Below are 72,089 nucleotides of genomic sequence, written 5' to 3'. Positions count from 1 at the left end.
ATTAATGGTGACAAAGAGTTGCAAAAGACATCAAGCACACGTCCACCATTGCTAAAGCTAAGCATGATTCAGAAGCAACAATTGAAACCGAAATATTACAACAAAATCAGAACAAAACACTGAAACAGGAAGAACAAAGTTGCACCTAATCAAAAGTTTCAATAATCAAGAGCCAAACAATAATCAAAATTCTGATTAGAATAATAAACACCTAATCAGAACAATAATCAAATACTGGAAAAGAAAGAATAATAAACACTTAATCAGAATAATAATCAAAATTCTTAATAAAAAATTCCAATAATCAGAACCCTAATTATAAATTTCAATAATCAAAATTTCTAATATGAAATTCCAATAATCAAAATCTCCAATCATAAATTTCAATAGTCAAATTCTAATAAAAAATTCCAATAATCAAATCCCTAATCAGAAATTCAAAACAAAAATTATTTACCTGAACTTGAACAGGGACTAGAGAAGAGAAGAAGAAGACGACCAACGGCAGAAGCAGTCATCGTCGTCGTCATTCAGCCCTTGAGGATCAGAGAAGCTCCGTCGCCGTTTGCAATTGTCATCGTCGTCGTCGAGGGATGTTGTCACTGGGAGCCGAGAAACATTGCACCACCATAATGACTTCGAGGCTGGGGAGCGGTGATGGGCGTTGTCATGGTGGCTGCTGAGAGACGGAGAGAGGACTGAAACGAAAAGATTGCGACAGTTGGTGAGAGGCACAGAGAGGACTGCGATGGGAAGGATGGTGGCGGCGCCGTCAGTGCCTGAGGGGAAGGGCTGAGAGGGGACTGAGCTCTGAGGGTGCATGGCACAGTGGCAGGGTGTGTGGAAGAGGGCTTGTGAGGCAATGAGGCTTGCGTATTACGTGAAGTGAATGCGTGCCCTAGTTCATTGTTTACACTTTAGAAATTATGATCCTCACCGGGTCGGGGACGAGTGACCCGAGCTACGGTCCGACCCCGGTTTTATTCCTCCCTCTGATTTCATTTTTTTTTCAGAGTCAGTCCCGGGCCACTTCAGATCCGGGCCATCATATCCCAAAATCCTTCGGGTCCAGGTCGGATCTTCGAACCGAATCGGACCATATACACTCCTATTCAAGGTTGCGAGAACCGAACTGATCAATAAACCGGTAAAATTACTGATTCAATAGTTTACTGGTTCGACCGAAGTTCAACCGAAATTCAACCAATTTAATAAAATTGTTAAAAAACTTATATATAGTTTTAAATATACAAATTCAATAATTTCTAACTTAATAAAATTTCACAATTTCACAATTTCACGTCATAAATTATTCATAATTTAATATTAGAAGTTCACAAACAACTTTAAACATCTAAGTTCGTAACTAAAAACAAAATCCAACTAACAAAAATCATAAACAAAATTAACTCAATAAATAAAATTCAGTTACTCAGCAATTCAATTTCAAATAACAGTAAAATACTAAAACCATTTAAATATATATTAAAATTAGTATATATAAATATATATTATTTAATTTATTTTTAAAATATATTTTATATTTTAATATATATTTTATATTAATAATTAATTTTAATATACAAATAAAATTTTTAATTTTTATATTAAATACAATAAGTTTTTTAATTTTACTTTTATTTTATTTTTATTTTTGAGTGGATATAAAGCTAGGTAAGTAGGACGAATGATTCCAATGATGCCAACAAAACAGGTATGTTTTAATTTCTTGTATTTTCTTTATGAACAGTAGATCTACAACTATTAGTTTACTATTATATTCTTTCACTTTCAAAATATTTATGTAGGGTTCGTAATACAGAAACTAGGATATACAGTTAATTAACAAACAATTTTAGTCGTGCAAAGAAGGCCATTAGTCTCGAAAAATATAACTATTACAGATATAATTATTTATGTATTGTTTTTATTAATTTAAGTTAAAAAAATTATTAAAATATAATATTAAATTTTTTATAACTAAAAAAATCTAAAATTTAATCTTTTATTATAAAAAAATCATTGAGTATTATCAAATTTTCTGTTGAATTTAGCATCACGTCACATGTTACCGTCATATTTACAATAAGAAATTAGAATTATTTCATTGTGTTAAACATTTATCTGTCAGATTTGCTATTTCGACAGTAAAATTATTGGTAATAATTGGAGGGAGAATGGAAAATTTGGTACGAATTCGTTACCATCGAATCAATTTAGTTAGACGCAGCATTTTGGTCATATACAAAACATTATTATCGGATTTATCCGCCCGTAAATTCGACAGTAACGAGCCCTAAAATTAAATTCAAACCGCGAACCCTCTCCCCCTTCATTTCGAATTCCCTTCTGTATTCTCTCTTCTCCCACTCTCGCTAACCCTCTCTCCGCCGCTCTGCCAATCCTGCCGCCGGCGGCAACCCTTTTACAACCCACTCTCTCTCTAACCCTCTCACTCGACATCCTCTCCGGCGTCCCTCTTCATCTCATCGTGCCATCCACTTCTGCCAAACTGCCACCGGCGGCAACCCTTCTACAACCCACTCTCTCTCTAATCCACTCCCTCGACATCCTCTCCGACGACCGTTCTTCATCTCATTACGCCATCCACTTCTGCCAAACTGCCACCAACAGCGTTGACCCTCCAACGTAACATTCTCCCATCATCACTGTCGTAGCTAGTATAACTGCCGTTCCTGCTACCGTTATTATTACTACCGCCACCGCTGTCCCTTTTTCTATTCTCTTCTCTTCATTTTAATATTAATTTTATTCTTTATATCCTTAGTATTATTGTAGGTTTTAGTTGTTAATTAATATTATGCTCAAGTTAGATTTAATTGTTAGTTTTAAAGAATTTATGTTGTTAAGATATGTTAGATTTAAAGTATTAAGCTTTAAGTTCTTGAAAATGTTTGGAACTGTAAATGAATTGATCGATTAAAATTGTTTGTTTGGATGTTCTACTAGAAATATTGTGAATTACTACAATTAGTATATTGTTAATGTTGACTTCTTGTCAATTAGAATTGAAAGAATGCTTGATTGTGCTATTTGATATATTTGATGTTTTTGAATGTCAAATATTCGATAATATGTCTCTTGTAATAATTGAGTTTTTAGTGTCTAGCTAATTTTTAAGTTTTACTTGGTTTAACTCGGTTTTGTAAGTTTTAGGTGACCTCTTTATTTATCCCTCACTTCCCATTGGGGGTCTTGTGAGTAGTGTGTTATGTATTAAAAAAAAGAAAGAGTAATACCTCAAATAAGTCTCGAAAGATTTGGCAGTTCGACAGATTTGTCCCTCAGAAAAATGAACTAGTCCTGGGTCCTCAAGATTATTAAATATATGTCATATAAGTTCCCAAGCCAAGCCAGGTTGAACAGGTTAATACGACACTCTCTTTCCTACATGGAGATTGTAGGTGTGACGTGTCAAGTAAAGCAACACGCGTTGCGCTCAACACACATTAGTCCCTGGACACGTGGCTAAAACGACGTCGTTTTGGGACAACGCCAAACAACGCCGTTTTGAGGGGACAAATACGTCCCTACCTTTATTCCCTGATTTTCAAAACTTCGACGTTTTAAAGTCAAATAGGTCCCCTACTAATTGTAAAAAAAATTGCTTATGGTTAGATTTAGTGCTGGAAATATCTAATGGTAAATGGGAGCCACAAAACATAATATGGTGCCAAAATTACTGTTGAAAACCGGTAACTAACCGTTTATTTTTGTCGTATTGATTGCAAATTCCGACGTAAAATACGCCGATAACTAAAGTCAAATAAAATAATTCGTTGATAAACATCTTTCGACGTTATTTATATTTTCAGATATATTCTATTGATAAATCCAATGGTATTCAAGATTTTTTTTATAATGTTTGTTTATCTAAAATAAATAATTTAGCATTAAGAAAACAAAAAAATCTATGAAAAATAATCAAAATAATGACAATAATCTTATTAATTTAAATTTTTGAAAGATAGTTTCATGAGGTTAATAACCTTAGTCTACTTATATCTTTGATCTTTCTAGATCGTGGTGATAAATTAAAATAATTAAAATATTAGTAATAATTTGTTAAAAGTAGAATTTGTGAAATGCATATTATGTCATTATTATTTATTTTTATTACTAATTCCTTTTCCATTATTAGTTATATAGAGTTTTATTTTCTTTAATTTTTTATAATATTTTTAAGTTTAATCGATCAAAAATTAATTCGTCCTAAATCGAAATTATATTTAAAGATTTGTTATCTATTAATGAGTTCCATTTAATCATCATCCCCCATCACCAATCACTAGTCTACTTCCAATTATGCAAGAGCGAAGACAGATTCAAAGTGGATTAAGCTAATAATAATGATAATGTCTCTAGTGCTACCGGCACTCACTTCACAGTAGTTCACATACATCCAATAATAAGAGAACAACATAACACTTCAATAACAATCACCATTATAGTACAAGGGATATTTTTATTTTCTCATCTTATTGGGTCCATGCTCTCACAAGGGATTGAAATATTAAACCTTTGAAAATTAGTATCCATCAATGTTATATGGGTCCATCTAGTGTACAGATATGTTTTGGTACAGATTTATAGATTTTTATTTTTTATTGATTTAAAAGTGTATCACTAAAAGTGTTGCTTAAAAAAAAAGTGTTACCCTTAATCGTTAACTTGGCTCTGATACCAATTTTTAATTTCTGGCTTTTCTTTTAATTTCTTTTTCGAAATTTCTATTAATTCTTCATATTTTACTTTGAATAAGTTTATAATTTGTATAGGTGCTTTATTTAAAGGATTTTGATAAAAAGTATTGACCATTTCTACTATTTCTCTTGCAGTTATTACTAGTCTTTGATGTTTTGATTAATAACTTTTCAATCTTGTTTTAATTTATAATATTCTTTTTTGCATGGATTATTGTATATAAAATTTTTTATCTGTTAGTCTTTTTCTTTAATATAATTTCTCAAATCTTCAATAACTTCTTTTATTTCTACACTTTTTCCTGTTTCTAAATATCTGTTTAATTTTTCAATTTCATTCTCCATTTTTTCTTTCAACAGCTTTAATTCTTTTAAGTCATAATATGGTTTTCCAGGCATTTATAAATTTTTTAAGTTTAATTCCAACTTGTTTATATTTATTCTTATTTCTATCCTTTTTATTATAAGATCATCAATTTCAATCTGAAGATTGTTTAATTCCCTTTTATACTCATTTATTTTACCTTTTAATTTTCTCGTCCTATTTCTTTTTATTTTATTTTCTGGTTTTTCAATCTTTTTATGCTTCATTATTTATTTTAAAATTTCTGCAAACTCTATCATTGATTCATCATTATTTTCTAAAGATTCTATTAGTTTCTCTAGCTCTTCAACTTCTCTTTTCAACTTGTCATAGATTATTTTTAGGGCTTCAAATGCTCTTTGATTTATTTCAGAAAATTGTAAATAATTCAAACGATTTTTTCTTTCAAATAGCTCTTGTTTCTTGTCTTGATAAGTTACATATATTTCTTCTTTATTTATTGTCATAATTTAGTGTTTAGGGTTTCATTTAATTTTTCGACCTTTTTGTTAGTTCTTTTATTTCAGAATTTTCTTCTTTAATTTTTAACTTAGATAAACTTAAAGGGCTATTAATTTTAGATTCTCTTATTTGAAAATTCGATGAAACTAATTTGCCTGATGGTTCTTTTAATAATAGAACTGGGTTTTCAATAGCTTTATATTTTGGTATTTTTGTATTTACAGTTTTCTGAAATAATTCATCAACATAAATTCTTTCTCTGTTTTTAAATATTATACTATGATGGCTATTTGTTAAAGCATAATTTATTGCATATGTAATTGAAAATTATTCATCATCTTGTTCCATTAGATTCTTTCTGTGAAATTTATAAGCTAAGCTTATAGATCTTCGAAGATTTTCAGTTGATAAAGGTATAGCGTATCCAAGATGGGCATTGAATTTAACATTTACGTTTGCCAAGTTTCCATGAACAATTCCAATTATTTGATCTATTGGGTCATCAGTAATTCTTTTATCACAGATTGCTAAGCTTATTGGTGAATTAATTCCTTTCATATATGTAGATTTAATTAAGACTTGTATAGTACTAATATGAATCCATCCAATTTTAGATCTTTTTTGTTGATCCTTAATTTTCTCAATCTGTTTACTCAATTCTTCATCATTTATCAAAGCTATTTCAAGTTCTCCATTGGCGGATTTTATCTTTATAGGGGCTTCAAGTTGAATTTTTCCATAGTATATTATATTTTTTCTATTAAAAACTTCATTTAAAAGATTTTGTTTATTAAAATTTTCATTTGATTTGAGATTTAATTCTGTTTTTAGAACAGCCTGTTTTTCATTATCTAATAAGGCAGATAATCTATAATAATAAGATTCTTCCGTTAATTCTAAACTTTCTAAATAATTCATAACTAAGAGATTAGGATAAAGGCGTATCTTTCTGGAGAAAAACTTCCTTTATTTAGTATATTTTACATAAGATGTTTTTATCTCCAGAGGGGAGATTATAGATATTAACTCTAGAGGGGAGTTTAAAACTATTTTTTCCTAAGGAAATTCTTTTTTCAGACTACAGAATCGCCTCGGCAGCTTCCTCCTTGCTCTCCTAGCATATGAGTACTCTTAGCCTCCTGCTTTCTGTTTTCTGATGCCTTCTACAATTGCCTAAGCAATCTATTTATAATGGTTGGGTCTGATGAACAATTCCCATCCTTACCCTTCTTATGACGTCATTGCTTACGTCATTGTTTATTATCTTGCACCAGCTACATTGTTGATGCTCTATGACCTAAGCGCTTACGTCATTATGCAATAATGTCGAGAGATGCTTCAGATGCACTGTCCTCTTCTTTTTTGTGGGTGGATGAGCTGTCTTCTTCTTTTATCATGTGGGTGGATCCTATTTCATTATTGCTTTCTTCAGATATTTCTGAGACACACAGCTGGCACTTGTGGTCTTCTCTATTTTTTATCAAATAGCAGAGATTCCTTTTTATCCCTTCAGGGAGTTTTTCTAAGAGTCCGGATAGATTGTAAAATGCAGATTCAAACTCTACCAAGAGTCTCATCTCTCTTTCTTCAATTTCATTTCTTTTACTGGACACAAGCAGAGTATTTCTGCTTTTATAATTGATTCTTGTGTGAGATTCCCTTGTTATCTTTTGAGTTCTTTCGAAGACCCTTGCTAGTGTGCTGGCTAGTCTTCCTTCATGACTGTAAATTGTTAAGTCTTGAATCTGATCAATTGGTTGAAAATTTCCTGGAAAGACGGACATGAATATTACTTGGTGTGCTGGAACCAAGCATTCTTCTTCTTCATTAAAAATAGGTTGACTGTTTGTAAATTTTAGGGATATATCCCTTGGATTTACATTGTCAATCATATTTTTAAATCTCTTTACTGCATCAACAAATCCTGCAGGAAACTCACTAATAATTTTTAGATCATTAAAGATTAAAATTGTATCAATCAATCCATACTAGAAAAACTGATAGGTGTCCGATGGGGAAGCATCTGGAAATATAACCAATTTTGTTAGCTGTTCTTTGGCAATAGGATAATATCCCAAAATTGCCCTTTTTTCTTCAGTCCAATTCAGGACTATGTTAAGGGTTTCTCTGAGATTTAATCTACAGACCCTTTTCTTTTCCTTGATTTCAGCCCTTGTAGGAATGTTTCTTATTATCCCTGTTCTCTGGGTTTGAATTGGAGCTTTATCTGCTCTTTTTAGGGTTTGCTCTGGATGGAGAGCTTCATATTCCCTGAAAGATTCCTTTGCCTCTTTCAGTGTTAGAAACCCTCCTTTATGAATTATCCTTGATTGATGTGTGAATGGTGCTGCTTTTTCCCAGGCATCATATACTCCTTTCATGGGGCCATTATAAATTACATAATATTTTTATCTTGGGTGGATTTTTTAATGATTTCAGCAATTGTTTTATTTTCTGAAATTTTTTCTTCACCTGATTTGTCCACCACGCTTAGCTGGCTGAACTCTGATGGTTTTGCTTGTTGTGTTGATTTCATTGCTTCAATGGCCTTCTTGAGGGATTGGATCTGTGTCCTTATTTGCTGACAATGCTTGCACTTTTCGAGTTCTTGTTCATATTTTTGAATTTCTTGATCTAATGCATTGTAGACGAACTCCATTCTCTGGTTAATGTATCTGCAATAACATTTTTGTCACCCTTAATATATTCAATTTTTATTGGATATTGTAACAAAAATAATTGTCATCTTACCAATCGTCCATGATTATAATCAACTTTTAAATTATATCGTATAAAACCTGTTAGGTAACTTGAATCTGTCCTTAATGTAAATTCTCTGGGTAGTAAATCAATTTTTCATTTCTTAAGAGATTTAATTGCTGCTAGAGTTTCCTTTTCATGAGTGGTATATCTCAGTTCTGTTGGAGTAAAAGTCCCTGAAATATACCTGCAAAGTAATTCCTTTGGGGAATATTTAGAATCTAGTGATTCTTTTTCTTGTACCAAGCTTTTTATAGCTTTCTTAGCTTTTAGGCATCCTGACCAGGTTATGTCTGAGGCATCTGTTTCTACTATTAAGTAGTCATTTTCTTCTGGAATATAAAGTTCTGGAAGTTTTTCACATAATTATTTAATTCTTTGAATTTGCATACTATCTTTTTCATCCCATTTCCATTCTTTTTTAGTACTTATTTTTGGAAATAAGCTTTTAGTGTATTCTGTTATATTCTTTAAAAATCCTTGATCAGAAATATAATTTATACACCCCAAAAATCTTTGTAATTGTTTTCTATCTTCTATTTTATTAGGAAATAAATTTACCTTTTCTAGAACATTTGGTTGAAGTTTTAGCTTTCCTTGGGTGGATAGAATTAATCCAAGAAACTCTATTTCTTGTTTTGCTATTCTTGCTTTCTTTTTGCTAAGAACTAATCCTTTTTCTTTACATCTTTCTAAAACTATTAATAATTTTTGAAGATGATCTTCTTTATCTTGTTTTGTAAAAACTAATATATCATCAATGTACACTAAAACAAATTCAAACTCTTTTAGATTTTCTTCCATAAATCTTTGATAAATACCTGGGGCTTGTTTTAATCCGAATGGTAATACATTCCATTCATAGAGCAACACACTTGTTGATTCTTTTGTTGGGCAAGTAAAAGCAGTTAATTTTTTTGTTTCTTCGTCTAAACAAAGTTGCCAATATCCTGATTTTGCATCAAGAGATGAAAACCAAGTTGCTCCTTTGATTTTTTCTAAAATAGAATCTTTTCTTGGAAGTTTATGAGCATCACCAATAGTTGCTTCATTCATCTTCTTATAGTTAATAACCATTCTTCGTTTTCTCCTTTTAATTTCATTATTGTTTTCGACATAAAAGGCTGGAGCCGCATGAGGACTTTTACTTAATCTTATAATTCCTTTTTTCCAAAAGATCTCTACATTCTAATGAGAACTCTTCTCTATCTCTTGCGGAATAAGAAATTTTATTTGGAACATTTATCTCTTTTGTAGGGTCTTTTAATTTAATGCTTACTAATTCGTTATTTGTATTTTTAATATCTAAAGGATTTTCAGCACAAATTTCATCCAGAAATTCTTCTATCTTTGTTTCAAGATTATTTTTTGGAATTTTTATCTGAAAGTATAAATTTAAATAACATGTCTCTAATATAGAAAATATTTTAAATTTTAGAATCTTATCTATAGTAGTGGTTGGTATTTTTATACGTTTCGATTTTTGATTTATTGAAGAATCGTGTGGAGCTTTTAAAACTATATATGTTAATTCTTGAATGAATGGATGATATAGCTTTAAAAAGTTATTTCCTATGATAAAATCCATTCCAGAATCTAACATATATATAGATGGAACAATGAACCTATAATTTTGAATAAAAATTTCAGCCATCTCTGCTTTTTGGTCAATTTTATGTATTGATTTGTCAGCTATTCTAACTCTTAATGGTTTCTTTAATTTTTTCCAATCAAGTTTTATATTTGAACTAGCAAAGCATTGTGTTGCTCCAGAATCTATGAAAGCATTTATAAACTTTTCTGTTATTTTTATAGTAATAAATGTGGCATTATTACTCAATCTCTGAGTCTATTTCTGATACATATTTAAAAATATAATCTAAGTTATCATCAGATTCCTCTAATGGTTCCATGAAACAAGACTTAGCAATTTCTATTTGTTTAGTAAGATTCTTTTTATCCTTCTTTTTTGGACATTCATTTGCATAGTGTCCTTCTTCTTGGCAATACCAACACTTACAATTTTCTTTTTTATTTGGGCAATAGTTATTTTTTTCTTTTGTTTTTATTGTTATTTTCCTTCCTAAAATACCTCTTTTTTTCTCCAGTTTGGATAGTATTTTCTTTTTCTAAATTGATATTTTCTTTTTTTTTTGAAGGTTTTTATTAAGACCATATTTTTGAGGTATCTCTTCATTATCCTGACAGCAAATTCTAATTATATTTGCAAATCTTTTTTGAGTCGCTTCTTGCATACAACGTTCTTTTATTTCCTCTCTTATTGCAGAGGTTGCTCCACCAAAATTATTTTCAATTGTCCCTCTATTTATTTCTCTTATAAATCTTCCCATTATAAATTCATTAGCAGGATATGGAAGTTTTGTTATATACATACTAAGATAATGATTTTTATCTTCTTCTTTTAATTTGTAATAATGTATTCTATATTCACATATATAAGATTCCACATTACATAGATCATATATCTGAATATTAGCTAAATGGTTTTTTGCTTCTTGATATTCTTTATTATAGACTTCTTGTCTATGATCTATAATATTTTTTCCAAAAAATTCTTTATATAGAATCATCTTTATATATAATATCTTATCATAAGCTGTTGTTTTTGTTGCTAAATCTTCTATTATTTGATTTTCTATTAACGTCATATAATCTCTTATAGTTCCTTTAGTATGAAACCCTATGTAATTCCAAATATCTCTTCCAGACAAATCACTAAGCTTTGGATTAGTAAAAGCTTCTAATAAAAAGGAATTCAACCAATTTTCGAAAAAAAAAATTTCATTCTTTTTACAGTCTAAATCAAGCATTCTTTCTCCTTCTATTTCCTGGATTTTAGGAACGTATTTTGATGGTATTTTTGTATATTTTGAATCTTTATTTATAAACCCTTTTTTAAAAGCATAATTATCAAAACCTGTTTCCCATTTAAATTGAGATTGATTATCTTTAGATGTTCTAGCTTCATTTTTTACTTGTATTGGAATTGCTGGTTCTTCGTCACTTGAATAATCTAGGATGTGTTCTTCATTTTCTATATTTTCAGAATTTACTAATTCTTCTTCTATTTGAAATCCTTGTTCCATAATATTATTTTCTTGAGCCATTTTTAATTGTTTAAAAAGCATTGTAACTTCTTCTAATTTTTCCTCAATATTCATAATTTTAGTGGTGGTTTTACTTTTAAATCTGTTATGTTGATTATATTTTGAAATTTTTCTTCTTTGGAATTCTCTTTTTCCTTATTTCTTTGAAATTTTATGGATACTAATATTTCTTCAAGCATATCTACTATAGAATTTAATTGTGGGTTAAAAGTATGATAAAGATGTGGGGAATCATTTCCATGGTAACATTTCTTAGAAATTCCGTGTGAAAAATAAGTTTTTTCAGGTCTTTGAAGTCCTTCAATAAAATTTATAGTAAAATAAAGATTTTGAGAAAAATCATTTTGTATTGATTTTAAGAATTCGGTGTCATTACAGTTAACATTAGTTAAAATCATTAATTTTTGATCTATTAATTTTGATAACTTAATTATTTCTTCTCTTAAATCTTTTAATTTACTTTTTTCCATTAGGTGACGCTTTTCTTTGTGAAGAGTTACGGTTTAAAGTGAAAAGTGTGGCTTTAGAAAGTGTGGTGTAAGCAAATCTTTAAATCTGTATGACTTTTTGCTCTGTATACTAAAATTCACCATGTTATATTTCACTAACAAAGTTGGTGTCTTTTCAAACACTAATCAAATTTTATATATTATTTAGATTAAATTGTGAAGTTTACCCATTTATTGCTCATTTATTTTCTCTATTCTTAAAATCTTAATTTCATGTGAAAGAAATATTTTCATTAGCTGCACTATTTCCATACTTTAGCCACAGTTTTAACTGTAACTATATATAACCCTTGTTTTTTGTAGTGATACTATATGAAAAATTAATTAATATCGTAAACTTTACTTTTTAAAAAAATATATTATTAAATTTATATGTATATATAATAAAATAACTTGTATAAATTAATGTTTCCCGTGTGGATCGGAGTCGTGCACCTCTGATGTTTAAATCCAAGAAAACGTGGTACCAAAGTTGGCAATATATATATATATATATATATATATATATATATATTATAACACTTGAAATAATTAATTGTACAAAGAGAGAAGAATACTGGGAAAATTTTTAAATCAACATCAATAAACACTGAAACACTGGAAACAGGAAGAACAAAACACTGAAACAGGAAGAATAAAGTTGTCAGAAGTTTAAATAATCAAGAGCCAAATAATAATCAAAATTTTAATTAGAACAATAAATACTTAATCAGAACAATAATCAAATACTGAAAAAAGAAGAATAATAAACACTTAATCAGAATAATAATCAAAACTTGTAATCAAAAATTCTAAAATTTAAAACCCTAATCATAAATTCTAATAATCAAAATCTCCAATCAAGTCAAATCCCTAATCAGAAATTCCAATAATCAAATCCTTAATCAGAAATTCAAAACACAAATTATTTATCTGAACTTGAGTAGGAACTAGAGAAGAGAAGAAGAATATCAGCGGAAGAAGCAGTTGTCGTTGTCGTCATTCAGGTCTTGAGGGTTAGAAAAGCTCCATCGCCATTTGTAATTTTCGTCATCATCGAAGGACGTTGTCACTTCGGAGCCGAGAAGCAATGCACCACCGTCGTGACTCCGAGGATGGGGAATAGTGACAGGCGTTGTCATGGTGGATGCTGAGAGACAGAGAGAGGCCTAAGAGGAAAAGAGTGCGACGGTTGGTGAGAGGCACAAAGAGAACTGTGACGAAAAGGCTGGTGGCGGCACCGTCAGGGCCTGAGGGGAAAGGCTAGGAGGGGACTGAGCTCTGACGGTGGCACTGTGGCAGGATGTGTGGAAGAGGGCTTGTGAGGCAATGAGGCTTGCGTATTGCGTGAAGTGAATGCGTGCCTTAGTTCATTGTTTACACTTCAGAAATTATGATCCTCACTGGGACGAGGTCGGGTGACCCGAGCTACGGCCCGGTCCTAGTTTCATTCCTCCATCTGGTTTTAATTTTTTTTCTAGGGGTCAGCCTTGGGCTACTTCAGATTCGGGCCATCATGCCCCCAAAATCCTTCGAGTTCGAGTTAGATATTCGAACCAGATCAGACCATATACACCCTTACTCAAGGTTGTGTGAACCGGATCGGTCAATAAACCGATAAAATTACTGGTTCAATAATTTTTTGGTTCGACCGAAATTTAACAGATTTAATTAAATATTAAATAAAATTATTAAAAAACTTATATATAATTTTAAATATATAAATTCAATAATTTCTAACTTCATAAAATTTAAAATTTCACAATTTTACGTCATGAATTATTCATAATTTAATATTAGAAGTTTACAAACAACTTTAAATATCTAAGTTCGTAACTAAAAACAAAATTCAGCTAACAAAAGTCATGAACAAAATTAACTCAACAAACAAAATTCAGCTACTCAACAATACTCAATTTCAAACAACATTAAAATGCTAAAACCATTTAAATATATATTAAAATTAGTCATAATATATTTGTATATAAATATATTATTTAATTTATTTTTAATATATATTTTATATTAATAATTGATTTTAATATATAAATAAAATTTTTTATGTTTATATTAAATACAATAAGTTTTTTAATTTTATTACTTTTATTTTATTTTTATTTTTGAGTGGATATAAAGCTAGCTAAGTAGGACGAATGGTTTCAATGCTGCCAACAAAACAGGTATGTTTTAATTTCTTGTATTTTCTTTATGAACAGTAGATCTACAACTATTAGTTTACTATTATATTCTTTCACTTTCAAAATATTTATGTAGGGTTCATAATACAGAAACTAGGATATATAGTTATTAACAAACAATTTTAGTCGTTCAAACAAGACCATTAGTCTCGAAAAGTATAACTATTAAAGATATAATTATTTATGTATTTTTTATTAATTTAAATTAAAAAAATAGTATAATATAATATTAAAATTTTTATAATAAAAAAGTTTAAAATTTGATCTTTTATTATAAAAAAATTGTTGAATACTATTAGATTTTTTATCGAATTTAACATCATGTCACCATTAAATTTACAATAAAAAATTGAAATTATTTTATTGTATAAAATATTTACCATCAGATTTGCTATTTTGATAGTAAAATTACTAGTAATAATTAGAGAGAGAATGGAAAACTTGGCACGAATTCGTTATCATAGAATCAATTTAGTGAGACGTAGCGTTTTGGTCATCTACAAAACATTATTATTGGATTTATCCGCCAATAAATTCAACAGTAACAAGCTCTAAAATTAAATTCAAACCGCAAACTCTCTTCCCCTTCATTTTGAATTTCCCTCTCTATCCTCTATTCTCCCACTCTCTCTCTAACCCTCTCTCCGTCGCTCCATTAGTCCTGCCACCAGCGGCAACCCTTCTGCAATCCACTCTCTCTCTCTAACCCTTTCCCTCGACATCCTCTCTGGCGGCCCCTCTTTATCTCATCGCGCCATCCACTTCAGCCAGCCGCCATCAACATACAACGCTGACCCTCAAACATTCTCCCATCACCACGCTGTCGTTGCTACTATAACTGTCGTTCTTGCTGTCGCCATTGTTGCTGCCACTGCTGCCTCCTTCTCTGTTCTCTTCTCTATTCCTGTATTTCAGGTTCTTCTTCATTTTAATATTAATTTCATTCTTTGTTTTAGTTATTCTTAGTATTATTATAGGTTTTAGTTGTTGATTAATATTATATTCGATTTAGATTTAATCGTTAGTTTTAGAGGATTTATGTTGTTAAGATAGGTTATATTTAAAGTATTAAGTTTTAAGTTGGTTAAAATGTTTGGAATTGTGAATAAATTAATCGATTAAAATTGTTTGTTTGGATATTCTACTGGAAATATTGTAAATTACTGCAACTAGTATATTGTTAATGTTGACTTCTTGTCAATTAGAATTGAAAGAATGCTTGATTGTGCTATTTGATATGTTTGATATTTTTGAATGTCAAATATTCAATAATTTGTCTCTTGTAATAATTGAGCTTTTAGTGTCTAGCTAATTTCTAAGTTTCACTTGGTTTAACTCTGTTTTGTAAGTTTTAGATGATCTCTTGATTTATCTCTCACTTCCCATTAGGAGTCTTGTGAGTAGTATGTTGTATTAAAAAAGAAAGAGTAGTAATACCTCAAATAAGTCTCCAAAGATTTGGCGGTTCGACAAATTTGTCTCTTAAAAAGATTAACTAGGTCCCGGGTCTCCAAGATTATTAAATATATGTCATATAGGTCCCAAAGTCAGGTTGAATCGGTTAGCATGACACTCTCCCTCGTACGTGGAGGTTGTAGGTGTGACGTGTCAAGTAAAGCAACACGCATCGCGCTCAGGACATATTAGTCCTTGGACACGTGGCTAAAACGACGTCGTTTTGGAACAATGGCAAACAACGCCATTTTGAGGGGACAGATACGTCCCCACTTTTGTTCCCTGATTTTCAAAACTTCGACGTTTTAAAGTCAACTAGATTTCTTACTAATTGTGAAAAAATTGCTTACAGTCGGATTTACTAGCGGAAATATTCGACGGTAAATGAGCGCCACAAAACATAAAATGGCGCCAAAATTACTGTCGAAAAAATTGGCCGATAACTAACCATTTATTTTTGTCGTATTGATTGCAAATTTCGACGTAAAATACGCCAGTAATTAGGGTCAGATAAAATAATCTGCCGATAAATATCTTTCAGTGCCATTTATACTGTCAGATACATTCTATCGATAAAACTTATAATTCTCAACTTTTTTTTATAGTATTTGTTTAACTAAAATAAATAATTTAGCATAAAAAGACATAAAAGTCTATGAAAAAATAATCAAAATAACGACAATAATCTTATTAATTTAAATTTTTGAAAAGATAGTTTCATGAGGTTAATAACCTTAGCCTACTTATATCTTTGATCTTTCTAAATCGTGGTGATAAATTAGAATAATTAAAAATATTAGTAATAATTTCTTATTAAGAGTAGAATTTGTGAAATGCATATTTATGTCATTATTATTTATTTTTATTACTAATTCCTTTTCCATTATTAGTTATATAGAGTTTTATTTTCTTTAGTTTTTTTTTTATAATATTTTTAAGTTAATCGATAAAAATTAATTCGTTGTGAATCGAATCCCTATTTAAAGATTTGCTATCGATTAATGAGTTCCATTTAATCATCATCCCCAATCACCAATCACTAGTCTACTTCCAATTATGGGAAGAGCCAAGACAGATTCAAAGTGGATTAAGCTAATAATAATGACAATGTCTCTGGTGCTACAGCCACTTACTTCACAGTTCATATACATCCAATAATAAGAGAACAACATAACACATGCAATAACAATCACCATTATATTATAAGGATATTTTTATTTTCTCATCTTATTGGGTCCATGCTCTCACAACGGATTGAAATATTAAACCTTTGAAAATTAGTATACATCAATGTTATATTTCACTAACAAAGTTGGTGTCTTTTCAAACACTAATCAAATTTTATATATTATTTAAATTAAATTGTGAACTTTACCCATTTATTGCTCATTTATTTTCTCTATTCCTAAAATCTTAATTTCATGTGAAAGAAATATTTTCATTAGCTACAGTTTTAACTGTAACTATATATAACCCTTGTTTTTTGTAGTGATACTATATGAAAAATTAATTAATATCGTAAACTTTACTTTTAAAAAAAAATATATTATTAGATTTATATGTATATATAATAAAATAACTTGTATAAATTAATGTTTCCCGTGTGGATCGAAGTCGTGCACCTCTGATGGTTAAATCCAAGAAAACATGGTACCAAAGTTGGCAATATATATATAACACTTGACATAATTAATTGTACAAAGAGAGAAGAAAAGTGGAAAAATTATTAAATCAACATCAATAAATATAACTAGCAAAAGGCCCGCGCATACGCGCGGGTGGATGATTGAGTTTGTAGAATTAATAACAAAAATATGAAAAAAACACATAAAAGTTAAATAATGATATGTTTGTTATATATATTTATTGAGTTTAGAAATATAATTACAATAATATACTTAATAATTCTAAATTTTATATTAATTAAACATACTTAATTCAATAATTGTATGAATTGAGTCATCAAAATTTGTGATTAAGAGTTTAGGTGGTATAGAAACTACATTTTGTATTCATCTTTTGAATGTGCATGTTTTCTTTCTTCCAAATCAAGAATCCATTATATAATTTTTTTTTCGTACTTTCATTTTCTATTGAAGACCTTAATCTCATATTCTGAGTTAATAACTTATATTCATGCCATAAATAAAAAAAATCAATTGATGAATTAACATAACTTGTCTACAACCATTTGTTATCACAGGAAGAATTTAAACATATGATAATGTAACATAATACTTATTTTAAAAATTTGATTTTGTATTTGTGAATTTTTTGAAGATATAATTTTGAACAGACTTAGGCTTAGTTTGGTAAAACTTTTCCAAGAAATATTTCTGTTTTTCAAAAGCATAAGCACCCTATTTTGCGTTTAATAAATCAAAAGCTCATATGTTTATACTTGCGACTTTTAAAAGTTAGAGAGCCTTTTGAAAAATAGCTTTTTAAAATTTGTAGCATCTATAAAATTTTTTAATATAGTAATTATTGAATATATAAACCTTAGTTTTGTATAGATTTTAGAGACAATACGATAATATAACTATCATCAATATAAAATTTTAAATCTTCAAATGTATCAATTAAACCTTTTAAATAATTAACATTCTCTTCAACTTAGCTTTAAGGGTAATATTATAGTTTACAAAGTAAGCAAACTATTAAAATAGATACATGATTTATACTAAGAGTCTAAGATCACAAATAAATACTCCAAATTTTAAATTGTAAAAATATTGATAAATAAAACCCTAAAATAAAAATAATAGAATATATAGTATAATGATAAAAAAATCTTATGAAATATCTTTATATTTGATTGTGATTTTATATTGTTTTTTATTTTCATAAAAAATAATAATAAAGACACTTAATTTTTAATTTTACCATTCCAATCTACTACATCACCTAACTTTCAGTCGCATTGCTAAACTAAATTGGCTTTAAAAATAAAAACACACACGCGCGCACACACATATTCAATCATTACAAAATTAATAAAAAATTAATTTCAATTTTTGAATATGGTTCGTATCAAATAAATACCAAAAAATGAGAATCATGTGCAGAGGTAGCTTCGACCATGCAATGGCAACGGAGGCTTCTCTATCAAATGCAGGTGCAAGAAGAACGAATGAAAACACTTGTTTTGGGGATGAAAAATGCAAAACAATAACGTTTACTATGTTGTGCTATCACTTCACGTTCCGTTCCATGTTAACAATAGTGTTAAAAAACTAACAGAAGGACGAACTTAATTAACTTTATCTTTCAAAAACTAAAATGGAAATCAAGATATCTTTCGAAAACAATTTTAACTATTAACTCTAATAAATTATTGCTTGGATGATCCCTTCGTGCAAAAAGAAACAATAGCCTTCACATTTAACGTATTAGCATTTCAACAAAAGTTATATGGCTTGTTGCTTACCTGAAATTAATTGAAGATGAATTTATGAAAAAAATCTAGTGCTTTTAATTTGTACACACATGAATTACATTCATCATAGTTACAAAAAGTCAAAGTCGCCACTTTATGTTAGTGCCTAGTTGAGGCGTCTATTACTTTTGTAGGTTTAAGAACAACAAATATACTGTATTCTGAATCATAAATCCATAACAGTATATTAAATAGTATTTGAAGGAAAATTATTGTCCAATATAAGTACATAACAGTGAAAATAATAATAGAAAACAAACACCCACTTGAATGTAAAACTATCTTGAAGATCTAAAATTGTTACTTAATCTCATTGCTACGTCATAAGGGTCCCTTGTAGCCAACTTATAAACAATTTTCAACCCATACCTCACATCAGAATATAAAATCCTAAAGTCAACTTCATTGAGTACTTATAACTATAAATCACAAAATATAAAAAGAAGAATGTGAAAATAAAAAACTATGCAATTAATGGTAGATTGGTAAGTCCAAATAAATGAAAAGCCTGAAGCAAAAAGTTAGTTAATAAAAATAGACTGATAGGCCGTGAACTATCATGATCCTCTAAGTTGTGATTCTTGAAAAGTCCCATAATCTAGAGTAAAGATATAAGGATATAGACACCTCATGAGTCATGTCTCCATTTCCAAGCCTCCCTCCTTTCCAATACATCAAGACTTGTCAATACTCCAGTCTCCATAAACAATTTATCCAAAAATATACCCCACCTTGGTCCTAGCAATGTCTTATTGCTTCTATGTTTTTTATACTTTACAAATGTATTTCACAGACTAAAAAAATTATGTAGCCTTTATTATTGCAATTTTAAAAATATGCTTCAACAGGAGGGAATTCATTTTGAAAAAAAAAAGATCATCTCATACAGGCATATTTTTTTATCTGTGACCATTCTAAAGCCATGTTATAAGATGTAATCATAGTAACTTCACCCTCTATAAGGTAAAGCAACCAAAGTTAAATAATATTTATTCTAAAAATTATATCAGATTAATTTTAAAGTTAAAAATATCTTTTATGTATATAAGTGCTCCTGAAAAAAAAACACAACAAAAGTTGCACATTAGCAAGAACTTTATTAAAGGGAATAGAAGTTAAATTCAGGCATCCAGATCTCTTTGCACAAAGTATTTATCCATAATATAGATTAATTAAAAGGAAATACTGAATCACCTAAGCTAGTAATGAAAAAGGAAACCATTCAAAATTTAAGAAAACAATTTCTAGTCAAAATAAGAAGGTAACAATCTGACAAATTTTATCCAATAAAAACTGTAAAAGTATGTAATTTTAGATATAAAATTGTACATGAGTAATCTTCTTTAAATATATTATCCTCTTTGCTCTATTTTTTTTTTTTTGTAATCCTCCTTGCTCTAAAATTACCAAAAGATCTCATTACAAACTCACTTAATTGCAAGTTGAACAACTTGGAATCAGAAACGTAATATTATTAGAGTCAAAGCTTTTAAAGTCATTACATGATGTAAAATGATATAGCTTTCTAAAGAACTATAGATAATAAATTGCATAATTTTTCATGATTTGCTTTATACACCTAGTCTTAAACCTAAAATAAAATGACAAATACGGAGGCAGCAAGTAAATAAAAAAAAAAGGCAAAACATCATGATTTTCCCATTTCTTCTACTACTTAAAAGTGATAGACTTACTTCCACAGTTTCACTACAATTGCATCGCCAAATCCAAAACCATTAGCTAGTCATTAGCACCAAAAGTTGAGTACAAATTATTATAATAGTCATCACCACAAATAGCTCGCAGACTTTTTTCTCAATCAAAACTCTACTAATGAAATTAATCGTGTAAAATAATAATTCACATTAGTAACAAAAAAAGAGGTCTTACTTTTTGTAAGAAAGAATATTAAATGATACACTTTTATTAGTTCGCATGAAAATTGGAGAACTTTTAGATTGTCAAAATAATAACCACCATAATAAAATAGCAACATTGTAGAAAAAAGATAATGTATTTACCTCTTCGACACCACCACCAAGAAACTTTTGTTTGAAGGCATGAAACACTTCTGGTGCTAGTGGAGCAACTGCAGTCATAATGGAGTTTAAGCTTGCTAAGATCAAACTTTAAACTCAAGAAGTTTCAAATTCTATGGTTTAACATGCTTATTTAAGTTAACCAAAATACAAAAAATGTTAAATAACTTTTTGGTTCTCATAAAATTCATTTATAGCTAATGTAATTTATCATATTTATTTAGATTTTAACACAAAAATAATTCAAGATCATCGATTTTGATCCCAAAATTTCTGTCTATATTAAATGTTAAGGTGGTGACAAAAATAATATAGGTGCCAAACATCAAGTTTTTTTATACCATTCAGTATTTAAAAATTAAGGACAAAAACAAATTAAGTATCTAAAAGATATTCACATATTTGATTCACACTTCTCATAAGAAATATATCAATAACCAAAATACTTTAAATTAAACCCCAAAATCAATAACTTTATTTTTATTTTACATTGTTTGAAGAATTCAATGGGTTTAAGATAATACCAATGAAATTAAATTCATTTCATATTACCAATATATAGTTCAACAAATCAAGTTAGTAGTTCTTATTCACCACCTTCTCCTCTCCCATTTCCCTTCCTCACCCTCAAATAAGCCACCTCATTCAATAATGTTCATCAAAGATGCCTAAGCTTGTTTAACTTTCTAACAATGGAGAAACTATGTTTATTTTGGACGATTTCAATTACTACTTTCTCAATCTCAGTTGTATAGTTTTGGAAAAGAGCAGTTAAAAAATAACACACACAAAACCACCTTTCTCCTATGATCTTTTAGCATTTTCTGCTAACACCAAAAAAACTATCAAAACCTCTTAAAGTACTAAGAAATGAAATGCTCACCAACAACAGCCCATTGAAGAAGTTCACCAAATTGTGGAAAGAGAAGAATCCTTCCAAAATCTGAAATAAATTAATTATCATTTGTAAATTCTTATAGGTATAAAATGGGATGTTTCTCTTAGTAAACAGGAGAAGCTTAGTTTCCATTTATAGTGAAACCCAAAATATTCAAGCAAGCGGGATTCACCGTATTAGAAGAAATAAAAATATGTATGCTTATGATGAAGATTTTTAATTGCTCTTTTAGAAAAGCTTATTCAAAAAGAATATTTAAATAGAATATCCAAGTTAATGTACCATGGATGAGTGCAATAAAATGTAACCAATCTTCATTGGGATAATCTTTTCTAATGGCTTCAGCAGATTGCAACAAATGTTGAAATAAATCAAATCAAATTAAAACTGCCAGCAAAAAATTACAAAAAATATGAAATTGCATGAAAATGAAAATGATTGGTCTGCAAAAATGTAGTGAGAGTACTTACCCAATATTAGCTTTTCATGTCACCATCTTGCTACAAAGTTGTTGCCTTAACACTATAGCAGCAACACCAACACCGCTAAGCCTCTCTTTTAATGGGTAGCAAACACAACAGAATGAGTATTAGCTCTGATGAAAGAGTCAGAACAGTTGCATTTCTAAGCAACAACACCTGAAAGAGCAACCACTTTCCACCTCACTCTTGCGATGGCAACCTCTAGTATGCACCACAGTTTCAGCATCTAAGAAAGAAAGAAAATTAATGATTCTAAATAAAACATTGGCATTAATTCCTCCATAAAGTTCACATAGACAAATACACAAACATCTTATGAGCAAGTGGATTAATTAATCACACACAGTTATGAGATTGTTGCACACATATATTGCTACCCTCTAAAAGCACAGTTCAGAATAAGCATCGTTATTCACTAAAATATGGCTCTAAAGGCAAAACATATAGCAAAAATGAAATTTCGTCTTACCCAGTGTATGCTTCAGGTCAAGCGCCGCGACAGAGGTGGGTAGTACTTGTTCAACACCTTCACCTCTCCCATCTTCTCTCTTTTGTTTGATTATGTTTCAGTCACTAAAACAACCACAAATATTCAAACTTGAAATTAATAATTTAAGTAAAGATAGAAAGATAGAAAATTAAAATCCCCAATGCCATGTAATAATTCAATAATTTTTCAAACAATAAAATAGAATGTAATCTTCATTTTTGTATTTTCTAATTATAATCACCCTTATCACTTATAAAACTCATACATATTTGAAGGGTTTGTGGTTTGCATTGTAGCAATCAATTTACCTTAATTTGTTAAAAAAATATACATGTACAACTAAATTTTTGAAAAGCAAAAATAGATTCAATCCCATGAAAAAATCAATGATATATTTGATTCGAAAATATAGCAAGAAAATAGCCCTTTTAAATGAGCTTTGAGTTTTAATATTTTCAAATTTGTCCACAAAACCCTTAAACAAACTCTAGAAACACTACTACATTTATGTCTTTATATGTGGGTTTAATCTTGTCATCATCGCCGGAAAAAAGAAAGAATGCAAGGAGGCATGGAGCTTTGACTTTGAAGGAAACAATCCAACAAAAGAAAATGACAACAATAATAAAATTAGTAGTCACTATAATAAAAACTCTACTATAGAACAATTTTCTTTGACAACTTACACTATTAAAAGAACTCAAAAGTCAAATAGATGCACAACAAATGAAGGAGTTCCTAAAAGTCATTTTAAATTTTTTTTGCATAAAACACGCCTTCAAAACCAATGGAAACTAATTAAAAAATTTCATGTAATAGATTAATTTTCCAATGTAATAATTTAGTAAGTGTAATAGTAGTAGTAGGTACTTCGAATGTAGAAATCTCAAAAGTTAGAGTTAATGCAACCTTGAGAATGGGTTCTGAAACAGCATCATCTTCAAAAGAGAACTCTCTGTCATCTTTCTTCTTGAGACCACCATATTAAATTGGGATCTCTTTGATTGAAATATATCTATTTGACACAAAAGATAAATAATTAATAAAAATCATTTATGAGCTGATCTTTTAAAAAAACACCAAAACAAAAAAATTAAAGATTATTTTTAATAAAAAAGGTCTATGGATAAAATAACATACTTGATAAGTATTTTAGGGTGAGCAACCACAATGACATAATAAATGCAATGTAACTTGTCAACTGAATTGAAAATCACAAATATGGCATTCCCAGACTTCAAAAATATCATTGAATAATAAGTGCAATAATAACTTTTTCTTCTTTGCAAGACAATTTCTTCTTCTTTGCTTTTGATTCTCTTTCAGTCACTAAAACAATCACAAAGATTTAGACATGAAATAGATAATTTGATTGAAGAAGGAAAGAGAGAAGAATAGAATCCTCATTGGTTGGGTGTAGAAAAGTTTTGGAATTTGAAATCAGGGGTGCGCAAAATAATGTATTGGAGTTTCTAATTTGGACTAACCTTTGAAGAGTCACCAGCTAACTTCCAACTGTCGCCCCCTCTTCTTCCGCCTTGGCCGATCCGTTTCCCTTTCCGCAAGAAGACCTGCGATTGAAGAAGCAGCTCAACTCAAAGCCAAACGCTAATCTAAATTAGTGAATTCAAACTATGTTAAAAAAGATGGTAATATATATTAATTATAAGTTCTGGCTAATTTCAATTACTAATCCAATAAAAATATAAACCAATATAAAAATATGTCTCAAAAAAGGGGCTCCAGTGAACAACTAACTGCTATGGTCAAGATAAAGGCATCCCTGCAGGCTTGCTCTTATATTAGTCAGCAATCTATCACTTGAATTATAATCATGCAAAAGTTATTTTGAAGCGGAAAAGGCTAAATCTTTTTTACTCCTTTTGTAATTGAAGAAATAAAAATAAAAATATGGACTAACCTTTGAGTCACCGGCCAACTTCTAACTACTGCCCCTACTTCTTCTGCCTTGACTGAATGTTTTTTCCCTCCGCAAGAAGACCTGCAATTAAAGCAGCAACTAAACTCAGAACCAAATGCCACTATATACGTTATAAGTTTGGCCAATTTCAATTACTGATCCAATAAAGTTATAAACCAATATGAAGACAAAGAAAAAGGGGCTCCAGTGAACAACTAACTGCTATGGTCAAGATGAGTCAAGATAAAGGCATCTTGCTCTAATATTAGAGAGCAATCTATCACTTGAAGAAATGAAAATAAAAATTATCAAGTGAATTATTAGAATTAGGAATTCTATGATAGTTATGGAAGCTATTTTCGTCAGAGTTTAAATGAAAGGTACCATCCAGTTGCAAACTCTTTTAACGTTTGCCTTCAAATTGCGAGTTAATTAGGATAAAGAACATCACTTTTATCACAACATATATACTTATTCACCCCATTTTCAATTGGTGTAATAATCAGTCTAATTTTTATAAATCATATTGAATAGATCTCTGTTTTCTACATTAAAAGAGAAAATAAAATAAAAAATCACATTTTACTCTCATCTGAAGAATTACACACATAAGAATTGATTGATTTACACGTGTATAACAGAATCATATAAGTATATATAAGCCTATTACATTCTTTTCATGTTTCAAAACTAAAACCAAGCATCACTGATTCCTTAAACATTCACAATGGTCCCACGTAAAATGGATATTACACAAAAAAATTGGAAATGTGTAAGAACATGCAAGTTTTTAAGAGAGAAATTAAAACTATTACCTTAATTTTTAAATAAATAAATAAAACCTTCCATTAAAGTTTTGTAAATATAAAGATTGTGTTATATCTAACTTTATACAACTTCTATGAGGTTAAATGGAGAGTTAATTAAATTTTTAATGATGATAAAAATACAATAACAACACAATAACTAAAATAAAATAGGAATAAAGATCAAACAACTAAAGTAGGCAAAACATGAAGTGAATCAGCACAATGAATTCTAATAAAGACAGTTCTAAGTAAACAATAATGGTATAAAAACTATTTCTAAGAATGGATAACCAATATGAATTGGAGATGTAAGCAATTATGTAAGCTTTTAAAATGAAAATAGAGAGAAATTTGCACAAAAACTCACCTGAACATAGTTTCCTTGGGATCAAGGCATGATGAACACCATTCAAAAACTGTCAAACAAATCATTTATTTGAAGTCATAGTCGTTAGTTTATAAACTGAATAAGTTCAAAAGGGTATGATAATTTTTAATATAACATATAGTAACTTACAAAAGGAATTTGGATATAGTCGAATAACAAAAAGATGTTACATATCATTGCCAAATCTCATAAATTAGTTTGAAACACAAATAGACACTTCAAACTCAATTAACCACACGTTAACAAAACAGGGATACCTCTAAATTCCAATGAACTAACACACACAAAATATTTTCAAATAAAGTAACCAAAAGATGAAATTGACACAAAATCAATTCATAATCATTGCTAGCCAAGAAATTAGGAAGAGTTCAAGCCAATAAACACCCATCCCATCAAAAGTTGTATACAATTAAATCTTGAGAAGGGTCAACTTCAGAAGAATTAGGTAGAGAAGACATGGTGGATTTTAGTCTAATAATTGTTTTAAATCTATGATTTATTTAATATGATAATTGTTTTAATCAACAGAAAATAATTCAAAAGCAATACTTTGAGCTAAATCAACATATGAAGGACCAAATATCAACAGAATAATTAATATTATGTAACAATTCAAACCACATGAAGTCCTAAAACTGAAAATATTAGTCCCAAAAAAAAAGCATTGTTAATAACAAAATCAACACATTCACCACAACATTTTTTTCCAGCTCTTCAACAACATAATCTACTTCTCTGCTCTTCAACAATTTATTGGAAGTAACTCAACAACAGGATATAGTCTTGAAGATCACTATGTCTCACCTGTTGAATTAGTTCTCTTCTCCAAAGCTTTGTTCCAACATCAAAGAAATACTAACTGCACTTTTAGCTACGCATCAACAGATATGCCACAGTATTCAAAGATTGAAAACAACTGTGCAAATATAGAAATATGAAGGGAGAAAGGTATTCATCAAATAGAAAGAAATATTACATTCGATTTACAAACTGTGCTTATATACCATTTCTGAAAGAAATAAATACATTCTTTTGCCAAAAATGACTTCTCAAAGAAAAAGTATACCTACCGAGGGTCCATACTTATTCCGCCTTGGCCAACTCTTTTTCCCTTCCGCAAGAAGACCTGCACTTGAAGAAGCAATTGAACTCGATATAGCTATTAAAATGTTTCCTTTTTCTTTGCTTTGAAAAATGAAGAAAAAAATATTTAGCTGTGGAAAAATATCTAATAAGAACAGCAAAACACAATTTCTTGGAACTCTGCTCTGTGCTTTGTTCATCGCTATAAACAGCAAAACATAAAGTTTAATAAGAACATAAATACACAGTTTGACTTCAGAAATTTACAAAAATTACCATCAATTTAGCAAGATGTAGGACTCTGTTTTCAATTAACGACTCCTTGAGACCAAAAATGAAAGCTATCAGTTCAGGAAAAATAAAGCTACAGTTGGTGAGAGGAAGAGGAAGAAGAGGAGTGAACATTGCTGATGAACTCCTTATGGGGCTCTTTTATCTCCTTGAGGGCCAGTGCTGACTACGAACCTTGCGGGTTTTTCGGCGAGCTTCTGCTCCTTTCACAACTGACCAATGGAGGCAAACGAAAGGCTTCATCTGCGCCGCCATGCTCCTGTACCTCATTAGAAACTGAATAGCACCCCGTGTGCCGTCACCAGCGCCCTTCTTGTAATCTGCTGCAGAATATCCACCGTCATCTGCTGCAGAATCATTCCCCGTCAAAACGACGTCTCGAGAAGAGAAGAGAGGCAAAGCCGGAAAGGATTGAAGAAAAGAGGGTAGAGTAAATGGGAGTTAGGAGAGAGAAATGAATAAGAGAAATTGATTTCTTACTTCTTTGGTCAAATTTGAGCGGAAAAAATTCCCGCTCAATCAGATGCACAACCTCTTCTTCTAAAATTAATTAGAATTGCTGCACCAACATCTTTCAATCTGCTGGATAAAACTAAAACACCCCTTCCTTTACTATCTAGTTTTAAATTTCACAAAATAGCGCCAAAATTAGATGATCGTTTAAACCAAAGCACTAAATTTTTCAATCGAACAAAACGTGTTGGAAACCGGGATTAAGCCCAATCAACCAATCAGAGCGAACTATCAGTGGTTAATCCCATCGTTTTGGGATTGTTGATGCTCTGACATGCGCTAAGCACAAAGGATAAAAGGGGGTACCTTAGAATTTGGGGAAAAGATTGTTGCCTTTTTTTTCCCTTTTCCATTAGACACAATGACTTCTCAATCCATTGTTTACCCTAATCATCCAATCAAAGGCTAGCATTTCTTCCTTCTCCCGCTAAATGGTGGTTTTGGGATTGCTGCTCCATTCACTCCCTTCAACCCACTGGACAAACGACTCTCCCGAGAACCTTCCACCAGGTAAGAAGTTCTTGCCGAGGAAGGGGATTGCTGAGCCCACTCTTGTATTTGTGCCAGCGAAAAAAAAAAAGGAGCTTGCAACAGTGGAGAAAGGGCCGGATTTGGAATTAACAATGTATATATAGGATAGAATTGTAATTTCCAGAGCAATAAGAACAGGTGTCGATTGGAGAAGAGGCAAAAACAGTTGTAAAATAGACAGGTGTTGGAGTCTGCTGTAGAGTGTAACTGTTTTGCAACACTTCTTTTATATAATAAATAGATTTGATATCTATTGAGTAGTTTTCCACATAAGAACCAACTCAGAAAGTTGCTTTGTTGAGGATCCATTTTCTCCTAGGGCTTTGGAAGCTGCATCCTTGAGTTCATTCACTCGATAACTAAGCTTCTTCCCTTCCTCACCTTCCATCAACTTCTCCACAACCCTAGTTATTTCTTCATTTTCCACCAACCCATTCTCACCAATTCTTGGTCTTGTTGCAACCTTAATATCTTCGGTAATCAAAACCGCATTCATCTTTTGCTCCGCATAGAGTGGCCATGCAATCATCGGAACTCCATTAACTATACTCTCGAGTATAGAGTTCCAACCACAATGGGTCAAGAATCCTCCAATAGATTCATGGGCCAATATTTGGGCCTGTGGAGCCCAAAATGGAACCACAAGGCCCATTCTAGTTCTCTCTACAAACCCTTCAGGCAAGAAATCAAGAGGGTCGGCTTGCGCATTAATAGTCTTGAACAAGGCACCATTTGCTACTTTGTCAGGACATTTGACAACCCACAAAAATCTTTGCTTACTATTCTCTAATCCAATAGCAAGCTCATGAGTTTGAGCACTAGATATAGTTCCACCACTACCAAAACATACAAATAAAACACTGCCACGTGGCTGCTCATCCAACCATGTTAAACATTTGTCGGCAGTCCCATTAGTTTGCTCTACGTTCACCAACGGTCCAACCGAGTAAACTGGAATCATGCCCGGTTCACCCTTTTGCAATTCCTTAAAGGTTTCCGGTTCGAGTTCTAAGAAGCTATTATTTATGATCCCTTGGGTCATCTTGAACCGGTTCGAGAGGCGAAGCATGCATTTGTAGGATTCACTGTTTCTCTCTTGAACCGGCTCTAACAAGTCTTTTCCATGAACCGGTACACATCCCGGAATATGGACCGGTTCAGAGAGATCTTTGAAATTTCCCTTGACCGTTTGGTCCAAGTAGGGAAGGTGTAAAGCCAAAGACAAGGTCATGGCAGAGGAAGGGAAGTAAAGGTAAGAAGGGATGTGAAGCTCTGAGGCGATATCAATCGCATCTAAGCCAAAGGGGTCGACGATGAACGTGGCAAGACGGTGGTGGGTGGAGGAGAGGGAGAGGAGGGTGCGGCGGAGGGAAGGAAGGGAGCGGAGGATGGTGAGAGCGGTGCTAAGCTCTGGGTTGGTGGTTGAAGGGATGTCAGAGAGGGAGACTGAGGGGAGGAAGGTTTGTGAGATGGCGGTGGGGAGGGAGCTGAGGAGGGTTGTTTGTGCGGCGGAGGGAGGGTTGCTGGAGGGGATGATGATGGTGACAGTTAGATTGATGTGGCGGCTGAGTCTCTTGGCTAATTCTAGCATTGGGATGAGGTGTCCCATGCCAGGACTTGGCATCATAGCCACTTCACAAGATGCTTCTTGTTCTTGCATCTTCTGCTCTTTCTTCATCCATGAATTTGCAATGGTGGGGTTTTTAAATTGAAACGAAACATATTATAAGAATTTAAATTTATACATTATTCTAAAATGCTATACCTATACAGCACATAAAGTCTCTAGATAAAGAAGATAAGAAGTAAGAATTAGGGTGTACATGTCTTTTGCTGAGATTGGATTTGTCCTAATTTAGATTTAGTTTTAAATATATATCGGGTCTATTTTTTAGACGGTGAAAATTTATATGAAGTCGATTTTATGTGAAGTTGATATCTGAGAATCCGTTAGATAAAAATTTAGTCAAATCAGTCAAATCATCTAACGACTCTCAGATATCAATTTCACATGAAGTTGACTGCATCTGAATTTTCACCTTTTTAGATTCTAATTCAATCCTATACCCGATGAAATTTAAATATTTTTAGGCCATAATTATATTGGGTCTAAATCGGATGAAAATCGAATCTTTAAAATTTTAACAATAATTTATAAAGAAATTTATAAAGAAGTTGATATCCATATTTAAACTTGAATTTGTCTATAAATTCTAATTTGATGCTTTTTTGATCTATTTTCTAATTCGATTAAAAATAAAATAATAAACTTATAATTAATATAATATAATATTAAAATTAATTTAAAATATATATATACATTTTTTAGTTTCCTTAGGATGCATACAAATCATGTGAAAATTAGGTTTGCCTTAATCCAAATTCAGTCTTAAATAATAACCAAATCTATTTTTGAGACTTGTACCTAACTTTAAATTCGATAAAATCACGTCAAATTAGCTCCTAAAATATTCGAATTCGAACCAAATTTTTAAATCGGACAGATCATATACATCCTTAATAAGAATATTCTATGATATTCTTTTTCTGCAATAACTAAGTTAGGTGGAGATTATCAATGGATTCTTTCTTTATTTATGGCCAATATGATGTCTTTAATTTAGCCTTTAAAATTTTTGTTTAATTTAATTTTTATAGAATATTTTAAATATTTAAATTTTTTTCATTTTTATCATTTTAAATATAAAATAAATTATTTAATTTTTTATAATAAAATAATAAATTTTAAGAACCGTAATAAATACCACCTTATTTGCTTAAATAGTTTCTGAGAAGATCCAATGATGTCGCTTCTACTTAAGCTAAGGGTCATTGGATCAATGATTATTGTCTCTAGTCTAGATATGATAATAAATTAATTAAAATATTATTTATACACTAAAATTTATAAATTAATTATTATATTTTTATATAAATATATATATAATTTAATTTATTTAAATATATATTTATAATTTATTTTATATTATATATTTTATATTAATAAATAATTTTTTAATTAATTTTTGCATACATTTAATATAATTGTAAGTTAAAAACAAGTTGAGTCTATTAGACTAGACAAACAAGTTGAGTCTATTAGACCAGACTAACTAAGTTAAAAATAAAATAAAATGTAATATAATATTTAATAATATAATAATGTTTAAATAATCAATTTAACTTGGTCTAATAATGATCTCTTTAGTTTGCTTAAACAGTTTCAATCCACCTTGTGTTTGCGAGATATTATCAAAAAAATGTTTGAATAAATTTAATATTATTTTAAACTTCTTAATATAGTATTATTTTAGGTTTCCTTTTTTTGAATTAAGATTTTGTCTATAGAAAACGTCAAACTATACTTATAGATATAAAAAATATATTAGATTTAGATAATTTTATGTTCAACCATACATATAAGCTTTAATTAACATATCATTATATCGGAATTGAATGTTTAAATAAGATTTCAACCTATTAAATAATAAATAATTATTTTCAATCATAAAAAAATTAAATACTGATAAAATTGACTACAAAAAATCCAAATTAATGTTATATTTATAAATAATAAATTATAATTGACAAAATATTTAACCAGTAACTTTTTATTAATTTCATTAAAAAAATCATACTAAATTTTTAGAATTACTCTAATCATCGTCTTTTTCAACATCTTAAACTTCTATCTTTTTTCTAATAAGATTAAAAAAAATCGCTAATCTACCAACAGAACCTCACATAATTACTTCTACCAACTTTGCCACTACATCCACCTTTGCAGAAGAATATAGCACTTATAAACGAAAGTGTGAATTGTTCATTGGTATAGTGATCTTCGCTATGATTTGTCTCTTCTTCATCAAATTCAAATTCAAAACCAGTATTTCAATTTATATAAAAATAAAAAGAAAATTAAACATAAGTTATGTGAGGTTTACAAAGACCGCAAGATTTTTCTTTTGTAGTGTTAGTGAGGATTTGGTTATAAGACTTCACCACTACTGTCTCTGTGTACAACGTTAAAGCTGTAATGACGGTGAGGATGGAACAAAATTAAAGAAAACTTTTAGAAGATAATTGTCAAGCTTTTTGATGCCATCGCTCCTAATAATATGATAGAAAGATGTACTTGAAGGAGCTCTTTAGCACCAATATTGATCCAAGTAATTAACTAATTAATTAATTAATAGTTAGTTATTAACATTTTATCAGTTCTTCTATTTTGTTTCTATTTCTCTTGTAATCACGATTAATATTTGTTTGTTACCTAGAGACCTCAAGTCCTCTGCGGCTCGGGTGATTGTGAGAGGGAGGATAGGCGAGACCTTGGGTTGACTTGGAGTTGATGTAGAGATATGAACCGTGAGCTGGAGACGTCAGAGGTGGTATGACGAGAGGGTGGCCACCTGTAAAGATACTCCGACGATTAAGTCAGTGTTCGTACGAGGTGATAGTCAAATTAGGTAAGATGTTACGTATCGTGGGGGAAGAGTAAACCTCTCCCCTTATATACTGTGTTAGGCAGGCCTATAAATGACTTAGTCCACTGGCCAACAAGCTTCTGTGAACTGTTTTAGTCCACATGGAAGGAGCAAGTCGTTCCAGACTTCGGGTCGGGACTTCAGGTGCTACTCCGAAGATATTGACCTGACCGATTTACTGGGTGTGGTGACTTGAACCGCGTAATAGTAAGTCACGCGTACTTCGGGTCGTACGTAAAAGACCGATTCGTCGGATTTTCCTATTATGGAGAATGGTTCGGACTTGGATTGGAGGCGGTGCTCTCGACCCGCCGGATAATCAGGCTGGATCGTGTGAGTCTGTAACAATATTCATACTTGCCAAATCTAAATATTTGAAAAAGCAATTGATTAATTAATTTTTGTGTTGTGATGTATTGTGTTTTGACAATTTAAAAATAAAGTTAGGTTTTGATAAGTAAGAATAGTATAAGAGATAGTAATTCTTAGTTAATGGAGATGAGTTCTGATTTTTTAGATTTTGTCAGAGAGAAAAAAAATAGTATTTTAAAAAGTTAAAAATGATAATAAAAAAATAATTTAAAAATGTAATATGTTTTTTTAAATAAAAAATTAATAAAAATTTAATTATTAAATTTTTTTGTTAAACATAATTTATTTTTTATGGTATAATATTAGTTTAAATTTTATATGATTAATTTTATCAATGTCTAAATTTTTAATAGTTAAAAATAATAAATTGCTCACCTGTAAAATTTATTTCCTCTACAAAACAAAGAAATGAATGATAACTGATGTTAATTAATTCAGTGAATATAAGCAGCAAAATTGAATACCATATATGCTAAAAAATTGGAATTAACTAAAAAAATATTAGATGAAGAAATAAGGGTTGTTAGATTTGTCACGTCAAAGTAAAATTGTGTCACATGTCAATGACAATCATTTTTATCAGTAGAATTAGGTATTTTTTAAATATTATTATTTATTTAGTTTTTAGAAATAAAAAAATATTTTTTATTTTTTAAATAATTAATATATAAAAATCAATATTTAAATTATTAATTAAATAATAATAAATTTTTAAAAAAATTTAACTAAAAATTGACTTTTAAAAGACAAATAGTATTTTTCCATTATTATATTATATATAAGGGTGTCTTTATTTTTTTACTTTATTGGTCCACTCTCTCACGTTAAATTAAATTATTAAATCTTTAAAAATTAGTAAACTTTAGTAATATGTTTTTGCTCCGATCCGACCAATAAGAGTCATGAGTCCATTTATAGATCTCCGAATTATCGGCATTTGACCCGGGTTTAGAGGTGACCCGCATGTCACCTCATGATCTATGAAAATTTGGACAGTTAGCAAAAACTTTTAGACGAATGAATTTAAGAAAAAAGATCCATTCAAATATAGAGTATAAATGAAGAAGAATTTACCATTCTTTAAAGGTACGTCATCTTTTATCCTAATTAATTACTGTATTATATGAATACCGACTTTAACATCAAAATATCTTTACAAATAATCCCATCCGCTAATTTACTGACAACTCAAACAACCTTTTTTCTCGTAAAATTCGTGTTCAAGTCCAAATCTCTTCTCATACTTTAAACTGACTCCACTCAAACCGCTATTTATTCGAGCTACCGAACAGTTTCATTAAAAAAGTTGGTTTCTTTTCAAACACTAATTAAATTTTATATACTATTAGATAAATTGTAAACTTACCCATTTATTGCTCACCCATTTTCTCTTTTCTTAAAGTCTTAATTTTAAGTGAAAGAAATATTTTTATTAGCTACAATATTTGCGTACTTTAGCCACGATTAACAATGGCTAAAATCGATATTTCTTGCAATGATATTATATGAAAAATTAATTAGTATCATAAACTTTCTTTAAAGAAAAATTTTATTAAATTTATATACAATAAAATAACTTGTATAAATTAAAATTTTTCCTTTTAATTTTACAAAAGTGTGGAATCGTGCACAAGGATGCTAAGTAGACATGTCCATCTTGAAACGATTCTATATTTCTATCCCACTCCGCTTAATAGCGGATTGGTAGGTTCGTGGACTACACTCGTCAATTTTTTTAATTTTAAAAAATTATTAAATAATTAAATATTAAAATATATAATTTTATAAATATTTTTTTTGTGTTTTTATGTGTATTTATAATTATATTATACTAATTAAATTTATACACATAACATTCATAAGTTCATATATATAACATTCATAATTATATATAACTAACATTTAAAAATTAAATTCATATTTATTAGATATTATATTCATACACATCATTTTTTAGTTATTGCATAAGTAATTATCAAATTAACACAAATATTTTTAATTTTTATCATAATTGAATTAAAAAATATCAAATTCTTAAATTAATTTATTCAATTGATAAATTTACTCATAGCATTCATAAATTTATACACATAACATTCATAATTTTATACTCATAATATTCATAATGCTATACGTATGATATCTATAATTAATAAATTTTTATAATTAATATTACTAAATTTTAAACTATGCATCTTATTGTATTCTTTAAATTATCTCATATGTGCACTTCACGATTTAAATTATTTTAATATTTTTTATTTAATATTCATATGTATATTTATTTATTGATTTTAATATGGCAAATTAATAATTATTTTTAAAATAAAATTTTTAATTTTTTTTATATTTTATTTTTAATTGAACTTTCATATTTTCTGTGAAAAATCGTATTTTAATGGATAATAATGTGATTGAGAGATGTTAGGGTGTCGCAAATCTAAATTTCATTTAAGGGTCTGTCGTTGACTAATGGGTTACTGACGGGATGAATGAGTTGACCACTCGATCAACCCAAATTGATTATGTTTTTTAATCAAGTTAATCCACTGTATATATAGTTCTATCATGAAATGAAATACAACATTTAAATTGATTGAGTCTCACAATTTATTTAATAATAAAAGAATGATTTAATTTTGAACATAAAAGAAAAAGCTAAGTGAGTTGGAAACATAAATAATATTTTCTAACTATTTAGAAAAATATTTTAGCATGTTCGGTAATATTTGAAAAAAAGTATCTTTTTACTTTTTACATTTATTAAAAATTAATTTAATTTTAGTACAGCATTTTTAATATAAAAAACTTTACAATATATCTAATTATTATGTTAAACAATTTTTTTTTTACATTCAAACTTTAGTAATTATTTAAAAATGTAATTGAATAAATATATAAATTATTTTAAACTATCATAATATTAAAATCAAAATTCTCAAAAATTATGCATATAAAAAGGAATATATCCTATAAAAAAATTTAAGTATTTTAAAAATATCAGTATTTAAGCAATTTTAATATTTAACTTCAGTTATAAAAAATATATAATATATATTAATTAATTAATAATTAAAATTACTACCGATATTTTAAAAATATTTGAAAATTTTCCAATTATATATATTGATCGTTGCAACTGCAAGTCTTGTCATGCGGTGCAATTAGTGGTAGTGCACTAGTGCCCCCACTTTGAGAAGTTGAGACTTTTGAGTCGCATTGTATAATGTATACACTATACACACAAAATATCACGATCGAAATCATTCATCCCTTGAAAGCTGTACCCATAAAGGAACTCTTGGGTGCCCAATTTAGTTAGAAAAATAATAAATGGAATCGAAGATTATAAATTTATAATTTATAAAGTAAGTTTTAGCATGAGAAGCTATATCCACCATCTAAGTCCCCCCAAAATCAAGGTCAGCATTTTTGAAGAATAAGGCGGAAAGAATACAGCGGTGTTTGCACCTAAAACTTTTCTTTTAAAATTAAATATTAAATTTTAATTTTTTTTGATAAGTTTAGACAAATATTTTTAGACACTATAGCAATTATTTATGTATAATGGTCCCATGATTTAAGATTTTTAAGACGAAATTGCTGGATTGTACATTTGTTAAATAAATCTTAAGAGAGATCGTTGCAGCTAAAATAAATGTCTTTCATGATAATGTGAGTACAAGTGTACAACTATTAATTATATGCAATATAATTTTTAATAATTTAAATGCAAATATAATTATGACAAAATTCTCTAAAATAAGTAAATTAATAAATTGAGAAAAAAATTTTATTATTATTAAATTTATAATTTTATTGTACGTGAATTTTATTATTTTAATTAAAAAATTAATTTTGATATGCTGTGAGAGAGTAAAGTAATTTTATATATACTGTATTTAATTACGTAATATCACATTAGTAAAAATAATTCTTTTATATTAATTGCGTGAATAGTCATCCAAAAGAATGATATAGTTACACGACTGTATATATATTGTAAATGCATAAAAATTAAACTCTTTAATCAAAACTAAATTGTCATTTAATTTCATTTTTTACCAATTTCTTTCTAAGAGTAAAGAGGACACTGTATTCGATGGTTTAGAATGTTTGGATCATTAAATAGTCTCATAACAAAATATATTTTTTAAGTTTTTTAATAACCGTTAAATAGTCTTTATTTAATTTTAATTACAAATTAATTCTTTATATATTATTTAATTATAAAATTTATTTTTTTATTTTATAAATTATTATTTTATCATTCATCTATTATGTTTATTGATAATCAAAAACAAAAACAATAACAAATTAGATCTTTCATTATTAATCGTAATAAATATTTTGACAATACTAATCAATTAGAATTTAATCCTTAATCCATTACATCTGTATAGGTTTGTGAAATCATATTTGTTAGATAGTCAATCGATTGGATGCACAAAATAATCTATTGAATTTATAGTTTTTCCAAAATTCAATCGATTGAAATCGATACACAATCGATTAAATTTTCAAAGACATGTGAAATTTTTCTTATTCAATAAATTGTTCATGTTACTCAATCGATTAAAATCTTCAAAGCAATACGAGATCTCATTCTGATGCAACTCCTTACTAAACCTTGTGATCAATAATGTTGAAAAGAACCCAGATATTTTTACTATGTATGAAGTACCATCCCATTTCCATCGTCTTGCGAATTATTGACGATGATAAAATTAGAATATTCAAGCCTAAAAAAAAGAACCGTCTTTCTTTTAATAACTCTAACCTCAAACCAAGCCTTTGCCATTGCCCAATGCCCATTATGCATGCATAGCCTCAGTATGAGAATCAAGGCATTCTACTGGGCAGTGAACACATGTGAAAATATTTTAGAGCTAACTGATTTAAAGTAGGTTTTGTCAAGTGAATCATCTGCATGCTCAAAGATTAAACATCATCGTTAACCAAGTTTTCTAAAACAAAAGAATAAAATTAATATTGTCTAAAATATATTAAACATTATATTATTCAAATTTTTAATTAATTAAACATATTTAAAATTATAACTTAAAATAAAACGAATATAAATATTTTAAATACAAGCACAAAAATAACGTTTTAAATTCAATTATTATTTTAAAGCTAAAAGTTCATTGGATAAATCTGTTCTCGTCCCGCCAAAACCCGTAAATTATTAAAGAGGGCTGGTTATGCGAGTTTTTTTTATTACAGTAGTCTCAAATTTTTAACCACTCTCATTTTTTTTAGTGAGTTACGCAAGCTAACCCAACAGATTTTCTCCCGTTTGCCAACCTTTAGTCATGGAGCGGGGATGCTTAAATCCAAAAAAAGATAGTACCAAAGTTGGCAATATATAGACTTGAAACAATTAATTGTACAAAGAGGGAAAAAAAAAAGGGAAAATTATTAAATCAACATCAATAAATATAATGTGATATCTATGGAGTTTTCCACATAAAAACCAGCTCAGAAAGTTGCTTTGTTGAGGATCCATTTTCTCCTAGGGCTTTGGAAGCTGCATCCTTGAGTTCCTTCACTCGATAACTAAGCTTCTTCCCTTCCTCACCTTCCATCAACTTCTCCACAACCCTAGTTATTTCTTCATTTTCCACCAACCCATTCTCACCGATTTTTGGTCTTGTTGCCACCTTGAAATCTTCAGTAATCAAAACCGCATTCATCTTTTGCTCCGCACAAAGTGGCAATGCGATCATCGGTACTCCATTAACTATACTCTCGAGTATAGAATTCCAACCACAATGAGTCAAGAATCCCCCAATAGATTTATGGGCCAATATTTGGGCCTGTGGAGCCCAAAATGGCACTACGAGGCCCATTCCTCTAGTCCTCTCTACAAATCCTTCAGGCAAGAAATCAAGATGGTTGGCTTGCGCATCAATATCATTGAAAAAGGTACTATTTGCTAAGTTGTCAGGACGTTTGACAACCCACAAAAATTTTTGTTTACTATTCTCTAGTCCAATAGCAAGCTCATGAGTTTGAGCACTAGATATGGTTTCCCAGCTACCAAGACATACAAATAAAACACTGCCACGTGGCTGCTCATCCAACCATGTTAAATATTTGTCGGCAGTCCCATTAGTTTGGTCTACGTTCACCATCGGTCCAACTGAGTAAACCGGAATCATGTCCGGTTCACCCTTTTGCAGTTCCTTAAAGGTTTTCGGTTCAAGTTCTGGAAAGCTGTTACTGATGATTCCTTGGGTCATCTTGAACCGGTTCGACAGGTGAAGAATGTAATTGTAGGCTTCATTATTTCTCTCCTGAATCGGCACTAACAAATCTTTTCCATGAACTGGTACGTGTCCGGGAATCTGAACCGGTTCAGTGAGATCCTTTAAGTTGTCCTGGACCGTTTGGTCCAATTAGGGAAGGTGTAAAAATAAGGACAAAGCCATCGCGGAGGAGGTGAAGAAAATGTAAGAAGGAATGTGAAGCTCTGAGGCGATATCAATCGCATCTAAGCCAAAGGAGTCGATGATGAAGGCGGCAAGATGGTGGTGGGTGGTGGGTGGAGGAGAGGGAGAGGAGGGTGTAAAATGGTATCAATCTTAAGTAGCAAATTAACAATAAATGGAGAAAGTGAAAAAGAGTTACTAGCAGCCAGTGAAATGGCTGCAGCAGAATGAGGAAGAAAAGAGTGAATGAGAAGAAACCGAGAGAGAGAGAGAGAGAGGAGTGTTGTGATGATGAATTTTCTGATTCTAATTGAATAATACATCATAAGAACTTCACACTATGCTATATGGTTTATATAGCTGTGCAAAAGGTATGAAAACAAAAGGAATAACAAACTATATATTAGCTAGCCCTAACAAACTAGTCAGCTGAATAATCTAACAAACAAACAAAATATACTAACAAATCTTTTACATTTGAAAATATTATTTTCAGCATATATATTAACTAACATCCCCCCACAAGCTGGTATTACTTGGTTTGTGTAGATCAAGTAATCCCAGCTTGGATAGCAAGTAGGAAAAGGGTCCCGGTGCAAGAGGCTTTGTAAACAAATCAGCCAGCTGCTCACTAGAGGCAATATGTTGAAGATTTGAAATTCCTTCTTTATATTTGTTACGAGCTACATGACAGTCAATTTCAACATGCTTTGTCCGTTCATGAAAAACTGGATTTGAGGCAATATATATAGCAAATTTATTGTCACAGAATATATCAACGGGCAAGGGAGGAGAAATCTTGAATTCTTTTAGAAGTTTTAGCAACCATATAAGTTCACAAGTTCCATTTGCTAGAGCTCGATATTCAGCTTCAGAAGAGGATCTAGAGACTGTTGTTTGCTTCTTGCTTTTCCAAGATATAAGAGTTTGGTCAAGAAAGAAGCAATAACCAGTAATAGATTTTCTAGTATCCTTACAAGCCCCCCAATCAGAATCAGTATATCCAGAGAGAATAAAAGAATTAGAGGCAGAAAAGAAAAGACCTGATGCTGGTGACTGTTTCAAGTACCGAATCACTCTATAAACTACCTTGAGATGAACATCAGTGGGACAATCCATGAATTGAGTAAGACAGCCTACAGGGTAGCTCAAGTCAGGTCTGGTATTAGTGAGATAAAGAAGACGACCAACCAGCCTTCTATAAATAGCAGCATCGGGTAGAGGAGAGCCACAATTTCTTGACAAAGATGTAGTATAATCCATGGGTGTAGTGGCAGGTTTGGCTCCAAGTAAGCCACAATCATTAATCAAATCTAAAGCGTATTTTCTTTGATAAAGAGCAATCCATGTTTTACTCCTTGCTACTTCCATACCAATGAAGAATTTTAAAATACCAAGATCCTTTATCTTGAATTTGCTGTCCAAGAAGCGTTTGACAGCTTTAATTTTCGAGAGATCATCACCAGCTAACACAAGATCATCGACATAGACCAAAATAGCAGTGAAGCTAACATTAGTGGACTTGATGAATAAAGAGTGATCATTTTCTGACTGAATATATCCCAAATCAATTAGAGCATTAGATAGTTTGATGTTCCATTGACGACTCGCCTGTTTCAAACCATAAAGAGATCTTTCTAATTTACAAACTAACTTGGGATTATCACACTTCAACCCTTTTGGTAACTTCATATAAACATCTTCATGGAGATCTCCATGAAGGAAGGCGGTATTGACATCAAGTTGATGAAGATGCCAATTCTTTGATGCTGCAATTGCTAAGAGAACTCTCACTGTGCTCATTTTAACAACCGGGCTGAAGGTGTCAATATAACCAACACCTGGAGTTTGAGTGAACCCCTGAGCGACTAACCGAGTCTTATGTCTTTCAATTGTCTCATCTGGGTTGAATTTTGTGCGAAAATCCCATTTACAACCTACTGCATTCTTGCCAGGAGGAAGAGAAGTGATGATCCAGGTCTTGTTTTGCTCAAGAGCAGCAAGTTCTGCATCAATAGCCTTTTTTCAGCAATCATGCATAACAGCCTCAGAGTAGTGCTTCGGGTCAGGGTTATTTATAAGTGCAAAAGTGAAGGCTAGATGTTTTGGAGAGAAAGATGCATATGACAAATGGTGTGATAAAGGGTACTTAGAGTTTGAAGAAGAACGAACAGCATTGATGGGATCCTCATGTGATGCCATACTGAAACAATGAAAGTTCTTAAGGTATGAGGATAGTTTTCTATCCCTCTCAGACCTTCTTAGGGCAGGCTGAGTTGGTTCAGATTGAATGTGATCAACATGAGGCATAAGGACAGTAGCATTATCACTATTTTCATGAATGGATGATGCATATGCAGATGATGTAGAATTCTTACTAATGTCATTATTCAAAGATGAAAGAGAGCTATTGTTATTAGAGACATCAGAAGTAATTCTAGGATGTGATGATGTATGGATAATATCTTCATAATGTGATGCAGAAGGCAATTGTAATTCAGGAAAAGGATCAAAATCTGTTGGATTAAAAGAGTGTTGTGGGTGAGAATTTGATTTTGCATGAGTCCCAATTGTTGTTTGAACAGATCTAAAAGGAAAATGGTGTTCAAAAAATTTTGTATTTCGTGAGATAAAAATTTCTTTTGTATTTAAATCAAATAAAATAGAACCTTTGGTTCCTGACTTGGATCCTAAGAAAATACACTTTCGAGCTCTAGGATCTAGTTTTGTCCTACCAGCTGTAAGTGTTGAAGCAAACACAAGACAACCAAAAACTTTAAGCTCATTTAGATCAGGTTTTGAATGAAATAAAGCTTCATATGGAGTTGTATTGTTCAAAAAGGCACTAGGTAACCTATTAATTAAATGAACTGAATGTTGCACAGCATAATGCCAAAAACATTTGGAAACATTTGAATGAAATAATAATGCTCTTGCAACTGTCAGCAGGTGTTGATGCTTTCTCTCCACAACACCATTTTGTTGTGGAGTTTCAACACAAGAAGTTTGATGTTCTATGTCTTTTGAACTATAAAATGAGTCCATTTTGAATTCCATACCATTATCAGTTCGAATTCGCTTAATTCTTTTGCTGAATTGTGTTTGCACAAGTTGAACAAAGTCTTGAACCAATTTTCTAGTTTCAGATTTCAATTTCATGCAATAAATCCATGTGAACCGAGTTTTGTCCTCAACTATAGTTAGAAAATATTTATGACCTGAAGTTGATTGAATAGAAAGAGGTCCCCAAATATCAATATGCAATAAATCAAAAGCATTTTCAGAATTTGTATTGCTTGTTGTGAAAGGTAATTTTCTCTATCTAGCATATTGACAAGAATCACAAACATGTGAAGAAGTAATGCAATCAATAAAAGAAAAGCTTTTTTGCATAGTAATCGTTCTGCTGTAAGGTAAATGACCTAGTCTAGCATGCCAAAGAGTTCCTAGATCTTGCTGCACACTAAGAGCTATAGATTGTATCCTAAAATCTAATGAAGGCATTTTTATAGGTTCAGCATTCATCACATATAAGTCTCCTTGCATCTCAGCTTGCCCAATCATCTTCAATGAAGAAAGTGCCTGTATCTCACAGTAAGAATCAGTGAATTTAAATTCACAATGTAATGATTTAGTAAGCTTGGAAACAGAAATTAAATTATATTTAAAGTTAGGTATGAATAAAACATTGGTAAGGATTATAGAAGTTGACAATTGCACAGTTCCACAAATATTCGTAGAGGTCTTAAATCTATCAGGTAGATTAATCAAAACAGGCTTTATATGATAAAAAATTTTAAAAAAATCTTGAAGATAACAGGCATGATCAGTAGCACCACTATCTAGTATCCAAGAGGTTTTAGTAAAACATGCAGTCAAAATATGTCTACCTTTTGGTTGAGTTAAGGTGGCTGAGGAAGTGATATGATTCACACTACTTGAAGCTGTCATGGGTGGTTGCTGGAGAAGTGCAATTAAAGTTTGCTTCTGGTTTGGAGTCAAGACAAGAGCAGTTTCATTACCACCTTCTTCTTAACCAGAATCAGTAATGTCACCACCAGCACCTGAATCTTCAATTTCACCTTCAGTGCTGATGTGATTTGCACTTTTCTGCTTCCACTGTGCAGGAAGACCATTTTTCTTGTAGCAATTCTCAACCAAATGCCCAATTATGTTGCAGTAAGTGCATAATTTGGAAGTGTATCCTTTACCAAAAGTCTTCTGAGTAGTGTTTCCCTTGCTACCACTTCGACCTCCTCCTCTGCCTCTTGAGGAATAACTACCTCTTTGTTGATGTTGTACTTCCATAGAATTTGTGATTATCTTTGTATCCAAGAAATCTGAACTTAGTTCCCTCTCTTGTTGAGTTAGCATTGCCAAAACAGCATTGATATCAGGCAAAAGTTTTAGTAACATAATCTGAGATTTCACAGCAGAGTATTGCTCATTCAGACCTCTAAGAAATTTCACAACGTATTCCTCAGAAGCATAATCCCTAATAATAATTTTTAATCCACAGTTGCAGCCATTAACACAAGCTATACAGCTAGGGATTGTACGAAGGTTCTCTAATTCTTCCCAAACAGATTTCAATTTGGTAAAGTAGGAAGTAACAGTTAAATCACCTTGCCTGATAGTGTAGAATTCCTCTTTCAATTCTCCAACTCTAAAGACATCTCCATGTGAGTAACGATTCTTCAATTCCTTCCACAGATCTGAGGCATTGCTAATCCACATCACACTCTTAGCAATTTTTGGGGAGAGCGAGAGGTTGAGCCATGAAAGCAAGATGTTATTGCAGCGATCCCAAGTTTCAAACAAAGGTTGATTCTTAGCTGGTTTTGGAATTGAACCATCTAAGAACTTCACCTTGTTCTTCGATCTGAGTGCTCTCCACATATCGTGTGACCATTGGTAGTAGTTTTGAGAAGTAAACTGAAGCGGAATCAAAGCCGTACCTGGGCTTTCACTTGGATGAAGATAATACGGGCTGATGGGGTCAGAGATTGGAGAAGAAGAGTTCGATTTGTTGAGCTGAGCTTGAAATTGCGAGAACTGGCGCATAAACGCTGTGAATTGTTCGAAATCTGCAGCGGAATCTACTTGAGTATTGGCATTTGAGCTGTTTTCTTCGTTTCTCGCCATTGATGTAACTTAGCTCTGATACCATGTAAAATAGTATCAATCTTAAGTAGCAAATTAACAATAAATGGAGAAAGTGAAAAAGAGTTATTAGTAGCTAGTGAAATGGCTGCAGCAGAATGAGGAAGAAAAGAATGAATGAGAAAAAACCGAGAGAGAGAGAGGAGTGTTGTGATGATGAATTTTCTGATTCCAATTGAATAATACATCATAAGAACTTCACACTATGCTATATGGTTTATATAGCTGTGCAAAAGGTATGAAAACAAAAGGAATAACAAACTATATATTAGCTAGCCCTAACAAACTAGTCAGCTGAATAATCTAACAAACAAACAAAATATACTAACAAATCTTTTACATTTGAAAATATTATTTTCAGCATATATATTAACTAACAGAGGGTGCGGCGGAAGGAAGGGAGGGAGCGGAGGACGGTGAGAGCGACACCAAGCTCTGGGTTGGTGATTGAAGGGAGGTCAGAGAGGGAGACTGAGGGGAGGAAGGTGTGTGAGATGGCAGTGGGGAGGGAGCGGAAGAGGGTGGTTTGTTCGGTGGAGGGAGGGTTGCTGGAGGGGATGATGATGGTGACAGTTAGATTATTATGGCGGAATGCGGATGAGTCTCTTGGCAAATTCTATCATTGGGATGAGGTGTCCCATGCCAGGACTTGGCATCATAGCCACTACACAAGATGCTTCTTGTTCTTGCATCTTCTATAATTCTAAGTTGGGTGGAGGTTATTGTTTCTTTCTTTATTTATTTGCTTAAATAGTTCTAAGAAGAACCAATGATGTCCCCAGTTCAACGTAAGTTAGCGTCATTGGATCAATAATTGTTGTCTTGATACAATAATAACATGTGGGATCCATTGGATTATAAGGTGAAATGATCTTATGTACATACAGTTATTTTTTATGTGCCATAATTACATGTAAATTTAAAAAATAAAATAAAATTAAATTAAAAATAAAATAAAATTAATATTATCGGGACAAAGTAATAATGTTGGAGTTAATTTATGCTACATTTAAATCAAATCCCACAAGCAGGTTTCTCATGTATTAAACTTCCTAATACAGTATTTATTATTTTAAGTTTCTTTTTTTGAAATAAATTTTGTTTATAGATATAAAAATTGGTAAAAACTCAATAGGTAGTAAATACTTTTATGTGAATTTGTTAATTAAAAATTATTAGATAATTTAATATATTTAATTAAATTATTAATTGATGACTTTCTACTTTTAATTTTACATTGAAAAGAACAACACATGATTGTTCAACCTAAAAATTACATTAGATTTAATTAGGATGATTTTATGTTCAACCACATAGATGAGCATTAACCTTTCAGGAGGGTATTATTTTCTGTGGGAGCATAAGATCGCACGGGTTTCTTATTTTCATATTGAGGTTATTATATATTTATATTGCCAAAGTGTTTGTTTGACGTAGTACCGCACTATGTAAAGTAAGATAGGATTTAGATTCTATTTCAATTCTATTTACAAGTTGATAATTTTTTAAAATTTGATATGACCAGTAAGATCGGTTACGAATTATAGCTCGGTAACGCACCCACAATAATGGCCGAACATTCGCAATAATCAGCATTTATCTCCATAACGTCGGACATGCGGTTAATGCTCACCTCAGACGTTACAACTTAGACAAAACGGTCATCCCAATCCAAATTTATATAAAAGCAAAGGACAGAAACGAAAGAGGTATGCAATCTTTCTGAGAAAAACTCCTCATATACTTTTCACCTATTAACTTGAGCGTCGGAGTGCCTTTGCAGGTACCCACCTCCACTTCTCTCTTACCGACGAAGTCCGGGACGTATCTTGGGAACTTGCCGACCTTACCAGAAGAAGCGACCTATACCTCGGCTCAGCCCGGTAAGAACATTGGCGCCCACCGTGGGGCCGAAGAATTCTAAAAAATATCATTCGTAGCAGGCCCCAAAAATTACATACACTTCCATGGCTGACGTTCCCCCGCCAACACCATCCGAACTTCTGAGGATGGTGACTGAACTCCAACAAGCAAATCAGCGAATGGCAGAGGAAAACCAGAGAATGCAAAACCAAATCGCACAATTAGAACAGGCTCGCCTAGAGCATCAAAATCACGATCATGAAAATAACGAACGAACTCATGTCTCCGAGACGCCGCAGAGCGACAATGAAGAAAATCCGCGCCATGATGAAACCCAACCCGATAACGAAGAAGAACAACCCGACAACTCGGCAGGACCATTCACAGCAGATATAATGAACTTCCAACTCCCCCGACAATTCACTCTGCCGACGACTTTAACCCCATACGACGGGTTGGGTGACCCAAAACAGCACGTCAAGAAGTTCCGATCTATCATGATCGTTAACGGTGCATCTGACCCAATTCTTTGTCGATGTTTTCCATCTTTTTTAGACGGTCCTGCACTTGACTGGTTCTGTTCTTTGCCTGCAGATTCGATATCTCGTTTTCAGGAGCTGGCCGCCCAATTTGAGGATCATTTTGCAGCATCCGCAATATATCTCCACGATTCTGATTACTTGACGACCATAAAACAGGGAGCACAAGAAAGTCTGAAGGACTATATCACCCGCTTTACAAAGGTCGCCATGAGAATTCCCGACCTCCATCCAGAAGTTCATTTGCACGCCATAAAAAGCGGCCTTCGCCCTGGCAAATTCCAAGAAACTATTGCAGTAACCAAGCCAAAAACCTTAGCCGAATTTCGTGAAAAGGCTAAGGGTCAGATCGATGTTGAAGAACTCAGACAAGCAAGGAAAACGGAAAGATCGGCAACGAATAAGGACGACGATAAACCTCGGGATAGCAGAAAAGCATTTAAGCCGGTTCCACGATATGACTCATACACCAAATTCAATACAAAAAGGGATGATATCATAAAGGAGATATTAAATTCCAAACTAATCAAGCCTCCTCGCAAAGCTGGCAATTACCCCGAGTCAAAGGGCGTCGACAGATCAAAGTATTGCACCTTTCACCAGAAACACGGACACACCACCGACGAATGTATCATCGCCAAAGATCTCCTCGAGCGGCTAGCAAGACAAGGACATCTCGATAAATTTATTGCAGGGCAGATGCAGAAAAACACTACCCCCACACCAGACGCATCAGCAGCTGGCACCTCCTCAAAAGGAAAGGACAAAGCACCGGCACAACCTAGAGGGGTAATAAACTGTATCTCAGGGGGCTATGCTGGAGGAGGACACACAAGCTCAGCCAGAAAGCGTACTTACAGGGCTATGCTAGCAATTACAGATGCCCCAAGCCATCCTCGGCTGCCGACGAACATTTCAGAAGTAACCTTCAGACCAACCGACTTCAACAGTGCCGATGTCAATCTAGACGACCCTGTTGTCATCTCAATTCAGCTGGGAGACCTGATAGTGAAGAAAGTTTTACTCGACCCAGGAAGCAGTGCAGATGTTCTATTTTTCACCACCTTTGAAAAGATGAAGCTGAGTAACAACATTCTGCAGCCATACATGGGAGACCTGGTTGGATTTTCAGGAGAACGAGTTCCTGTACTCGGATCAGTGTGGTTACAAACCACACTCGGTGAGCAACCATTACACAAAACACAGGATATTCAGTATCTTGTGGTCGACTGTCTTAGCCCATACAACGTTATATTAGGCAGACCATTTTTAAACAAATTCGCTGCAATTGTTTCTACTGTTCACCTCTGTGTTAAGTTCCCCGTGCAGGACAATGTCATAGCTACAGTTCACGGAGATCTCCAGGAGGCGAGGCAATGCTACAACACAAGCCTAAAGCCACCCAAAAAAGTCGGACAGTCACATGTCAACTCTATAAAGTCGGAACAGATAACAATATCCGAACTTGACCCACGGGCCGACTTTCAGGACCGGCCTACGCCAAACGAGGAGTTGACAAAAATCATTTTAAAAGACGATCCACTAAAATTTACTTTTGTAGGTACTTCCATGACTCCAGAAGATACGAAAAATCTGACAAGCTTCCTATAGGAGAATGCCGACTTATTCGCATGGACCTCCGCTGACATGCCAGGAATAGAACCTTCTATTATAACACACAAATTGGCACTGAATCCAGCAGCTAGGCCGATCTCCCAGAAAAAGAGAAACCTCGGCACCGAAAAGCGACAAGCATCAATTGCCGAGGTACAAAAGCTCATTCTTGCAAACTTCATCAGAGAAATCCGATTTACAACATGGCTCGCTAATGTGGTTATGGTAAGAAAAAACAACGGTAAGTGGCGCATGTGCGTCGATTTCACTGATTTGAATAAAGCATGCCCAAAAGATGCTTACCCTCTCCCTTGTATTGATACACTGGTTGACAACTCTTGTGGCTATGGTACTTTAAGCTTTATGGACGCATACTCTGGCTACAACCAGATTCTTATGCACAAAATGGACCAGGAAAAAACGGCTTTCATAACTGAAAACGGAAATTATTGCTATAATGTCATGCCTTTTGGTCTAAAGAATGCAGGAGCCACATATCAGCGGCTAATGAACAAGATTTTCCAGCAGCAAATCGGCCGAAATATAGAAGTTTATGTTGATGATATGGTCGCCAAAACAAAGCTCGGCGACTCTCATATTCAAGACCTAGCTGAAATCTTCGGACAGATCCGGCGATACAACATGAGGCTAAATCCAGAAAAATGCGCCTTTGGAGTGCAGGGAGGAAAATTCCTCGGATTCATCCTCACAAGCCGAGGAATTGAAGCAAATCCAGAAAAATGTCAAGCAATACTCGCCATGCAAAGCCCATCCACAGTAAAAGAGGTCCAACGGCTAACAGGACGATTAGCCGCTTTATCTAGATTTTTACCATGCTTAGCACCTAAATCGTCAAATTTCTTTCAATGTTTAAAAAAGAATACAAAACATTTTGAATGGAACCAGGACTGTGAGCTGGCCTTCCAGAAATTAAAAGAGTTTCTTTCAAAACCCCCTGTCTTACAAAAGCCTACACCCGGCGAGCCATTATACTTATACTTATCTATCACTGACAATGCTATTAGTTCTGCACTTGTAACAGAAACAGATCGGAACCAACAGCCAGTCTATTTTGTGAGCAAGTCCTTACAAAACGCCGAGCTTCGCTACCCAAGGTTGGAAAAGCTCGCCTTAGCTCTACTGTTCTCATCAAGACGCCTCCGACCATATTTCCAAAGTCACACAATCATCGTCAGAACAGGACAACCTTTGCGGCAGGTTCTTTCAAAACCCGAATTAGCAGGAAGACTAATTAAGTGGGCTATCGAGTTGTCAGAATTTGACATTCAATATCAGCCACGAGGGTCGGTCAAGTCCCAATACCTCGTAGACTTTATCGCCGAGCTTACAGAACCATGCTCAGACACATCAAGTCCGACCTGGACCTTATTTGTAGACGGGGCTTCCAACCCTCAAGGCGCGGGCGCTGGAATACTACTCGAAAATTCGGATGGGATAGTGCTCGAACACTCCCTCAGATTCTCATTCAAGGCCAGCAACAACCAATCCGAATATGAAGCCCTCATCGCAGGGCTCAGGTTAGCAACCGATCTACATATTGATAGTTTAAGAGTTTACTGTGATTCATTATTAATTGTCCAGCAGGTAAACCACACCTTTCAAACAAAAGACCCGATCTTATTAAAATACTTGGATATTGTTCATCAACTGTTACAAAATTTTTCAACAATAGACATCATTCATATTCCTAGGGAACAAAACCATAGAGCAGATATTCTGTCAAAATTAGCAACTACACAGACAAACACCACTACCCTCCTACAGTCAACACTAGATAGGCCGAGCATTGACACACATAACGTTCTAAACATTGCTGATAAAGAAAATTGGCAACAACCTTACATTCAATACCTCCGTTCGGGAACAATTCCGAGCTACATTGACAATAAGGCTAAATTTAGAAGACAGGCTTCATATTACACACTGTTAAATGATAACCTGTACAGGCGAGGATACTCTCGACCTCTATTAAAATGTCTGAACAGGGCAGATGCCGAACTTGTACTATCAGAAACACACGAGGGAATCTGTGGAATACACTCTGGAGCTCGAAGCCTATCACAGAAAATCCTTCGAGCCGGTTTCTACTGGCCAACGATATGGGAAGATAGCAAACACAAGGTCAGAACATGCGATAATTGTCAGCGACATTCGCCGACCATTCATCTACCAGCAGAACATCTTCATCATTCAACGGTAAGCTGGCCATTCGAAAAATGGGGAATCGATATTCTAGGACCTTTCCCCACTGCTCCAAGACAGGTAAAATACTTGGTAGTGGCAATTGATTACTTTTCCAAGTGGATTGAAGCACAACCTTTGGCAAAAATCACATCCGCACAAATGATAAGCTTCATTTGGAAAAACATAATATGCAGATTTGGCATACCGAGTAATATTATAACTGACAATGGCCGTCAATTTATCGACCAAAGTTTTAAAGCTTTTTTGCAGAATCTTAAAATAAAACAGCATTTCTCTTCAGTCGAACATCCACAGTCAAACGGATTAGCAGAAGCAGCCAATAAGGTTATTCTCCAGGCTTTAAGGAAAAAGTTAGACGATGCAAAAGGCTTATGGGCCGAGCTCGTACCAGAAGTGTTATGGGCATATAATACTACCGTTCATTCAACAACTAAAGAAAGCCCATTCCGTTTGGTATACGGATCTGAAGCCATGATCCCCATAGAAGTCTCACATGGCTCCATGCGAACGATGGCCAAAGAGCATGACCAAGCTCGGCAAGCAGAGCTCGATCTAATCGAGGAAATACGAGAAACAGCAGCTATTCGACACCGAGCACTGCAACAACAACTCAGCCGACGATATGGGCAGAAAGTAAGACCGAGGACCTTTAACACTGGTGACTTGGTACTCAGAAAAACCGAACAAACCCGCCGACCTCCTTCTCATGGGAAACTTGCTGCAACATGGGATGGTCCCTACAAAATAGCTGAAGTCCTCGGCAGAGGGGCGTACAAGTTGGAAGACATTAATGGCACTCAACTTCCTAGCACATGGAACGTCGGCTCCCTAAAGAGCTACTACAGTTAGTAAATCAGCAGGCCAGTACTCTTTTTCCTACCACGAGAATTTTTCCCAAAGGGTTTTTGCTCGTGAAGGTTTTAACGAGGCTGGCTTACCTTGAAAAAATTATACATTCCACAGGTACTGCTGTTAATACATTGTAATTTGCATTTCACTTTAATAAAACTGATAACTCATTCTCCGAATGGGACTTACTCCAGACCACATTACACTCCTTTAAAGGAGAAACAGATTACATCTAAAGTCGCATTATTACTATACGAATGCGCAAATCCAAACTGTCATTAAAGCCATCCGAAAGGCAGCAAAATACACGGAGGGGAAAGCAAACAAACCCCAATCAAAACAGTTTTCTGATAGATAAATACTTATACAAAATATTACTGCTCAGTCATAATAAGCCAATTCAAAACAAAAAATCTTTTCTTATCTAAAAAGAAAATATCAGTTATTGTCACCACCTTCTTCCTCTTCATCATCAACAAGCTTATCATCCCGAATCACTTTACCGGGATCCATAGCCGAAAAGTCTTCTTCGGGACACAAAAACCTCGCCTGATTTACAGCCCGTTGAAAACCCTCAGCAAAAGCATCCAGCACATCTCCTTCCCTACGATTCTCAAGATCTTTCATCTTCGCCGACACCTCAATCACCTGAGTACTCAAACTCGACAAATCATTTTCCTTTTTCTTTAGCAGACCAGCAATCTCCTCATAACACTCTTTTTGGACTTTTAGTTCATTTTCAACCTCGGACAGCTTTTTCTTTAAATCAACTATGCTCGTTTCTTTCAACAAAAGTTGTTCCTTCAATTCAGAAACTTGCGAAACTTCGCCAGCCGACTTCCTATGTTTTTTCTCTTGGCTACGACCAATGCAAGCTAGCCGAAACCCCAACACCTAAGTACCCACAGATCAAATTTCAGTAAAAAAAAAAAAAAACAAACAAGAACAACAGATACCTGCAAAAACTGATCCACACCTATATCCCCAACCTCCTCTACTCTCCTAACGTCCGTCACAGTCTGAACGACTTCATCAGCAACAATATTGAATGGAAACTTTTGGCTCCACACAGACGAGCTCTCGCCTTCCTCTTCAAATACGTGTAACCTCTGTTGCTTCGTCCAAAAACTTGATAAATCATCCAGCCGAACATTTTCATCCTTACCTTGCACATCTCCCGACAAAGTTGAATCTGTCTTCCTTTTCTTAAAAACAATTGCCTTCTTCCTCGGTGGGGGCTGATTAACCTCGGCACCACCATCAGCCTTATCCTGATTAGACGACGAACCCTCAAAGTTTTTTGCTTTAAATCGAGACCTTAAGCTAGATGCGGTCACCCCTGGAAAAGCACCAGCTGAAAACACCGAACAGTTATTTAGTTAGGCAATCAAAAAAAAAAAAAAAAACATAACATTAAGAAACAGTTTTTCAAAACCTTACCAAAGTATTCTATAACAGAACCCTTATCTTCCTCCCAAGGAAGTAAATCAGACACAGAAATCAAACCACTTTTCTCAACCATCTCTAGCAGAAATGAAATTATACACTCATTTTCACCATTTATGAACTCGGGGCCGAGTATGTGTTGCGGATGGCAACACCAATACATAGGAAATTTCTCCCCCAAGTTTTCATCAATATAAAAAGGAAATTCTTCATCAACAGATTTCACTTTCAGATACATTTCCTTGAAATCCTTAAAAGAAGATTTATAAAGTTTAAAAACCGAAAACCCTGGAGTACTATTCAGATTAATCCATACACCTTTCCATACCCCCTTAGCCTGAAACAGACAGAAGAACAGTTCTAAATCCGGCTTAACCTCAAGGAAATCCATCAAACCTTGGAAACATCTAATAAAAGCCCAACCATTAGGATGTACTTGGGAGGGCGCACAGTTCAGTTGTTTCAAAACACTACATTCGAAACTAGTAAAGGGAAGCTTCACTCGCAACTCCTCCATGACACAGCTATACATATAAAAACTCTGAAAATCGCTCCTTCTATGAAAAACACGATCCGACCGGTTGCATGGCAACAGTTCCAGCCGAAACCCAGCCCTAGCTATCCTACCCAGATTTACCCTGTTGACACTCTCAACGTCAGAAAACAGTGAGCCTCGAATGTGCACGTCCCTGTCAACCCAACTATAATCCTCAAAACTTTCGATTTGGGGTAAAAACTTTTTCTTTTTATCACCCATTCCCAAGAAAATTTAACAAACGAAAAAGTAGGAGAAGGTTTACTAACCTCTAGTACTCATGCTTCTATGAAAAACTGAAGCTTCAAACTTAAACAGGAAAACAGAAAAGCCACCCTCCTTCCAAGCCACTAATTAAATGAACTTTTCAGTTCCATCAATTAATCCAAACCACACATCAACACCCACTTTGAACGGTTATGAACAAACTTGGGAAGTTGAACCAAATCATAATAACTATACACAAGGCCCAATAAAAACAGGCCCTACACTACTACATTTTGAAATCCCTAAAAAAAAAAATAATAATAAATACTGCTGAGTGAGCCACGTTGACCTGGGGGCTCCATACACCGAGCTATAACCCGGCAAAAAAGCTCAACCCGTCTCCTCAAAGCCAGGCTAAGCTTGGGGGCTGTGATATGACCAGTAAGATCGGTTACGAATTATAGCTCGGTAACGCACCCACAATAATGGCCGAACATTCGCAATAATCAGCATTTATCTCCATAACGTCGGACATGCGGTTAATGCTCACCTCAGACGTTACAACTTAGACAAAACGGTCATCCCAATCCAAATTTATATAAAAGCAAAGGACAGAAACGAAAGAGGTATGCAATCTTTCTGAGAAAAACTCCTCATATACTTTTCACCTATTAACTTGAGCGTCGGAGTGCCTTTGCAGGTACCCACCTCCACTTCTCTCTTACCGACGAAGTCCGGGACGTATCTTGGGATCTTGCCGACCTTACCAGAAGAAGCGACCTATACCTCGGCTCAGCCCGGTAAGAACAAAATTTAATTTAATTTTATTTGTAAATTGAAAAATATTTTTAATTTTAATTTTATTTATATTCTAAAATTTTTTATTTTATTCTATCCGATTGATTTTTTATATATATTAATAAAATAAAAAATAAAAATTTAAATTTAAATTAAAAATAATAAATTTTAAAAAAATATTTAATATAAAATTATAAATAATATAATTATTAAATTTTTAATAAAATTAAAATAAAATAAAAATAAATATTTTATCATCTTTTATTTAACTCTAAATTTTTATAATATTATTTTTTAAATAAAAAATATATTAAATTAATAATTTAAATGTTAATTAATTTAATGATTATTTTAAACTTTTACATAATATATTCAAGATGCGGATAAGATATAATAAAATATACTAAAAACTCAACATTCAATCTTACCAACAAACAAATTTACACCACACTTTATCTTATCTACAACAGATTGAATAGACAATCTTATTTGATCAGATTAAATCATCAGACTTAATATACTCCATGACACAGTGGGTAAGGAGTGTATTATCTACATGGCATCACATGTGTCGTTGCCGTGCAGGCCCGTGACTCCTTCCCCCCTCCTTCTTCAAGGATTTCCTCTCTTTCAACAGTAGACACAACTCACTAACCACACTTCTTTACATCCAACAACGAGCAACAGAAAAAGCAATAATCAACAACTATCTCAATTTAAAAAAGTTAACAAGTTATTTAGACTCAATTCAAATAAATAATTTAATAAAATTTAAACAAAAATAATATAACAAAATTTATATTAAAAATAATTTATAAATAAATTATTTTATATTTATATTTTTTGGATAAACTATCAAAAATATATTTAAATAATTTTATCGTCGATAAAAATGTACTCAAATTTTGTTATAGAAAAAAATAACTTCAAATAATTTTAAAACGCTATAAAAATATTCAATATTAAATATACATTTCTCAAAAAATACTCTAGAGCTTGAATTTTAATACGAGTTTTTGCAAACATTATTAAAAATTGAGATATTTTTATTCTTAAAATTTAGTGACTTTTTGCTAACTATATATTTTTTGTGATTTTTTAAAAGTATTATTGGTTGTTGACAAAAGAAATCACAAAAAAATATATACTTAACGAAAAATCATCAAATTTTAAGAATAAAAGTATCTCATTTTTTCTAATCATGCTTGCAAAAAAATAGATCAAAATTCAATCTCTAAAATATTTTTTGAGAATACATATTTAATGTTAGATATTTTTGTCACTAAATTATTTGAAGGTACTTTTATTGATAACAAAATTCGAGTACATTTTTGTTAATGACAAAATTATTCTGGTATATTTTTTGTGGTTTATCTTTTTTTTTTTTATAGAATTACTTATTTTAATAAACAAGAGTGATAAAATAAATTTTGAAAAAGAGAGAAGCAATATTTTTTTATTTCTTTAAAAACTCTTAAATAATTTTTCGAAAAATTAAAAATATCTTTTAAAAATTATACCAAATAATATTAAAGTGACTTTTTATAATTTAAAATAAAAAAAAATAATTTTTGTCACTTTTCAAACTGATTCTTAGTCCATGATGGTGATAACTAGTTATGTATATTTTTTTTAATCTGAATTAAAAAATATATATGTGTAGTTATTAGTTAAATTAGTTAGTATTAATTAATAGTTATGAAAAATAATAATATATAATTAAAGAGTAAAATTATTTGTATTATATGTTTAAATCTATGATTTTAGTATACGTTAGTTTTTTTTGTTTGTTTGTTGAACAAAAAAAAGTTTATAGAATTTGTGAGTGAAATTAGTTGGTATTAATTGTAGTTATAAAAAATTAATGGTTTACGATTAGTAAGTGAAATAACGTGCGTCATATTTTTAGATTTGGGCAGCTATGAAATTATGAATATATTTAAATATATATTAAATAATATTTAATTATTATTTATGAAAAATATGATTATGTAATATATACAATTAGTGAAGCTTTGTAACCCTATACGTATGAATTTAGTATATTAAATAATATAATATATATATATATATATTTAAAGAGTTAATATTTAAATTAATTTTTTAAATTTGTCTTAAACCTTAAATTATCTTTAGAAATTTTAATTGCTTCCATTTATGTTTTAAATTTTCATTCGTAATTCACATTAATTTCTTAAATAAATTTTGTTAATGCCGACGTGATGTGGCCATATAAAATGAAAAAAAAATGATATTTTTGTTAGTGATACATGACATATTGATATAAACTGTAATGCTATATATTATAACATAATTTATTTATTTATATTTCGTATAGTAACATTATTTATTCACATGTCATTAGTATATTATTATTTTAATTGATTCAAATTAGTCTCTAAATTTTTATTTAGAATTGATCATTTTAATTTTTAAAATTAAAAAATATGAATCAAAATAGTCTTTAAAATATTTTTTATTTTGTATTTTATAAATTTAAAATTATTAATATCTTTTAAATTTTCTAATGTCCTTTCTATTCTTCACATATAGATTAGACGAAATTCTTATTATATAATTAAAAAAAAAACTATTTCAAAAATGTTAAAATATGAAATTAAGAGCTGATGATGAAAGATGTTTTAAGATTTTCTTATTTTGTTTGTTTGCTTTTGCTAGTGTTGTGAGGAGTGTCGAAATTAGTCCCACATCAAAGAAAGTAAGAAAGAGTGAAAAGTTTATAAGATGAGAGATCCATTGACTTGACACCTTAAAATTTTGAGTTGGATGTAGTGTCTTTTCATCTTATATCACTTGATTCGTGAAGGTTTTATTTTGATAATGAATTTGAAAAAGAGAAAAAATGAAAAAAACAAAAAACAAAAGGTTATTAATGTTTATATAAAAGATAAATTTAATCATTCTCTTTATATATTTTTTTAAGCAAATCATTTTGTAATAATTTTCATATACGTGATTTTTTTATTAATTAATTAGTGTTGATGATAATAGACATAATTTAGATCAAAATACAAAAAATTCATATTGTAGTCAATTATGTATTATCTTATTCAATAATATAACTATATGTTATAAATTTATTAACATTAAATTATTATAAAAAAATATACGATTAAAATAAAAATTTAAAAATATTTATAAGAAATTTTGTATTTATGTAATATATAAAAAATATAAAAAAATTAATAGATTCAAACAATATTAATAATTATAAACTCATGAAATAAGAATGGGATTTTTTTAAGTGTAATCGAGATATGTTTAAAGTAAAATTATTTACTGTGTAAATGAGATAAATAATAAAATAGATTTTGATAAAAATGGTATAAATTACCTATTTTAGTAAATAAAATATTTATTTTATTTATTTAAAAAATTCATAAATATGAATGAAACTATTCAAAGACTAATTTAATTCACATTCTTTAATTTTAAGGTTTACCATGAATCATGAACGAAAATTTAGAGACAATTTGAATAATTTAAAATGATAATATACTAAAGACACATGGACAAATTATATTATACCGCGTAACACATAATTGATACGTGAAAAAATTGTGTTATGACATATGATATTATCGTCCATGTATATTAGCATGCCACATCTCAATAAGGTTATGTTTAGAAGGAAGACTAAAATTAAAAAATAGAAATTAAGAGATTGAGACTAAATTAAATCTTTGCATCATGTTTAGTTTAAAATAAATATAGATATTGAGAAATAAATTTAGACTTTAAAAAATTATATGAGAATATTTTTGAAAAAAATATTAAAATTTTAATTTTTGTCCCTAAAACTTTCCGTCACGTGTGTCCCCAATTTATACCGATAATGAAGCGAAAGAACTGAAATTTTTGTTCCCGTCTCTAATTATCAAGTACAATTCTCAGACTTAGTCTTTCAATCTCAATCTTAGTTCTATAAAACAAAGACAACCTAACAGATACATTATCCCTTCATTCCACATAGTCAAATGTTATTATGACCTATGGTACTGACTATTGACTATTTACGTTAGCATGTTACATTAACAAAAATTATTTGAACGGCTAATTTGAGTTATATATAGAATAAAAGTTCAAAATTCAAATTGAAGTAATTAAAATTTCAAAGGCTAATTTAAAGTTTGAGACAAATTTCAAGAGATAATTTAAGTATTAATTTCACATTTAAATATTAAATATGTTAAAATATTTAAATATAACATTTAAATATATTTTAAATCAATTCTAATTAATTTTTTAAACTCAACATATAATTTGATAACAGACATTTGTGTCATATTTGCTAGTAGATTAAAAATATCTCTTTCATGCTTACTTCGTCAGCCATATATATTATTTAAAGTTGAACGAAACCATCAAATACTAATGCATGCTATCTATAAAAAGAAAAAAGTTTGATAACAAAAATTTTTTAACTATAAGTAACCAAAATTTTCTATAATTTACTTCATTTATATAATTTAACAACAGTTTTATTTTTTATCTCACTCTTCTATCAATTCACTTATCATATTCTTATCAGCCCCACTTATTAATGACATTAATTATAATATCATATTTTTTACTATCACGTATTCTTGTAATCAATACTTAATATTCTTTTATAATTTGATTTTTATATTTAAGAATACAATAAAGACTAATAATAATTATAAAAAATGATGATGATAATTTATATTAAATGAGTTTATTGTAATTAATTTTTTGTTTCTGTTAAGTCATTTATCATCTTTAAATGGGGATACAAAACCTGAAAGCTACCCTAATATGGTTTTGTTTTCGTTAATTCAATTATTTTCATTCAAAATTCACGTACAACTCTAATACCATTGCAAGCACAATTAGAATAGGTCAAGGAATTTTACAAGAAGTCGTCTTTATCATTGCAAATAGTATGACATTTGAATTCAACCTTAATACGGTACTTATGATAAAAGGTACCGAAGAATTTGAATAACAGACGGACTCACTCGACAAAGTTGTTGCCAGTCAACTAATTTTCAAGAATATGAAAAACCACACTAGTTTTGATAAGGTATGGTAATAAACTGATTTTTTTGTGTTTTTATGTACATTTTTAATTATATTATACTAACTAAGTTTATACATATAACATTCATAAGTTCATATACATAACATTCATTATTACATACAACTAACATCTAAAAATTAAATTCATGTTTATTAGAACAATTACATTCTTAAATTATTCATACGTTATTGAAAAAAAAACAATAACATCACATGAATTTTCATATATAAAACTTACACTTTTAAATACTTGAGAAAAAATATGATCATTATATATATATTTTTAAACTAACACCTCTCTTCTATGTTGTACGGACACTGACACGGATACAGGACACGACACGGCACTACACAGGACACGCCGACACGTGAATTTTAAAATCTTATATGACATAGAAACATGCATACATATAAAATTAAAGTATTTTTTAGATAAATCATAATGATATTTTGATATTTTATTAATATTAAAATATAAATTAATTTTTTTAATTATTTTTAATGTCTTATTTTAATTATATCAAATACTTAAAATATTTTTTATTTTAATAAATAATAATATATATTATATCTTATTTTATTTCAAGAATATATGTTAAGAATAAGATTGGACACGCTAACACGTGATGATATTTAGGTGTTTTCAAGTGTGTCTGGAAAATAATTTTTTATTTTTCGTTAAGACACGGTTAGACATAGTAGATACGCGTGTCGGACGAGTGTCGATGAGTGTCATGTCCAAAATATGTCCGACATATAGACATAATAATTCAACAGAGTATCCATACTTCATAGCTTCTCTTTATTTTTATACTCTTATTGAATTCATTCAAACAATTTTTTTCTCACCCACAATTAAAAAAAATAGCTCTTAAAGGAAGAACACTCACTCACGTTCACGGTTTATTATTCTTTTTACAATACTTCATTTATATGTTTTTAATTAAAGAGGTACAATATATTCCCTGCGAATTTATAATACGTCTTTTGTGGATTCATAATACACCTTTTAAAAAAAAAATATGAATAAAATTTTATATCCAATAAAATTCTTATCTAAGTTTATCCAAGTTGTTGTAACAACTTTTCAAATTACGCACTTTTCTCCTTCTCCTTGTCCGTTTCTTTTTCCTTCTCATTTTCCTTCTCCTCCTCCTCCTCGTATTTCTTCTTCTTCTTTTAAATTCACGAGACTCTTCTTCTTCCCTTCTTCTCCTCCTCCTCCTCCTCCTCCTCCTTCTTCCAAATTTACACACGCAAATTTTTTTCTTTCCTTCTTTTTCTCCTCCTCTTAGAGATTATCAATTCAATTCAATTCAGAATACCTACGTCTATTCAATTAAAAACAATTCAATTCAATTTATAATAAGCCGAACATGTTATTAAGGTAAAACAATTGTTTAGTACTAAATGAACGGAACATTATCTATTATATAAAATCAAATTCAAACAGCTTTCTGCAGAATGAACCGAACATGTTATTATGGTGAAACAATTGTATAGTACTTAATGAACGGAACATTATTCATTATATAAAGTTAAATTCAAAACAGCTTTCTGCATAATGAACCGAACATGTTATTAAGGTGAATCAACTATATAGTACTAAATGAATTATCCATTATATAAAATCAAATTCAAAACAACTTTCTGCAGAATGAACCAAACATGTTATTAAGGTAAAACAATTGTATAGTACTAAGGCTGCGTTTGTTTCTGAGAATAGGACAGGATAAGACACTGATAGACAGAGACACAAAATTTTGTGTTCTTGTATTCTGTTTGGTGATAAACTAGAACAAATTATGAAAAATCAGTTTATTCTCATTTTTTATTAAAAAATTTGAGATGAAAAATATAATAATAAAAAATATAATTATGAAAAATTAACAAGAATAATAAAAGAAAAAATGAAAAATAAGTTGTGTCTCTTGTTAGTGTCTTCGTGTCCTTCCTGTCAGGATGGACACAAAATACACTAATTCAGTGTCTCTGAACACATTGTCTCTGTCCATGTCTCCTCTGCCAAACACGATTTTGTGTCTCAGTGTTCTATCTCTGTAAACAAATGCAACCTAAATGAACGGAACATTATCCATTATATAAAATCAAATTCAAAACAACTTTCTGCGTAATGAACCGAACACGTTATTAAAGTGAAACAATTGTATAGTACTAAATGAATGGAACATTATCCATTATATAAAATCAAATTCAAAACAGCTTTCTGCATAATGAACCGAACACGTCATTAAGGAGAAACAAGTGTATAATACTAAATGAACGAAACATTATCCATTATATAAAATCAAATTCAAAATATTTGTGTCTATAATTTAGAGATTATCAATTAAATTCAATTCAGAACACCTTCGTCCATTCAATTCAATTCAATTTAGTAATTACATTCCATTCAATTCGATTGAAAAAAATAATCTATTAACAAAATGTTGGTGTTGTTTGGGATGACGATAGCAAAAGAGGAGAAGAAGAAGGAGGAGGAGGAGGAGGATGCATGAATTTGAAAAAAGAAGAAGACGTATGTGTGTATTTGGAAGAAGAAGAAGAGCGCAGGTAGGAATGGAAACAAGTCAAGCCAGGTCAGACTTTACTCTTAACAGGCCAGGCCTGTAATAGAGTATATTGACCTTAGCCTGGCCTGTAGTTTGGTATAGGCTTTTTAATGAGTACTGAGTCTGGCCTGGCCTGAAGTCTGTCAATAGGCCTGTTTTTTTTTAATAATAATTAAATTTAAGATATGATTTAATTTTTAAAATTATAAAATATAAAATAATAAATTTATGAATAATATTGATACAAAATACACGTATATAATTAAAGAGACAAATAACTGAATGGATAAAGATATAATTGTAAGATAGAAGTCCCAAATTCAAATCTTTCTAATAGCATTTTTACTAGTATAATAAAACTATGGGCCTATTTTCTATTACACGCGCTCTTGAATGTGTAGCAATACCCTAACCTCTCGTGGATTGTTTTAAAAAAAAATTTATGTTCCACCAATTTAATCCCATAAATTGTTTGTGTTACAAAACGCTTTTAGAATTCTATTAAATATTAAATCACCCAATAATTAAGTGTTACACCAAAGCCAAGACAATATTAAAAAAATTAGCCAAATATTTCAACCCTCTAAGACAAAAATTAAATGATAAATGTTGTTAATTAATTCAATGAATATAAGTAGCAAAATTAGGTACCATATATGCTAATGCTATATATGAATTAAGCAAGATAAATCAAGACTCTTCATTACAACAAAAAAGTACAAGGGAAACCAAATACATTTTCTGAAATATAATAAAATTACTCCATAACACACCACCAGATACAATATGTAGCTACTAATATAATAGAACCATTTGCTCTGCCTAGAGAAAATGCAAAACCAGTTTCTCCAGCTTCACCGCAACTAGTAAAATTTAGGGTGGTATATACAGAGATCTATATGTCATTATTCTTTGTCATATATGTTTTCATTTTTTTTTTAATTTGAAACTCTGATAATTTGGGATATCAATTTAAGCATGTCCAAATTTTTACAGTAACAAATAAGATGAAAAGAAACAATATGTGTGTATGTATATACACACACACACACACTACACTTTGAGATCAAAATCTTTGACTTTGTTGATGTCTTCTTCTTCTTCTTCATCATCATTGTTCCCTTGAAACTTGATATATTTATACCACCTTGCCCAAGCAATATAAATAAGAAAATCTGCAGAAGTTAATACAGCTAAGAGGAAATAAAACCTGTCCAAATGTCCCTTGTTAAGGTTTCCAGGGATCCAACCAGGCATATCTTGATCCTTAGCAGAAATCTTCATGACAATTGCAACAAGCAAACTACTAACATAGTTTCCAAGTGAAATTGAAGTCATGCAAAGTGCACTACCAAAGCTTTTCAATGCATCAGGTGCTTGTCCATTGAAGAATTCTAATTGACCAACATACATGAACACTTCAGATGCACCTATTAGTACATATTGTGGAACTTGCCAAAATATGCTAAGTGAACTTGACCCTGACCCTGATCCTTCATCACAATTGTTGTTGCAACCTTTTGATGCATACTTCAATCTAAAATGTTCAACCAACCCTGCTGAAATCATTGCCATGATCGCCACGATTAGGCCGATTCCCATCCTCTGGAGCTCTGTTAGTCCTCTGGAGTTTGTTTTTCGCGCAACGAAGGGGTCGAGGACTCGCCTGTAGAAGAAGATAAATGCTGCAACACTGAGGATATCGAAGCTAGACATGCTTGCTGGAGGAATGCGGAAAGATGAGATTCTAGTGTCCATTGCATCACCTTGCTCAACAAAGAGTGATGCCATTTGAGTAAATACAACTGAGTAGAGTATTGTGCATAGCCAAATTGGGAGTAACCTTAGTATGCATTTCACTTCCTCAACTTGTGTCACAGTTGATACATGCCATGGATTGCATTTGTTTTCTTCCATTTTTTTTACATCCTTGGTTGTCATGTATGCTGCTTTATCCAAGAAACTGCCAAATTTAATCAGGGTATGTATCAATGTTTCTATAGTTTTCAAATTGTGCTGCATTGTATAAAATATAGTTTGCTATATTGTATGTGATGTAAGTTAATCTCAGAAACTTTATATTTTTAGAAACAAAAGGATATCCTAAACATTGGAATCAGCCAAAAAAATTTATATGTAACAAGTCCGAAAATATTAAGTAAATATTAATACGTGTGTATATGAATGTTAATTGTTATGCATACCTAAATCCTTGTGTGTGTAGTAATTTCCTGCCATAATTGGTTGAAAATTCTTCACCCTCAAAAAGTTCCTCCTCAGGTTCTAGCACCTTGACTTTCCACTTCCTCATAGCAGCTACAAAAACTTGGCAAAATCTAGGTAGAGGGTTCCCACTCGGCTTGAAGTACCTATACCTTGGTGTGCCACAAATGAACAAAACCAATGCCATAGCAGAAGAACCAGCAGAGGCCCAAAACCCAACAGTCCAAAGCCCATTATCCTCAAAATAGTCCAAGATGGTGTTTGAGAATAGTGAGCCAAGGTTCAATGCCAAATAGAAATAGCTGAAAAATGCTATCTTTGAGTGCCCTTCATTAGGATCACCTTCATCAAATTGGTCAGCTCCAAATGTAGCTATGTTGGGTTGGTACCCTCCATTTCCTAAGGCTATTAGGTAAATTGAAACATAGAATATTGCATTGTGATATGAAGAATGTGATCCACAATGAAACTTTGCATCACCACATCCCTTAGGCTTCAATAGGAATATGTATGAGGACAATGATAATGCCACCAAACCCTATATATAAATAAGAAAACCAATACAATTAATTAATCATCAGCATCAATGTCCCAATAACAACAAAAATAATAATAAGGAAAATTTCACTCCTCTTCTCTCTATTTATAAAATATATATTTTTCTCTCTTATAATTTTTTTAAAAATTTAATTTATTTTAAATTTTTTATGTTAATTAATATTAATTTTATCTATTTTTTTAAAAAATTTATTTTTTATAAAAATACCCTTTAACAAAAATTTTATTTTTTTGTCATTAAAAATTCTTACCAAAATATCCTTTAATAAAATTTTTTTATTAATTAAATTATATTTTTACTAAAATATTTTTTTCTAAGATACCCTTCAATAATTTTTTAATTATTAAATTATAATTTTACTAAAATTTTCGTTAACAATTATTTTTATATTTTATTATTCATTTTTTAATATCAATATATATTATTTTAACATTAAATAAAAAAATCTTACCACTGTTAATATGTATAAGAATTAATATATATTGATATCGAAAAATAATCTTACTAAGATTTTTTTATTTAATGTTAAAATAATATATATTGATATCAGAAAATTAATAGTAAAATATAACTATAATTGTTAATAAAAATTTTAGTAAAATTACAATTTTATAATTAAAAAATTATTGAAGGATATTTTAGAAAAAAATTGATTTAATTATTAAAGTTTTTTAAAAAATATTTTAGTAAAAATAAAATTTAATCAATAAAAAAATAATTTATTAAAAAATATTTTAGTAAGCAAAATTCAATGACAAAAAAATAAAATTTTTACTAAAAGGTATTTTTGTAAAAAATAATTTATTTTTTCTTGAAAAATAGATAAAATTAATATTAGTTAACACATAAAATTTAAAATAGATTAAAGATGGTGTTTTTTAAAAGCTATAAAGAAAGAAAATATACATTTTTAAAATAGAAGGTAGAAAAATGTCATTTTAGTGAAATTTTCTCTAATAATAATCATAATCATATTAGCTATACACAAAAAATCAGCCAACAAATGAGCCATCTATATTATAAAATTATTCATTCCAAAAACTTAAGATAATAGGAATAAATAATACTGTTTGAATTTATTTAATTTTTGTATAAGTCTTCTTTTCTTCTTTTATTTGTCTTATGTTATGTCAAGAATCAAAATCTTAACAAGTTAACCTTTTATACATAGAGCTTTAATATTATGTCAAAAAACTATTTATTCTAAAAATTTAAGTTAATAAGAGGAGTCAATATGAATAATTATATTTCTAACGTATAATATACATACTAAAAACACAGAATACATATTAAAAATGCATTAAACAACATATTTATATAAAAATATATAATAATTTATTTAGTGGCTGATTTTTAGTTTGTTGATAGCAATGTAGTAATAATTAATGACACTTATTTCTAATTTGGTAGATGTATACTTACAATAAGAAAGATAAGTTGGAAGAGAGCACAAGTAGCATACCTTCCTAAGTAAGAGTCACTTAGGAAGGCACCAAGAAGAGAGAAGAGGTAAACAGTCCCAGTCCATTTGCTAACATTGTTGGCAGCATCAGCATTATCTTGGCCCATAACTCTTGTTAGAAACAGTACCAGATTCACACCCACTCCAAAGAATGCCAATGTTGCAAGCCCTTGGTTCACTACAAAGAAAAAAAATCATTATATGCTTTGTGCATGAATTATAGACATGAAAAAACCGCAAGGCTTGGTTGAGTGGCAATTAGGTTTGCCTTGCTCTAAGGTGCACGGGGTTCAAATTTCAGTTGAGGCTGATTGTTGTTTAAGAACCCATAATATTCATGGTAGTGTGTGTAAGTGTGTTGTGTAAATGTGTGAAACATGGGTGTAATGCTTAGAATTGTGGCTGTACAATCCGCTTGACCCGAAAAAAAAAAAAAAGACATGAAAAAGATTTTTATTTGAATTTTATCCTTTACAAGTTTTAAAATTTCATCATTTGATTACCAACATTAATCATATGAATAAAATTGATTTTCAGTAAAAAAAATTATTTTTGTCTTCTTATTAGTATTTCAAATTTCAAATATTAAACAATTTATATGTATTTTATGTGTCTGTATCACTGTATGTATATGTATGTATTTATTATTTAAAATAGTAAACAAACACAGAAATAACTCACATATGGTACAGTGACGTGTCCAATTTGTATAATGAATCTAACTTTATCTTTGTTTATTTATTTATTTATTCCAATTAAGAATTGTCTTTTAGGAAAGACGAAATAACGGATTACCACATATTTTGGTATGTCATCAGTGTCCAACAAGCAATGCATGATGCATGCTTCAATTTTGTGTAATGTAGACGGATCATACAAATAGAAATAGAGTTAAATCTTCAAATTTTACGGGGAAAATAAAATAATAAATTAAAATAAAAATATTCTCTAGAGTATGTTAATTGGTTTAATTAGTACTCATTATTATACCTAAAATCAAAATTCCTGCAACCCAATTTCCAGTTCTATCTCTAACTGCTGGATGACCATGCATGTCTACAGCTCCATCCATGGTGCATACCTCACTCACTTCCTTCTTCATCTTCTTCTCCATTTTATATTTCCTGTGTTTCTTTAGGGGCAATAATAATAATAATAATAATAATAATAATAATAATAATAATAATAATAATAATAATAATAAGTACTAAAGTTTTGTACACAAATTAAACCTAGCTTGCATTATTTGGCCTTGATATATATAAATTTAAGAATGCTTAAATGATATAATATAATTGAACAATATATAAAGGGAACATACTTAACAACCTAATGAGATTTTGAACAACTCAAAGATCACATCATATATAGGTGATATTTTTTAAAATGAAGTCTATTAAATGCATATATGATATACATGATGTTACTTGTGATTATTGGAGATATATCTTGAAAGAAGAGTTGTTTTCTATATACACCATACTAATTAATTTACATACTAAACCAATTTTATGTCACAAAACAAAAATTACATTCACACCACCATCATTAAACAATATGCGAGTTAATCCCATACATAATACAAAATGAGTATATTCAGGCATGCAGCCATGCATGCATGTAATAAATAGAAAGACAGATACAAACTTAAATAAGTATAAAAAATTTAAGGTGAAAATTCATGTGCAATTGACTTCATGTGAAATTGATAATTGAGAACCGTAAGATGATTTAATTGATTTGACTAAATTTTTATCTAACAACTCTCAACAATCAAATTCACGTGAAGTCGACTGAATTTGAACTTTCACTAAAATTTAAATTCTGTCTATAACAATTTATTAAATAATAATATTTTTTTAATTAAACTTATCAAACTGAAAAATACAGTGGAGAATCAAAACAAAAAAATAGAGACACAAACTTTTAAATTAAACTTGTAATAATAATCATAATAGAATTCTATCAAGAAAAAATAATGGGAATTCCAAGGAACTAACCTCTTTATCAAAATGCAAACAAAGCTATTATTGCTGTGCCCAATTAATAATAATCTTTGAAGTGGTGGTGATGAAAAATATTTGAATTGAATGAGAAGAAAATATTTAACCAAGAGAGAACTATAGCATATATGTATAGTAATAAGTAATAAGTAGTAACTATAGCTAGATATATATGAGCAAGTTGAAGAGTAGGGCATGGTATATATAGAAGTTAAGACTTAGGAGTTAGGAGGAGATATCACGAGGATTAGGTTACTATGTTGTATCAAATGTACACGTAGAAAGAGACAAGCAATTGAAGAGGTTTCTCTCTTACTTTAATTTCTAATTAAGTAAGAAGCGTGATACAGTTGGATACAGGCCATGAAAAAATATAGTAATGCATGCCTAATATATGCTATATGTATCACAATCATCGTAAAGTGATCATCAACATTATAATATATATCAATGTCTTGATGATATTATTAGTTATTACATCATGAAGGTGTGGTCCAATTAAGCAAGCTGTCATTGATAACTACATTTTATGAAATAAGAGAGACACCGTGCACTATTTTTAAATTTAATTTAGATCTATTACTTTTTATAATAACTTTACCTAAAGTTCATCAGCCAAATAATTAATAACGAAATATATATTACTAATTAATAACAATTTGAACGAAAAAAATACATAAATTATTTAAAGAAAAATAATGCTATGTATTTATATTCAAGATAATGTTTAACTAACTAATAGGTTGTATATAACGTTTAGCTATAGAAAATGATGCATAAAGTTTTGTCCTTTAGATATCACACATCTTATTATTATCTTAATGAAATTAAGATTTTCCTTCACAGAACAAATAGTTAGAGATTTTCCTTCATATTAATTAAAGTGTTGCAAAAACTATGAAAAATATTTCTACATTAAAAGATAGGAGACTAACTATAGGATATATTGTGAATTAAAAAGGGCTATTATTATGTATAAGAGGAAACTTGATATATAAACTTATTTTATACTATAATAACTAAATATATATGATATTTAATTTGAATACAAAGGATTATTATTGATTTGGCTATCTTCTATATTTTAATAAAACCGTCTTAGAATGAAGGAAGCTCAAAGTATACGTCAATTACTTATGAATAGGCCATCATAAAACATGTGGTTATAATACAGAAATTCAGGGGAAGCAATCTATCATCACTGAAATTCAGAAGAAGTACTTATATTATTGTTTGTTGATGCTTTTACTTAACAAACTCCTTTTTATGCAAAAATTGTGGTGACTTATTAAGCTATCAGTATCTTTTAAAAGTGATATTTTATTCCATCTTTTATTACAATAATTAAAAAAAATAAAATAAATACATCTAAATAAATTTAATATTTTTTTAAAATTAAATACATATCCAAAATACAAAACCAAATAAAATTAAAATTAAAAATTAAAAATTTCTAATTTTTGTTTCAATTTTAGTATTTTTAATTATTAACCGATTATCATTTAAATATACATTCAAATTTTAAATTCAGTAAAATTGAAGATTTTAATTTTAAAATTCAAAAAATAAATCTTAAGAGTTTTAATTATTAACCCACATATCTAAAACCCCTAAAAGATATTATATTTTGAACTAATATATTAGATATACCTTTATTGAATAAGATATAAAAAACTTAGCTTAATTCTTTATTTTAATAATTTAAAAAATGTTAATAACAAATAAAAATTATTAGATACATTTTTATCGAATAAGATATAAAAAAATTAGTTTTATTTTTAACGTTTAAGTTTAAATTTTAGATTTATAATTTTATATGTGTTTTAAACATATTTTGTATATAAGTCAATAATTTTAGATGTGTAAATAATTAAAAAATTAACCAATTTTTACAAACATATATTTTAACAATTTTAAAAGCGTTAATGCTCAAGTAAGTAACGATAAAATCTAACAAATAATAAAAAAATAAGAAATATTACATGATTTTTTTATCAAATAAGATATAAAAAATTAATTTTATATTTAACATTTAAATTTAAATTTCTGATTTATGATTTTGGATGTGTTTCAGAAATATTTTATGTATCACTTAATATTTTTAGATATGTTACACTTAAAAACAAAAACGAATTTTTACGAATATACATTTTAATAATTTTAAAAGCGTTAATATTCAAATAAGTAATGAAAAATTTTAACTATTAAAAAATTATTAGATAAGCTAATAAGGTATAAAAAATTAATTTTATCTTTAATGTTTAAATTTAAATTATAGATTTATGATTTTAGATATTTTTTTAAAATATTTTATGTATAACTTAATAATTTTAGACGTGTAACGATTGAAAAAAATAATTTTTACGAACATCTTTTTAATAATTTTAAAAGCGTTAATGTTTAAATAAGTAATGAAAAAATCTAACTAATAATAAAAAAATTTTGTTAAAAACTATAAACCTTTATTAAATTTTTGTTTGTTATCCTTTTTTTCTCTCAAATACCTGCAATTGCTGTTTTATTTATCTTTAATTCGGTCTAAGTATTTTATATTGGTGGTCTTCTCTAATTATTCTAGAGATAAAGATTAAAAAAATGAAAGAAATGAAGAAAAATAAAAGTGAAAAAAGAAGAAAAAAATATTAATGCATAAACTGATAATTTATTTATTGTTTAATTCAAATATTGATATAATTTTATTAAAATTTTATTTAACAATGATCATGAATAAGTTTTGAGTTAGCATGCATAGTCACTGGAGTAAAATAAGAACAAAATAGCATGACTCGTCTAATAATAATAATAATAATAATAATAATAATAATAATAATAATAATAATAATAATAATAATAATAAAATATTAAGCTATGAAATATGAAGTAGTAAATTTAATTATAGAGGAATAATACTCTTTTATAAAATTTTTATGAAAAACGTGCATGAAAGAAGAAAAAAAAACGTATGAGAGAGAGGAAAATGTACAAAAAAAATAAGAAAATGATAAAATAACTACTTTATAAAATCAGTAAAAAGTTAGAGAAATTATAATATTTAAAATTTAAATTAACTTTAATTATCAACATTTTTAACTACAAACTAAAAATGTATTTTAATTAAAAAATTTAATTAAATAATATTATTTAATTTAAAAAGCTGATTGAAGGCTAAATTTTAAAGGAGACGTAGCATTTTTCTTCAGCTATATATA

At 30.5% G+C, this 72,089-nt stretch overlaps 5 protein-coding genes and 1 pseudogene across 6 annotated transcripts; 2 read left to right on the top strand and 4 right to left on the bottom strand.

The window, feature by feature from the left end:
• Positions 1 to 28,716: 28,716 nt before the first annotated feature.
• LOC130975826 (UDP-glycosyltransferase 72B1-like) lies at positions 28,717 to 30,093 on the bottom strand. Its single transcript, XM_057900557.1, has one exon. It carries the CDS (start codon positions 30,091 to 30,093, stop codon positions 28,717 to 28,719), a length of 1,377 nt encoding a protein of 458 aa, XP_057756540.1.
• An 8,685-nt stretch (positions 30,094 to 38,778) lies between these two features.
• Positions 38,779 to 45,614, bottom strand: LOC130975825 (hydroquinone glucosyltransferase-like; annotated as a pseudogene).
• Positions 45,615 to 46,889: 1,275 nt separating this feature from the next.
• Positions 46,890 to 48,935, top strand: LOC130975824 (uncharacterized). The gene has a single exon (XM_057900556.1). The coding sequence runs from the start codon at positions 46,890 to 46,892 to the stop codon at positions 48,933 to 48,935; it is 2,046 nt and encodes a 681-aa protein (XP_057756539.1).
• A 36-nt stretch (positions 48,936 to 48,971) lies between these two features.
• Positions 48,972 to 52,013, top strand: LOC130975823 (uncharacterized). Its single transcript, XM_057900555.1, has one exon. It carries the CDS (start codon positions 48,972 to 48,974, stop codon positions 52,011 to 52,013), a length of 3,042 nt encoding a protein of 1,013 aa, XP_057756538.1.
• A 438-nt stretch (positions 52,014 to 52,451) lies between these two features.
• On the bottom strand, positions 52,452 to 54,298 carry LOC130975822 (uncharacterized). The gene is made up of 3 exons (XM_057900554.1): positions 54,264 to 54,298; positions 53,003 to 53,367; positions 52,452 to 52,907 (listed from the first exon to the last, which is right to left on the bottom strand). Exons 1-3 carry the CDS (start codon positions 54,274 to 54,276, stop codon positions 52,452 to 52,454), a joined length of 834 nt encoding a protein of 277 aa, XP_057756537.1. The 5' UTR covers positions 54,277 to 54,298.
• A 9,021-nt stretch (positions 54,299 to 63,319) lies between these two features.
• Positions 63,320 to 69,038, bottom strand: LOC130973281 (protein NRT1/ PTR FAMILY 7.3-like). Of its 2 annotated transcripts, none has more exons than XM_057897738.1 (5): positions 68,878 to 69,038; positions 67,868 to 68,009; positions 66,838 to 67,055; positions 64,838 to 65,394; positions 63,320 to 64,596 (listed from the first exon to the last, which is right to left on the bottom strand). In XM_057897738.1, exons 2-5 carry the CDS (start codon positions 67,989 to 67,991, stop codon positions 63,687 to 63,689), a joined length of 1,809 nt encoding a protein of 602 aa, XP_057753721.1. In that variant the 5' UTR covers positions 67,992 to 68,009; positions 68,878 to 69,038; the 3' UTR covers positions 63,320 to 63,686. The 2 variants fall into 2 exon arrangements, with proteins under 2 accessions (XP_057753721.1, XP_057753722.1); XM_057897739.1 differs by having other exon boundaries at positions 67,868 to 68,001; positions 68,878 to 69,031.
• Positions 69,039 to 72,089: the final 3,051 nt, after the last annotated feature.

This window comes from Arachis stenosperma, chromosome 4, assembly GCF_014773155.1.
Source record: "Arachis stenosperma cultivar V10309 chromosome 4, arast.V10309.gnm1.PFL2, whole genome shotgun sequence".
Classification (NCBI taxonomy): Eukaryota; Viridiplantae; Streptophyta; class Magnoliopsida; order Fabales; family Fabaceae; genus Arachis; species Arachis stenosperma.
Note: the sequence above shows the minus strand (reverse complement) of the source record. Positions and strands in the feature narration are given on the sequence as shown.

What these genes read in the sequence shown, in the direction of transcription:
- LOC130975826 (XM_057900557.1), bottom strand. Translation starts at nt 30,093, where the DNA reads ATGATGCCAAGTCCTGGCATGGGACACCTCATCCCAATGCTAGAATTA.
- LOC130975823 (XM_057900555.1), top strand. Translation starts at nt 48,972, where the DNA reads ATGCCAGGAATAGAACCTTCTATTATAACACACAAATTGGCACTGAAT.
- LOC130973281 (XM_057897738.1), bottom strand. Translation starts at nt 67,991, where the DNA reads ATGGAGAAGAAGATGAAGAAGGAAGTGAGTGAGGTATGCACCATGGAT. An exon ending in TCCAACTTATCTTTCTTATT is followed by an intron (nt 65,395 to 66,837) that starts GTAAGTATACAT and finishes ATTTATATATAG; the next exon opens with GGTTTGGTGGCATTATCATT. An exon ending in CTACACACACAAGGATTTAG is followed by an intron (nt 64,597 to 64,837) that starts GTATGCATAACA and finishes TAAATTTGGCAG; the next exon opens with TTTCTTGGATAAAGCAGCAT.
- LOC130975824 (XM_057900556.1), top strand. Translation starts at nt 46,890, where the DNA reads ATGGCTGACGTTCCCCCGCCAACACCATCCGAACTTCTGAGGATGGTG.
- LOC130975822 (XM_057900554.1), bottom strand. An exon ending in ACGTTAGGAGAGTAGAGGAG is followed by an intron (nt 52,908 to 53,002) that starts GTTGGGGATATA and finishes GTGGGTACTTAG; the next exon opens with GTGTTGGGGTTTCGGCTAGC.